General features: G+C 34.1%; 4 protein-coding genes across 13 annotated transcripts in view; 1 reads left to right on the top strand and 3 right to left on the bottom strand.

Annotated features, from left to right (window-relative positions):
- The window catches only part of Stat92E (Signal transducer and transcription activator Stat92E), a 48,384-nt gene extending 43,931 nt beyond the window's left edge, over positions 1-4,453 (bottom strand). For 3 of the 6 annotated variants that reach the window (XM_069823384.1, XM_069823390.1, XM_069823389.1), the window contains exons 1-2: positions 3,767-3,953; positions 3,516-3,669 (exon numbers count right to left, since the gene is read on the bottom strand). In XM_069823384.1, coding sequence (XP_069679485.1) covers positions 3,516-3,669; positions 3,767-3,815 — 203 coding nt within the window. In that variant the 5' untranslated portion in view covers positions 3,816-3,953. Of the gene's footprint in view, positions 1-3,515; positions 3,670-3,756; positions 3,954-4,316 lie in introns of those variants that run through there. The other 3 variants (XM_069823385.1, XM_069823388.1, XM_069823386.1) reach the window with 3 other exon arrangements.
- A 17,804-nt stretch (positions 4,454-22,257) lies between these two features.
- DPCoAC (dephosphocoenzyme A carrier) lies at positions 22,258-47,705 on the bottom strand. The gene is made up of 6 exons (XM_069823376.1): positions 47,294-47,705; positions 39,604-39,772; positions 37,418-37,722; positions 34,651-34,916; positions 30,262-30,442; positions 22,258-26,067 (listed from the first exon to the last, which is right to left on the bottom strand). The coding sequence occupies exons 2-6, from the start codon at positions 39,733-39,735 to the stop codon at positions 25,929-25,931; spliced, it is 1,023 nt and encodes a 340-aa protein (XP_069679477.1). The 5' UTR covers positions 39,736-39,772; positions 47,294-47,705; the 3' UTR covers positions 22,258-25,928.
- Positions 47,706-47,956: 251 nt separating this feature from the next.
- Positions 47,957-54,697, top strand: LOC138697828 (calmodulin-like protein 4). The gene is made up of 5 exons (XM_069823378.1): positions 47,957-48,107; positions 48,288-48,318; positions 49,718-49,849; positions 51,003-51,185; positions 54,184-54,697. Exons 1-5 carry the CDS (start codon positions 48,105-48,107, stop codon positions 54,282-54,284), a joined length of 450 nt encoding a protein of 149 aa, XP_069679479.1. The 5' UTR covers positions 47,957-48,104; the 3' UTR covers positions 54,285-54,697.
- Positions 54,698-71,133: 16,436 nt separating this feature from the next.
- LOC138697829 (neuronal acetylcholine receptor subunit alpha-10-like) overlaps positions 71,134-72,089 on the bottom strand; it is a 562,189-nt gene continuing 561,233 nt past the window's right edge. For all 5 annotated transcript variants that reach the window (XR_011331620.1, XM_069823382.1, XM_069823380.1 and 2 more), the window contains one exon: positions 71,134-72,089. This exon is cut by the window's right edge. The gene's annotated coding sequence lies outside the window, so the exon portion shown is untranslated.

The following is a 72,089-nucleotide window of genomic DNA, read 5'->3' as shown; positions in this document are numbered from 1 at the left end:
TGCATGAATATTTCGTGTGGGTGGGATTATCTGTTGACAAACGCATAGTAAAACTATGCTGCACACCCTTACATAGAAGGGGATGTTCGTGAACAGCACATGAAATAAAGAGAACAATGGGAATATATGAAGAACAAGAGGAATACACGAGAAAGGGAAATATAAGGAGAATAAGTGGAAAAAAGAACAAAGGAATGGCAGGGAGAACAAGGAAATGGCAAGGTGAACAAGGAAAATACGAGAATATGGGAAAGACATGGATAACAGGGGGAATGCAAAGCAAACAAGATAAATACAATAAGAACAAGGATAATATAAGGAGAACAAAAGGAATAAAGAGAACATGGAGAAAACAAGAACAAGTGGAATACAAAGAGAACAAGGGGAAGACGAGAGCAAAGAAAAAGAAAGAGAACAGGGGAAGACATGAACAAGGGGAAGACAAGAATAAGTGGAACACAAAAAGAACAAGGGGAAAACAAAGAGAAACGGGTAAGACAATGACAGCAAGGGGAATAAAAGAACAGGGGGGGGGGTGCATTTTTATGTGCCAGTCAATTCCCGAGTTCCCCCATACCTAGTTTTACATCAAAATTCGAAACATAATTTTCATTTTTTCGAGTTTTCAAATACAAGAAACACAGACCTAACAATATATTCTTTTGCCTTAAATCTAAACACTATTCTTTCAAAATTTCACATACTGAATGTATAAAATACAATGTATGCTTAGTTTCTTATTATATTTTGTAACAATTATCTCAGTACTATACTTCCCAAAGTAAACATTTCCTCTTCCTCAAACTTCAGTATGAAATATCATTTTGTGGAATAATATAACACAGTATTAAGTTCTAATCTGGCAAAGCACCGCAAATTTGTGGATCGAAGCAGGGGTGGTAGCAGGAAGGACCAGATGCTGGTCAGCTGACAGAAACACAGGGAACATTCACTGGTATTCACTATACATTAAGTTACTTACTTGATATGTAACTGATATCACTATAGGAGCAAAATGTTCATGACAAAAATTTTTATGGACATCTGATTGCTAGTAAAAAAAATGGTCTTAAATTACTGTGGAAGCAGTTTTTGTTACAAAGAGCAACTAGCAATAGGCAAATGTTGTTTTGTGGCTTATGAAGTATTTGTGATAGTGAAAGAATTGTATTTATAACTTCTACATAAGAGTCAAATTGTGTGAAGAGTCCTGTTCTAGGCTTATGTCAGTTTTACATACAAATTCGTACAAATATTTTTTAAGGCCTAAAATTCTTGTCTGAAGAAGTTTTGAATTGCAGGCATAGTTTATGTAGATATCATTTTGTAGAATGTAAAGGATAGCTGTCAAAACAGAAGTTTATGAAGTCTTGAATGGGAAGGAGCCAAGCATTACAAAAACGATAATAAACAATGTAACTCTAACAGATGACTTGTCTGTAGTGAATTTTTTAAAGAGTATAAATAATGCTACTTGCTATTATATATTCCATAGGACTTCATTTACAAGTCACTCTCAGAGATGTAATTTCTTCCCATCTCAAGCTTGTAGTTCTTTCAGCCACCATGAAGGTACTGCCCTTGATGTACCGTAGGAGGCGAATTACATACCACCATATAATAAGGAAGCAATGGTGGAATACCAGTACAGGAAATGGGAGTACCCCATGAAAATCTACCACCAAACACTGTCCACCACAAATTCCAGTTAGACCTGCTGAGATTCGAACCCGGGTTACTAGCATGGAAAGCCCACGATCTAGTCATTCGGTTAACAGTGCACCACGAAATACTAACACTAAAAACTGTAGTGTGACAATTGTTACCAGTAAGTGCAAAGAGTGGTGAAAATAACTTGTGATGACTTGTTCTTTCAGTGACCATGAAGGCACTGTACAATATTTGGCTATTTTTGCTGTCATAAGTAAAGAATTGCGAAAATATTTTTAAAATCTTATAACATTTTGAATTAATACTGAAATCACTGTTCATATAAGTCATTCTCAGTAAAATAATGGTCACTATTCTTGCCAATACAGTCAAGGACCCAAGGTTCGCGGGATCAAAACTGGAAAAGATGATAGAAATCCTAGTGTGGCTTCCTTTAGACAGGAAGTAAAGCTGGAGATTCCACGTTGTAGATGTACAATATGTGAAAGAACCATATCCCTCAACAAGGGAGCTAAAGATAAAATTTACTGATCATTTCTTACCCACGTGCAAATTTGGAGGCAGTAAACTGGCTCCTATCAGTGATCCAAGTGTGGGTTGCTTTGTCTCACTTTCCACTAGTAACTTATAGCATATCGTTCACATACACTTACATTCTTCCAACAGCAACATTCGGAATCTATTTACGCTCCTTACAAATGAAGAAGGTATCTAAGTGAGCAACGAAAGTTTCAATGATGTTGGTTGTACATTTTGAAATATCATGATCAGAAGATTCTGTCCTCAACACACAGAAAAACATTAAGCCTATAGAAAAAAAAATAGTCAAATATTGTACAGAAAATTTCAGAAGGTGTAAGTAGCTGCATTGTATGATTAAGATCTCTTTTATGAAAATTTGGTATATACTTTTCCACCCCCGTTTTAAGATATAATATCTACTTAGAAATCTTTAAAGAAATGCTACACTTGTGCAGATATGCGACACAAAAAGTTTCACATTCATACCTAAATTTCCTTTGAGGAAAAATGAGACTATAAAGTATATAGGCCTACAACTTTGGTAATTATTTATTTAGCAATATCGTAATTATTGACGTGCCCAATGTGCCCCAAGAGAAACTAAAGGGTGGAGCTGGGAATAGGGGGGAGAAACTTGAAACATCTACACAACACTGAGGTAAGTGTTGCATCATTCACACAGTATACTGTGTTTGTGACATGGCGTCGTTTAACATATAATAATATACTAACCTAACCTAACCAACCTAACTTCCAGAGAATAAGGATTAGTCCGAAGCAAAGCTAGATGGAAGTCACACAGGAAGAAGCAGAGAAATAATGGATACAAATGGTATCGCTAACGTAAATAGGCTAATTACAACTTTTTTTGTAATAACTTACAATAGCTCCTACTCTTTTTCATTATCTGCATACCGGTATAGTAACATTTTCAAAACATGTTCGCACCTCCTGAAAAATGAGCTGTTCTAGTCTTATTTAAGCGCCCATTTAGCTCAATTTCGATTGTAGGCCCTAAACTCAAGTAATTAATACAGAGAAAAAAATCCACTTGTGCCCAACTATCAATACCTCATACGATATTGTGGAACTTACTAGACTTACAAAACAAAGGAGTATCGCAGAGAAATAAAAATTACGAATTAATTATGGAACAATGAACATCGGAATGGCGAGATTAATGATAAGCAAGTGTCCATGTTTCATGTGTTTAAAAGCTTCCTCTAGCTCCCTCGATTAACACGCATTACATAATTTTTATAACAGCAACCTTAAAATGCATGTATAGCCTATAAGCCTACCGTTGTATAAAACGGACATACCACATCTTTTCTTCAATCCATGCGGCAAGGAAATGGCGTACTTCAATGGGGAAATGTTCCCCATATACAGCTCGCACTTGTTGGAGTGCATCTCCCTGGAGCTGCTGAGCCTTAGTCCAAAGGGACATTGGGTTGCAGTCCGTATCGGAGCAACCTAAACACACAGTAATACAAAATGTAAATTATTTTATCTAATTAAATATATATACCTAATTAATTTTAACATAAAATAAAAACTTACAAAAACTTACTTGTATCTTCATAACGACAAGATGGTCTATCCTTTACGTCTTCTGACATGATTTTTATTTCAGAAAAAACATTCAGCTACATAAAAGAGACATCACAAATGGTAACCCAACCTAAACACTTGCTATTCACAGTTAACCTTGCTGTAAGTCTCACTAATACTAGTTGTAAGTATCCATATTGCTTTCACCAGAATTATAGTTTCTTGGAAAACAAACGTTCTCTTATACTTGTATTTCAAAGAGCACACCCAGACGCTACAGCTTACACGTTAGTCTACTGTCACGTCTGATATGTATTCCTATGCGTATTAAAACAGACAAGGACAGATGACGTTAAACAAAGCAACAATGGCTATTTCTTAATTTCAGACTATATTCATCATAAGGTAAAACTTTCTGCCTATTCCAATGATGCTAACTTGTTCTGAATGCGTGATTTGAAGTCCAAGAAGGTTGGGATGCCTGGAGACAAATTCCAAACAACTAAACACTAAAGAATCAGCTCCACTTTACGCGCCGATAACGTGCAGCAAACTACTTTACAACTTACCAAAACTTATGTCTGGTTTTGTCGTCACTCGGACAACGGATTTTCAATACCGGTGACTAATATTATTTCTTCTGAATAGTAATTACCAGGAAAATGTGACATAAACGATCTGCAACAGTTTTCCAAGAATTTCCAACTATAAAAATGGAAAACGGAGTCTCACGTGACTTGCGCATGCGTAAATGAATTTATGAAAAACTTACGTATCTAAATAATAATCTTAATGTACTTCATTTGCTAAATTATGATTAATTGCTAAATAAAATGAACGTTATTTGTGTTTTAATCAATATCCAAAGGTCAAATAAATATTTATCGACAACTTAATGTATATTGTGTACCTTAGATTAAATTGATTGTGCACCCTTATACAGTTCATATTAAACATTTCATAGCGAAAAAAAACAACAAATAAATGGAGTACTGAAAGGGAGAGGTATCTCCTACCACATCCAAAATAAACTTGAATGTGGCAAAACCCAGTGTTATCACAGAATGGATGATCATGTATAAACAAAAGATACTCTTCTCTCATCGAATCTTTAACTCACTTGTTACAATGTTACTATCAGTAAATTCATTGTATAAATCCTCCATATTTGGACAACTGAAACAAAATGTGCATCATTAATGTAGTGTCCGAGACCTACAATTATTCTTTTGTCTTATATCTTGACCTTACACATGCGTTTTCAGCGCCCTTTGTCTTTGTTAAAGGTCAATGTCACATTCTTCATCTGTCAGGTGTTAGGTATTATGGAATAGACCATTTTCTGTAAAAAGAAGTACTGTACGTTTAACTGTTGAACGCTTTGTTCAATGCTATTTGTCACTTCCAATTTAAATTATTTCGGAATATGAAGTACCGTATATATAGTATATGCGTTCACGTGTTAATATATATGAAATTATTTATACTGTACGGGTACGGTATGTTTCGCTTAATACATCAGCATATTCATACTGTACCCGTAATAAACTTATAATACTTCCTGTCAAATTGCAGAGTCCTTTATATAGGCTAATGCATAAATATTCGCAGTTCTGTGAATTACGCAACTTCCTTATGCAAATAAAAAAGCGATATCCGGTATTGTAGTATTGTATTAGTAATTCAGTTAATGTCGGACTAAAAATTCAGTTCTTGTAGATACGATTGGAATTCTTTATTTTTACAGAAAAATATCTTCTTTAAGGTTAATTTGTTACATATGACTTACGATAAAATAAATACGTGAATTTCACTTTCTCTATAGCCTATTTTATTGTCATATTGCCACAGTCTAGTACATACAGTCACGACGCTTGAGGTGATTATTTACATTTCTCGCGATACAATTCTCCAAGCGGTTAGCAACTGAGATTACTAGGAACAATAGACTGTTCTATAGTAGCGATCCTAGTGGCTAGCAACTAAAGCTCAATTGTCATTGGTTGCATATTCCCTACGTATTGAGCTTCGTGAATGTATGTACTAGACTGTGATATTGCCATTATTATGTACGTAGTTATAGATGTATGTCCGGTCATTTTAAGGTTAAAAATTCCAGATGTAACCTGTGTAAAAGGTGTAAACATTGTGTCACTTTCAAAGGAGATTAAGAAAACAGAAATAATCTATAATGCTGCACATTAGCGGAGGCTAGATCTACCATAGTATGAAGTCCCTCTCCATAACGTCATGGTCTAAGGCAGAGGTCGTCAGCACAGAGCACGCTGGGGCTAGTCTCTTACCCGCGGAAAACGCAGTGCACTAGGGTACACTCCATAGTTGCTAGTGGGTATGCTCTCTATCTCTCCCTGTTGCATGACGGTGCACATGGGACAGCACCGCGTACCCTTTGCACATTTCAGTGAGTGCTGACGACCACTGGTCTAAGGCATCATGTTTTGGATTCGTGTTAAGGATGGAATTTCGGCTAGTGTATGGGACTGTTGCCCACCCAGCGTTGTGATGAATTTGGAGAGCTATGATTGGTAGTGAAGTCCGGTTACAAAAACAACCTAAATTGTCTAGGGAGAAACATTGTGCTAACCACACAATACCTCCGTTATGGTTGAATGAACATTTACCTCTGTTGAGCCATGTAGACATGAAGCCAGCAACTGACTAGTCAGCCTAGGCCCTTCATGGACTGTTACACCATAGATTACTTACCATAAGTGCAGGGGCGTATTTTGCGGGCTACCGGGGCTACCGGCGGTAGCCCAAGGAAATTACAAAAGAAAAAGTTTATAATATAACATAATGTAATAATTTTGTATTATTAGTTTTACCATAGTAATTAAAATTAAAGTAATTGTTAGATATATTTTGTGTAATAATAGGGTCAGCGGTAGCCCAAACCCTTTAACCAGTATACACCACTGCATAAGTGGTGTGAACTAATGTCTCACCTTTATTCATTAAAGTTTCATAATTTGTATCTGCTTTCCTATGTTTCACATTTATATCAAACAACAATAAACAAAAAGCAAAATAAATGTTGATATAGAATTGGATCACCTCCTGTAGCTGGATCGAAAAATGATGTATTTAAGTTTTGATCAGTTAATAGTATAGTGATTGCTCCAGCAAGAACTGGTAATGATTAAGTTTGCAGTATAGACCTGTTTTCAGATAATGCTTCATTACAATAATAAAAAAAGCTGTGTTGGAAGGTGAAGAAAGAATGATGCTGAAACTGATCAGGAAGAGGAAAAGGGATTGGTTGGGTCACTGACTAAGAAGAAATTGCCTACTGAAGGATGCACTGGAAGGAATGGTGAACGGGAGAAGAGTTTGGGGTAGAAGAAAATACCAGATGATAGACAACATTAAGATATATGGATCATATCAGGAAACAAAGAGGAAGGCAGAAAATAGGAAAGACTGGAGAAAGCTGGGTTTGCAGTGAAAGACCTGCCCTTGGACAGAACACTAAATGAATGAATGACAATAATAATTACGTAATTAGCCTATATATAAAATTAAATTCAACTTTTATTCTAACTTGCATAAATTAATGTCAAAAATGCAACTCTTACAAGCTTTAGCCTACATAGAACTTGAATGAAACTGACATTTCAAAGAAAATTCCCATGCAATATATAGGCTATCCTACATTCAATGGTTTAGTAGGAGCAGAATATAGATACCAGTAGAAAAATTTTAAATTATGGTTTATTTAACGACACTCGCAACTGCAGAGGTTATATCAGCATCACTAGTGTGCTGGAATTTTGTCCCGCAGGAGTTCTTTTACATGCCAGTAAATCTACTGATATGAGCCTGTCGCATTTAAACACACTTAAATACCATCGACCTGGGCTGGGATCGAACCTGCAACTTCGAGCACAGAAGGCCAGCGCTATACCGACTATGCTACCCAGGCCGACAATACCAGTAGATGTTACAAGATCTGAATCCACCTATCCTACAGAATTTAGTCAAGTTCTACCAGCAGTAACTTGCAAAGTGGTAAGCGAAGATATGAATCACACTAAAGTGACTGGGACTATTTTCTTATTAGAAATGCCCATTCACTTGCCAGCATAGCTAATGATTCATGTCTGACAATAATGGGATTAATTGTTAATGGAATATCTGCTACAACTTTATGCTGTGGTTTATAACCTAGTTTGCACTACAACTTTACATTAGTTGCTGGGACATTAAATGTATACAACCAATGTACAGTAGCGTGCAAATTAATCCGAACACGACATATTTTTACATTTTCTGTCGTCGTTGGCCTCACAGCTGCTCATACCGCTTTAATTGACATCTGTAGTACGTGTAATTCCATTGTTGAAGGTCTGTCGTTATTATTTTTTTTATAATATGTGACATTTTGCCTGTCGTTTTGTACTTATAAGCATTTCAGTTGTGTTGAAGACTTAATACTGCAATCCTGTGTACATTCTGTCGTCTTCACAAATGGATACAACTCCACGAAAACGGTCTAAAATTATAACATTAGCAGAGCATTCTTCTATGACACAGAGGCAAAGTGCTGCAGAATGTCACATCGGTTTGGCTACTGTTAATTCGATCATAAAACGATACAGGGAGACTGGATCCATCACACCCCAGAAAAAAGGAAACTGTGGCCGGAAAAGGAAGACTTCACCTGCAGATGATTGTTTAATTGTCAGGAAAAGTAAATTAAATCCTAGACTAACTGCTGTCGACTTAACCCGCGAGTTAATGGCTACCACTGGGGCGAATATTCACGTCACAACAGTGCGGCGTAGGCTTTTGGAAGCTGGACGAAGGGCTCGTAAGCCTATTAAGAAGCAACTGCTATGTGCAAAAAACGCTTAATGTGGGCAAAATTACATCAACACTGGACAGTGAATGACTGGAAGAATGTACTTTTTTCCAATGAGTCTCATTTCGAGGTCCACGGCCACCGTGTTTCTTATGTATGGAAAGGATCCGAAAAAGTAACAGCAGCTCATCTCCAACAAGCACCCAAATACCCCCCTAAAGTAATGTTTTGGGGTTGTTTTACACATGAAGGGCCTGGAGCATTAATACCTATCAAGGGAATGATGAATTCTGACAAATATATTCACTTATTGGAAACCAGAATCGTACCCCAGCTGCAAAAATCATTTCCGGATGGCAGAGGTGTGTTCCAACAAGACCTGGCACCATGCCATACGTCTCGAAAAACTACAGAATTCTTCAACAAGAAGAATATTCAGGTACTCCCCTGGCCAGGCAACTCACCCGACATCAACCCCATTGAGAACTTATGGTCAATTTGCAAAAGAAGAATGCAAAAAATGGATTGTTCTACAAAGGAGAAGATGATTTCTGCCCTCATTGGTGTATGGTTTCGCGATGAAGAAAATTTGTGGGAAATTAGTGGAATCCATGCCAAATCGTCTCAGAGCTGTTATTAGGAACAAGGGAGGCCACATAGATTACTGAGGTATATCTTAGATCCTTTTTTTTTATCCCGTTTGAGTGTTTTTGCATAAGTAATTACGTTGTTCGGATTAATTTGCACGCTACTGTATATAAAAATAGATCAGAAATTAAAATATTGTAACAAAGTAGGCTACCTGTCTGTCCTTATTTAATTCTATTTCTCAACTGCAAAAATCATGAGGCTTATGGTGGGGTTAAAATCTAGAGAAGGCAAGAACTAGACTCCTTCACCAGGGCTCAGTTTAGGACTGACTGTTGCATTACATCTCGTGAAAGGATATGAAATTTAATCCAGGACAGTCATCTAAGAGTTAAAGGGCCATATTCATAGACATTCTTAGCGCAGGCTTCCGGTGGATGATCAGCGAACTAACACTTTTCGTATTCATGGACCAGTGTTAGCAATATGATATAATATGAATCTGTACAAGTAACCAGTCGATAGCTGGGGCTAGTTTAGCACGCTTGTAGCGCGGGCTAGCGAACTGTCTATGAAAAGCACCCAAAGTGTATAAAGCAGTTGTGGGACAGGTTTTTGTGAGATGCTGTACTCTTAGTCACAAATGGACGTTGGTAGTAAATAAACTATGTTCTCATTTGCCTTCCTGTGTTACCGGTATCTCGGATGTTCCAACATTTAGAACACTACATTGACTGCTAATCACAGGCGGAGTTATGGGGAGGCATGGAATTGCACTGCCCTCTCAAACTTGGCCGAACTCCTTTTTTTTTTTTTTGTCTTCCTATTAACATTAGAAAATATTGAATCCAAAAGATTTTTCTTGCTTTTGTTTATGATTAAGTTTATGTACTTAAATTGACGAAGTAATGTCTTCAGATCATGTGTTTGGACTGTAATATTTTAAATTTCTGAATTATAAGAATTTCTATACCTGATTTGAGGAATGGAAGCACTTTAATAATGTTTTAATGTTTTTTTGTAACAGCCTGTACTGATGTGTTAGAACTCTGCAGGTGTTCAAGCAGCCACTTGGAGAAATATGAAGAACATACTGCAGAACAATGAAAAAGAAAAAAGAAAAGTGATCCTGGTATAATGTGTAAACTTAAAGACGAGATTAAATAAAATAATTAGAATTTACATTTCATATATCATCTTGCTCTTTTTTAAATAAACAGATAAAGTAAATGTAAAACTGGTCCACGGCTGTGGAGTAATGGTTACCATGTCTGGCCATGAAATGAGCAGGCCCAGGTTGGGGTTTTTCCTCAACCAATTGAAGCAGAATTGCTGGGTAATTTTCGATGTTGGACCTCGGACACATTTCGCCATCATTAACTCACATATCATCATCCTTACAAAAACCTGGGTTAAGTTCACGGTGTGGCATGCTGTACTCGTACAAGAGCATGGCCGTTCAGCTATCCAATTATTCACAGAATAGGAGTGGTAAGCACAATAAGCCTCAGACTGCAGTGCAAGCCTTCGGGTCCCTCCTCCGTGCAAGAGGGGAAAAAAAAGTAAAATTGTCTGTATATTTTGTTACAATTTTACTTTATTTTAAAATACCTTTATTAAATGATCATGTTCCGATATACTGTACCAAGGTCAAGTTATAACAGGGGGAGGAGATAAATGATGTGTTCCCCATAATCTCGTTTTATTGGGATTGTATGGTTATGGATTTGCTTTGCCGATTACGCTATCCCGTATAATACACTTTTTTTTGTCCGGTCCCTGCACATTTCATATATAACGCCTTTATAAAATACCCTGTTTGTTGCACTCAAGTCCCGCATAATACGCTGTTTTTGTGGAATATTTTCGATGTAATTTTCAGCAATGTACTGTAACAGCAATGAAACATCTTGGTGACTGAACTCACTGGTGTCATTAACCTGAAAAGTATTGGTATTCGACTCTTTACCTGCACATTTAAACCTTCATACTTCATACCTTGGTATACCCCACCCTCTTGTTACGCTCTCTTATTCTACTCTTTATCTGCGCACTTAAAGCCTACATACAGTTACAAACCTCACCCTCTTGCTAATCCTCTCTCTCTCAAACAGCATTCCTCACTCGGCCGTAATAAAATTCTGGAAATTTTTGCTGGGCAGTTTGTTGTCCTTTAGTGTATTGAAGTGTCTGTGAATGTGATTACAATGACAATGAGTGTTAAACAAAAACGACTTTCTGTGTTGGAAAAATTGGAAACCTTAAGAAAGTACGATGAGAACAGTACTCTTACTCAGAAACAACTCTCTGATTCATTAGGAATCCCATCATCGACATTAAGAACGATAATAAAAAATCGCGACTCAATCACTACAGTTGCGACGTCGTCAGGAGGATATAATCGCAGGAAACTGAAGTGTGGTAAACATGAAGACTTGGAGAACATGCATACGGCAAACAACTATAAATGACTTTTTTTTCCGAAAGAATTAAGTACAGTACATATTGTAAAGGTCTTTGACGTACAGTAATTACATAATGAAGTAATACTATATTACCTTTCATGAATCATGTATTTCAATAAAGAAAAATGCTAATAGATACTGTATACAAGTCAAAATTAGTATACCCGCCTAATACACAGTTTACACCCGGTTCCTTGAACAGCGTCTTATCGGGGTTTTACTTTAGTTCATTACTTACTCCTTGGCACTACAGTTCTTCGTCACAATAAAAAACACCTCAGTTTTTCAGTTCTTAGTGTTTGTGATTAATCTTAAGCAAAATGAAAACTACTGAATCAGCTGCTTTGTCACATATTATTACACAATATAGCTTTAAAAAAATGTATAATTCATTACATAAAACATTTCATTTTGTATGTCATGACTACACTAGATGTAAGGATCTATTATAGCTGCTTTTACTGTGTGGCCTCAAATAGCAAAATCTTGAGTATTAGCTATTGTATTGATTAAAACAATTTACCACCATATGCATTTGTTTTTCATCTAACATTGACTAGTTTTCAAAGAGTTCACCTTCAACATTGCTTCCATATGATAGCTTGAAGATTCACACACTTTCAGTTTTTCAGAGTCTTCCTTCCAATTAATTACAGAAGCCAGTTTTAATGAAGGTCATCTCTCTTTCAGTCGAAAATTGAAAAGTTTTATCCTTATAATATAACCTTACAGAGAGAACAAAAGATATATTTTATCTGGTCATAAATACAGTAATCCATGGGAAGGTTTTATTTCAGTCTATATTACAAAGCCTCTTCAGTTTCTTTGTTTCAGTTCCTGATTTCTTCTCCGACACAGAACTTGAATAGTAGGTTTCTTTTAGGCTAGATGAAAATTCACTTGAATCCATATTTGATAGGCTACAACCTGGTAAATGGTGCAATTTCCAAAGCTTGGACTACCTCTTTAATCTTATTTTTAATCACATTGTCAGCTTAGAGTGTAAACCTATTACCAGAAAGGAAATTTTGCAAGAGAAGCAAGAAACGGAGTTTAAATTAACTCTGAAACTTTAGGACTAAATCCAAAGTACAGGCAGGGCCGGATTAGGTATAGTGCCGCCCCTAGGCAGTGCTAAAATTTGCCACCTCTCAACTCCCACAGTTTATGAGCAGCTATTATACAGGTCACGTTTAATTTAAATTCGTTTTAAGTGAAATGTTACAATTGAGAAAACAAATTACTGGAATTAAAATACATGCATCTTACTTGTGAATTATAAATACTGTATTTCCTTCGCACTTCTTCATAGAGGTAGCATTGATGATGTCATCAGAGTTGATCTGACGAAGCTTTCAGACTCGATGCAAAGGAATATATTCAATCTTATTCATTGTTGAAACAAAATTGATTTTTTGAAAAGCAAGCTGTGGTTTATTTTTAAGCATTGGTTTTGTTGGTGGTATAATATTACGAGTATTTTTCTTAGATAAGAAGTATAAAGTAAACTGAAAAATAAACTCAAACTCTTTAGGGAATAAACCTTTCACATTGGTGCACATGCTGAAAAGAGATTAAATAGTATTGTTGATATAATATATTGAAAATGTAAATGAGAGTTGTGGTTACTATTCATAGAATAATTTGATTTTCAACAATGCATTCTTGTTTATACAAGCAGATCCAAAATATAATAACGTGATACCGGCATTAGAATGTAACTATGCAGCTGCACACTTTCCTTTTACTTTCACCATAACTGCGACAATGCGATAACAAAACAATATCCGACTTTCACAAGGTGTTCAACACAAACTTCGAGAAATACGAACCAACAACTGTTTTAAAAACAAATTTCACAGTAAAAAAAAAAAAAAAAAAAAAAAAAAAAAAAAAAAAAAAAAAAGGAAGACAAAGAGAGACAGAAAATGCCGCCCCCCTGGAACTTGTCATGTCTTGAAACTTTTTTTAAAATTCAAACATGAAATGTAATAAATTATATAAGCTGATGATACTTAGAAAACTAGGCTAGTCCTACTAGTCCATTGATGGCACGCCACTGGTTTCATTGTATGTCTGATCAATTGATCATGCACACTGCCTTCTTTCTGCGACTTATAAAGTATCTGTGTGATAAAACTTTTTTCTAAGACTGTACAACACTAAACAATTCTCGAGAAAAAAATTATAATTCTGATATACTATGCACTATAATGATAATCTCTTCCAAATGAACAGCACATAACTATAATTAATAATAATAATAATAATAATAATAATAATACAAGAACTAGCTATATGTATATTTACTGAAGATTTTTAAGCAGGCCAAGACAAATTCATTCTTTTTAATAAAATATTTTTCTACTGATTTTGCATATTTATCTGTATAAGTGCAAAGTTTTGAGAAATTCTGTTTGTGCATATTCAGACAGAATAGTTCTCTAGAGGTTATTAATGAGAATAATCGTCACCATCATCTGCTTCAAGGATAGAGTCCTTTGACCTGTCCTGGTATTGTGAGGATTTTGAACAGTCATATGTATAGGAACTACCCGACCACGTGATCAGTATGGAGTAATCACTACTTGAGATAAAACAGGCAATGAATACAGCGAGTCTATTTCCTGTACAAGGAAAAACAGTTTCCATTTATCCATTGGAGATCAAATCCAAAAGTGCTCGATTTAAAAGGTAGAAACATTAGTGCTTGTGTTGTAGCCATAGGACATAAAGTTGTTTTCTAATGCCAGGCATTTGACAATAAAGTCATTTGACCTCTTGTACTCCCATATTTTTCAAAGATATTGTCATGGTTAGCCACTGACGCACAGATTTTGAGATGTTCTGAATCCATTTCTTGATTTGAGTTGCACAGTGGACAGTTAGGAGACTGATATATTCCAATTCTATGCAGATACTTGGCCAAACAGTCATGGCCTGTTGCCAATCTAAATGCAGCTACAGACGATTTGGGTGGTAAATCGGGAATCAACTGTGGATTATTCCATTTTTTCCCTTGAGATTGTGTTATCAAATTTTGTTTGTTGAAGTCTAAGTATGTAGATTTAATAAATCTTTTCACAGAGGAATACGTAGATTTAGTAACAGGTCTGTAAGTAGCAGTGCTGCCCTTCTTTACTAAAGCATCCACATTCTCATTTCCCAGGATTCCACAATGGGATGGTATCCATTGGAATACAATTCTTTTATTGAGTGTTATTAGTTGGGAGAGCATTTTATTTATTTCTGCTATTTGAGATGAAGGTGTGTGTGTCTAGAGACTATTGATAAAATAGCTGCTTTGGAGTCTGACAATATAACTGCATTTTTAAATTTATTGATGTGGCATAGAAGATTCCTGAGACTTTCACTTATTGCACTGATTTCTTCATCAAAACTTGTTGTTCCATATCCAAGAGATCTATAAAGTGAGAAGAGACAGCACATAACACTTGCACCTGCACCTTGTTCCCTGGAGATCAAGGATCCGTCTGTGTATAAATGAAGCCAATTTTGTGGAGGGTACCTAATATTAATTGTCTCTAAAGACAATTGTTTCATCATTTCAGTGTTTACTTCTGATTTCAGTATTTCTTGTGTTAAATTTAGATTATACTCTATATTTAATAGTGTTAAAGGGTTTGGTTTAATTTGTAAGTTTTCTTTTAAATTCGGGATGTTGATTTTCTGTTTTAATTCTTGAACCATGGATATGAGACTGAGTTTTTAATCTACGGAGAGGACTGTATGAATGCCAATTGTTTCCTGGTAATCTGATAAGTTTTTCATATTGAATCAGTGCTTTTTCTTCTATTATCATTTTGATGCTGTTAATATTAGTGAGGAATCTCATAGAATCTATTGGAGTTGTTTTGATTCCACCAGTAATGAGCCTGAGAGCTTGGTTTTGAACACGTTCTATTTCGTTTATGAAAGGTGAAGTAAATAAAATTTCTCCGCAGTACGTCAGCACTGGCTGTATAAACATTTTGTATGTAGTGTTCAAAGTATTTCTAGAGCAACCCCATTTCTTTCCTGCTAGTCTTTTCAGAAGGGAGAATCTTTTACGAGCTTTTTCAGAAATCTATTTCAAATGCTTGTTCCATGTTAACTTACTGTCGAAAATAACTCAAAGATATTTGGATTCATAAATTATTTTATAAATACGTCGTACAGCCACCACATGAAAGAGAAAAACTGAAATTTCGAGTCACATTTAGTTTTCTTAAGACAGATTACATTAAGATATTCAATATAATTAAGTACTGTAATATATACAAAGAAAATAGGATCAATATTGAAAAGGAAGGTTTTTGAGTTCTGAAATTAAGAATTTACACTGTTCCAAAAATATGTACTTCTTCCATATAATGATATATAATAATAATAACAAAAAAAAAAATTAACAAAAGATAACTAATGTGTATTTACATTATTTGGTAGATAAAATTAATATGCTAATATAATATCAGCTAGAAAAAACATATCCAGACATTTTACAAGGAGTACAAATTATTGTCACAATCACTTTTTACAATTATTTACAACAAACGCATATCATTTAAATTCTCGGTTACTGTTCTGTGTACCAATTTCTTAAAAATGTCTAAGGCATCAACATTTTAAGGCATTAGGAATACTTGCAGTCGATGTGCCATACTGTTTGAGAAAAGAATGTTTGCAGTATATTGAAGGACTAGATATTTGGAATAAAGTCCAATCTCATTTCAAACAGTGACATTTTCTTATGATGAAAATTTCACAACTTTCTTGATAACATTATCAAGAATGTGGATATATATATGCATTCCAGTATTACAAAAATAACGATTTGAGGCAGATTTCATGGAAGCACGTAATTTGTATGCGTTTTCCTACAAGAACCTAGGCCTACATTTATAAAACAACAACAAACATAACACAGTATTTTGAGTACTATTTCGAAGTTTAAAAAATTCTGACAAGGGAAATAAAACATATATACATATCTACAAGAACCTATATGATATACATATTTGGCAACAGCCTTAATGCAATTTGATTTTTAAGCTTCACTAGAAAATGAAATATATATCTGCATCTTATGGTTAACACATTCCAGCAAACTTTGGTACCTTATGCTTCAACAGAACTCAGTGTCACACATGGTTATGTCAATATCTTTTAAACCAGCATTTGACATTCTGCTCACAGTCAAGTAAAGTAAGCAAGCATACTAACTGACCAATTTATGAATACAATAAATATCTTTCGTAATAATAAAGATCTACCAAAACAGATTTAAAGCATTTCCTTGAAATCTGTGTTCTTTCATGTCTTACAGTTTTTGACAAGCGTGCTGTTGTTAATTAGTATCAGATTATAATTATTATAATGTAGGAACTGAAAATATTTTCATATATTTTCAAACTTCGGAGATTATCGTAGTTTGATTATTGGTAAGAGCAGAAATAATTTCCCTTATCACATTTCCAAATCAGTCAAGAGTGAATTAGGACACAGAAAATGCTTGAATCATCAGAGACTTTTGGTACTGGAGTTCGGATATGCAAATGTCTCAATGTTCTCACCTAATTTCAATACTTACAGTACATTTAAAATTAAAAGTTTTGAAACAAGCTTTTGTTTGAAGAAAAATGCTAAGTAAGCAGTAGCCTAAGTGAAGTGATGTTTTCCCTCTAACTTTTGCCTATCAATACTCTTTTCTGCTACAAATATTGTGAATTTTATCCACTATCTACAAATTATTTGTATGATTATGAAATGTAATAATATTTTTTTATTTGTAGTGACAACAAAAAGTTGTCTGCTACAGTCGATAAAGAAACTCAGAAAAATTTAATTTAGCTCTTTTTTTGCTAGAAATTATTATATTCCATACATAGTGTTTCCAGATAAATCGACTCTTAATGAATATGAACTAAATCCACCAAATAGCTTTGGAAATTCCATTGTTGACCTGAGTGATTTTATAGTACATTTCAACAATGCAGCATTGTGTGAGTTATGGCTGTTGAAAACCCAGATTCCAGAGACTGTACAGAGACGTTTCCAGCATCAGTTTCACAAAAACCCACCAACTACGCAATACCCAAGATTGTGGTTGAAAGAGTTTCTAGATACAGGTAGTGTGTTGCATCAGGAAGGAGGAGGAAGAAGGCATATTGTTTCAGCAGGAACTGTCGATAATATTGAACAAGAATTTAGTAGGAGTCCAAGAAAATAAATGCAAAGGGCATGTGTGGAATTGAACATGCCAAGATTAACAGTAAATCAGGTACTGCAAAAAAAAAAAAAAAAAAAAAAAAAAAAAAAAAAAAAAAAAAATTGAAGCTAGTAAATCGTTCAAGAAATTAATACAGGTGATAGACCTTTATTTGTGCAATTCCTGAATTCATCTGTGGCAATCAGTACTTGCTTAATGTTGTTTTCAATAATGAAGCGACATTCTATCAGTCTGGGAAAGTTAACACATTTGCCGAATATGAAGATCTATGAACTAACAGTCTTTTATGGATTATGTACACAGCTCTAAAATCAATTTCTACTGTGCACTCTCTTACAACCAAGTGATTGAAGCATTTTTCTTCTAAGAAGACACTAACCTGAAGTAATTATAACTCCATAATGTTTTCGAACTTAAAAAAAAATGTTTATATGTGATATTTAAAAAAATGGGACACCACCACATTGGGCATTGATGTGCATTTTAAATTTCTCAGTTAAAAGCTCCCTGTACTCAATGGAACTGTTGGAATGACCCTATCCCATAACCGTCCTACTTCCATGACATCACAGTAACAGACTGCTTGTGGGGATACGTGAAGGACCAACTACAGGAAAGGAAAATGAGTAACATGAATTCAAAATCAGGTAATTAGTGGCTTCTAACACTCGCCAGAATTTGTATAACTCTTGACTTGTTCTGCATCGTAAAGTTTCAATGCTAATCTAAGACGTATGGAATACAGTAAATGAAATGGAGAAAAAAAAACACAAAACTAGAAAGAAAGGATTTCCATCTTAATATCCTTTGAGCTACCAAAGGTTCTCATGCAGAATTTTATAGTAGTTTTCTGAATAAAAATTTTTGTAGTTGCTCTACTGAATGTAGCAAATAGCTTCTAGATATCATTACAAATATTAATATTACACTGTATAATCAGGTGAATAATCTGCAGATATAGTATTCTATGAAAACTATTAAGTGGAGTTTAACATGCATTTAATCTTTCTTACACACTTCCAACTATATTATCCCTACATGTAACATTAAGTGTGAGACTAATGTACACACATTAACAAGTAATTAAAGGAGGAGACTAAAATTCACCCATCCCTCTTTACAAATAAAATCAAAGATCTGTATCTGTTGTTGTTTTCTAATGCCAGGCGTTTGACAAAGTCATTTGACCTCTTGCACTCCAATATTTTTCAAAGATATTATCATGGTCAGCCACTGAAGCACAGATTTTGAGGTGTTCCGAATCCATTTCTTGGTTTGAGTTGCACAATGGGCAGTTAGGGGACTGATATATTCCAATTCTATGCAGGGAAGATTTGTATCTAAATATATTTCATCAACTAATCTTAACATTTCAGATTATTCTTAATTTACAACACTTGCAATTATTGTTCTTAGAAATGCTAATAATTGCAAGTGTTGTATATTAAGAATAATCTCAAATAACTGTTCCTATCGTCAGAAAATCACTTTCATTACATTAACTTAAAATTTCACATTGAGATTTATTACTAACAAATACAAATCTTTGTATTGCTGTGGCATGATTCTACAATTGAGAAACAAATAACATAGGTCTATTGCATACCATTCCATCTGGAACATAACGTATCAGTTATGAATATTAACACCTGCCACAATTTTTCAGGGTCCATCTGGGATCTAACGTCAGTCTCCTTTAACCAGAAGCCATTATCTGAACACAACTATAGTAACAGTATTATCTTTAAGTGCTGATTTTAAGAGTAAAAAGTAGCTGTTATATAACTGGAGACATCATCTAGTTGCTGTACTTCGACATGTATTTCATATGCTTTAATTTCAAGAAATGGTAAGGAAACAGAAATTGTGTAAGAATAAATTTTAAACTCTCAGCAGAAGGAAAAATATTCATGGTATAGTGTGTTCCTACCAATTTTACAATTCAGACATGAAGTAAATTGTCAAGCTCCAAAAATTGGTCTGGTGATACTCGCTTACTATGTTAAATTAACACAAAAGCAAAATTCTTACAATTTGAATACAATTGATGTAACATCTACTTCCCATTCATTAATGTTATGACAGAAAAGATTACACAAATGTCCTAATTTAGTAGTACTACTTTGAAACAATTTAAATGTTAAGACCATCACATTTACATTCTAATGTTACCAATATAGTTACCATGGAATAATTCAGCTACATGGAACAGTTAACACATTTTGACTTATAGGCAATGTGGAACACTAAAGCAGTCGTAACCTCACTAAAGACGGCACAAATTCCCAGAAATATCTTACATAATTACATATTCATTCAATCTCATTTTAAATACACAGATACAATATAAAGAGAATTTCGATATTCTACCTACAATAGAAGTTTCTAAATAAGTGACCAGTATCTCACAGAGTAAATTTCATTGTGCTGGTATCAAGTCTTAAGAATCAGCAAGGCACCCAAAATGTTCGTTACTGGATTGTAGATGAAAGCATTAATATAACAATCTCCAAATTGTAACACACGTGAAAAAATTTCTGTGTGTGTGCATTACGGTGGTCCTTATTTTTCAACTTTCTAAAAGTTTAGCTCCCATCCCTCTATCTTGTTCCAATCAAAAAAAAACGATATGTGCAAATTTTCAGCTCAATCGGACAACTACAAGGCGACCCTCATCAACCATGAAGTTTTGAAATTTTAGCCCGGAAAATATTTTTTCTAATATTATTAGATAAACCTATTGTATATTATTATTATTATTATTATTATTATTATTATTATTATTATTATTGTTGTATGTGCTTTATTCACTTATTTTATAACTAAACATGATCTTGTTGATGAATAAGTTTTCAGTTATTGATTCAGAACTGTCTGTGCTGACCTGCTCGTGTAAAGTGACTTTCAAGACTTTTTTCCTAGAGTTGTAAAATGGCATCAACCTCTTCACGTAGTTAGTCACATAAGTTAAGACAATACTTTTATGTCTCTCTTGTTAGCTACATCTCCAATCAAATCATCGGATCCAAACTACTTTCAAACCGGCAAGTTTTAAGCGTTTTCTTCTACAATGTACAAGTTGTAAATCTTACAACAAAGGAAAATATAGCATTGGTGATTCAAGAAATTTTAATTTTTTTGGCAAAAAGCATGAATCCGTACTAGAAAAAGTGACCACTATGTTTATAAGTTATTCAAACTCTTTGATGATTGGAAAGGCTTATAGAAATATTTGAGTATAACTACAGGCAAGGGAAAAGAAAAAAAAAAAAATTTGTGGAAATTGTGGACGATCTCTTTGACATAGTTCATTCAGAGCTTTGGGACAGACGAAAAATGAAGAGGATAAGAATTTTTAAAAATGATTTTTCTTGGCAGAATTCCACAGAACGGGATATCGTTTCATATACTAGGAGCTGGAAGTCAGGCTAGGTGAATGGCAAAAGCAATTTTTGCATTTAAGATATACTGGTTTCAAGATCAATTTCAGGTATCTCATAAGGAGAAGAAATCTTTAGGAAGAATATGTATTTTTCTTTCTCTAGTGTAGGCTATGTTCGAGCCTGGTTTCTGTCATCAGAAGCAATTAAACCACCTTATCATGATTTCCTATTTATGCGTGAACTGATAAATTATCAGGATATTGATCCAGAAATCAGGCTGCTGCAAATAAATTTTCCAACCATCTCTGGTACTTAATTCCCGAAACTATGGTTCTATCCTTATTTGATGACTATGTTCCAACAGCGGTTAAAGCAAATATGACAAGTTATACTGGAAGCAGACGAAGGTGAAGAAGAAAAAGAAGAAGAAAATCAACTGAAAAGCTACATTCTGCAACAATGATTTTTCTTCCTTTACAAATGTTGAGTTTTCGTCTTTTGTAACTCCTGGTACTAAAATTTTCTTCACGAGATTTTCTATCAGCACCGATTTCCTCAACAAAGACCCTTCAACTTGAAAGGATAGTCCTGTTTACAAAAGTGGAATTGAAAAACTTTAGAAGATAGTTGTTGTGAAGGACGTTGCAGAAAGAGAAGTCAAACTCATTCAGGCTCACAATAATATTCTCACAAAAGATGAAACTGAGAATCAATTTCCTTTACAGATTGTTACCAGAGACTGTAAAAAATACCCAACTGCTACTAAATCCTCCCTTAGGAAAAAATAATGTTCAATGTCCGTTCATTTACATAGTGTTTTGATTCTATAGAAATTATTGTTGCAAAATAAAAATGTGTTTCTCTTATAGAAGTTGTGTGCGTCACTAAAAAAACCTTACTTTCTTAAATTTTTCATTTTATTTTCAGGAATTTTTCGAATTAACTTTTGGGAAATTTCGTTCAGAATATTTTTAAACAATTGCTGGGTTCGCCAGAATGTTCACATAAATTTCTCCAAGACGAAAAAAAAAAATGGTCGAGATAGGGAACAGCATATCGCTTTTGTATGGAATTAATCGTTGCGTATACTATGCTCCAACTTCAAAGCATTTGAGGGTCGCCAAGCAGTTGTCCGATTGAGCTGTAAATTTGCACAGATCATTATTTTGTTGATTGGAACAAGATAAGGGGGTGGGAGCAGCACAATTTTAACTTTCGGAAAATTACCTATAGCTAAGGGCCACCCTAGTGTGCATGCGCAACATTAAAATTATAGTAAATTTAAGTCTTCATCATAAGCACATATTCTGATCTTATGAGACATTTAAGTCGGACGGTTTTTATGGTTTTAAATGCTAATTCGTATTTGTATCTTTAAGCTATTTGAATTGAGGAACCAAGGGGGAGGAGGGGAACTTAACAAAAAGCTGCTCTTATCTTTATCATTTTTACGTTGAACTAACTACCATTTCAAACAAAAAATGGCATTAAAATTGAGTGAATGTGAAAGAAACTGAAGTAAAAAAAAATAATTTCAACTACAATTTCTCGTATTTTTCACAAAAGAGAATTTCATTCTTAGGAAAGTGATCATTAAAACCCGTTAAAAATCCGTAATTCTCAGAAAATCACACGTCACAAGTGTAACTTTTTGCGTTATATTTCTGTTATCCGCAAATACAAAGCAGCCTAGATCAAAGTTATGTCCTAAGCTTTATTCAGTGATTCCAAACTTCTTCCAAATCCATTCCCAACATGGAAAAATATAACATTTTAACTGAAGTATGGGAGAAGAAGAATAATGGCCCCTCTTTCTCTCCTTCCCAATATCAAACCATGTGTAAGAACTTCGTTGATAAAACACTTAAGAGTAGAATTTATCTTTATGAACACAACTAAGATGTAAACTACATTAATACAGATTTCTTCAAGAATGAAGTATATTACAACCAAAATAACATTACCAAAGTAGAAACACGGTTTTTGTGTGAATGTTATGTGGTGAATGTTTCAATGATCTGCATTTTAAAAGTTAGAAAGATTGGGGATATCGTTAAATTTTGTAAGAAATAAATTTCACTGCAATCTTATTTCTTCCTGGGACAACTTCACATTATGATAGGTTATGAACTATTTTCATATTTAAAAATCTAACAAAAATCGTAGTATACAAAATATCCAATTGTTGTTGTGTTGTCTAGCGCCTTGCATCTGGCAATGAAGCCATTAGCAGTCGTGCTTTCCAATACTTTTGAACTGTAGTTTCTTCTGATCTTAATGCTTCACAGGTCTTCAAGTGGTCTTCATTCATTTCTGCTGGATCATTACACAGGACACATATTGGTGAAGCTGAGATACCTATTCTGTAGAGATGACTTGCTAGACAGTCATGATTTGTCAATAGTCTGAAGACTGCAACTGCTGTTTTCCTTGGTCTCTGGGGAATATCTGGGTTGGAAGTAGTGTAATCCATTTTTTGTCTTTAGCATTTGATTCTATTTCTTGTAGGTATGAATGAGAAAATTTTGTAGTGATCAAGCATTTTATTGAGGAATATGAGAAATTAAATTTAGGCTTTTGTTTTATTGTTGTGCCTTTCTTTGCAAGTGTGTCTGTGGTTTCATTCCCCATGACTCCACAGTGTGCTGGAATCCATTGGAGATGGACAATCTTATTAACTTTTTGGAGTTGTGTTAACATTTTGTAGCATTCTCTTATTTTTGTTGACTTCTTTGTAGCATTTGAACATATTCCCTGAATTGCAGCTTTAGAATCTGAAAGAATTACTGTCTTGTTATATTTATTTAAGGGAAGATTTAATAATTGTCGGAGAGCAATGTGTATAGCCTATCCAATTGTGAAATTGTGTAAAATTTAAAAATGAGATTGTCACTGTTAAGTAATGCAGAGTTCTATGAAATAAAGCCATTAACTTTCTTACTTTCCAATATAGGAGAGTGATGTTATAAATAAATTCTATTATTGACCATTAGGTATTTATATTGTAGCTTCCTTTTTCTTTCACCAAAATTATAAAGATTTATGTAAACCATTTTACAAATGTAAACGTAACTAATACATGTCACACTGTATGTCTCATATCTGAACTACATCTATTCAAGAATCAGAGAAAATTATATTCAAAATCTTAATTTTATACTGTGAATATGAATTATAATGGAGATCATTGATGTTACCAGTATGCTTTATGAAGTTAGTTCTTTACCATTCTGAGTAACAGATTAACAAGATTAAACCTTCAAATTACAGAACCAATTGATTTTCATGTTTGCTTCTGCCATACCATTACTAGAACTTTATCATTAATCCCTTACAAGATCAAGATGTGTTTATTTGTACTTCCATATAAATTATTTAAACAATATTAAATTGACTTCATAGCCAATTTACAAATATTCCAACAAAAGTGATGTACTGTGCTATAAACAATTATTTATATCTTTCATATGGTGTACTCTCCAATTTTAAGAAACTCTTATACAAGAAGGCGTCTCAATAATTCGGCTTTAGGATACGAAATCCTCATTTTAAAATAGCTCGAACAAAAGATACGAAACATTCTTAATTAGCAAATTTGTAAAATATTCCATACAATATTACGAACTGTAAGAAATATAATATAAATAAACGTGTGAAATTATACAGAACTATAAAAAGTCTTTCTACAAATTAAAATTCTTCAAAAGACAATCTTTTAAATAATTTATGGCACTGAAAGATGGCAAAAAGTAACACTACTTGTTTTAACTACATCCATTTTGAAACAGTGTTGCTAGCACATTTCTGAAGTGTTTTAGCTAAAGCCAGTCATGGAAATTACATAGCAATGTTAAGTTTTCTGTAATCATACACTACCTAAAAAAATATCTATACTAAAGAGATAAATATTGCATTCCCTTCTGTTGCTTCAATTGTCATTTTACTTTGCTTTAATGGAAAAGTTTAACAGAAGCAAAGTGTACAGTACTTCCCTTGTTTTCAAGAGTTTCATAATGAGCAAAAATGGGGGGAGGGGAATTATATAATTAGTTTTTAAATGACAATAGCATTATGTGTAATACATTCGAGAGGTTGCGATATTAATGCCTTCTATATTTGTGAAATACGACATACATAGTACAAATTAACGACACTATAAGAAACTGAAAACACCACACAATGGCAGAGAGAGAAAAAAAAAAAAAAAAGTGAGTGAATGATATTGATAATTATTTTCCACTTAAACAATTTGGCAAATTGAAGGAATTCATACTATCAACAGGCTACTCTGTTTTTGGCACATAATAAAGCTGAAAATTACAGCTATAAAGTACACCATATGAACAAATGACGACACAAAAATCCTTGAGAAGTTACACTATTTAAGTTAAATCTTATTACAATGTTTTGTTAATCACAAAATAATCTATATACAAGTTTATCACAGTTTATTTCGATATTCTCCAACTACCAATTATATAAATCCCACTCTCAGAAACGACCAGATTATGCAAAATAACAAAAGTATCAAATTAGGCTTGCACTACTCACCGTGTCCTAGGCTCTTTGTGCAACAAAAACGTATGCAGCATGGCATTAATGTTACTCAAACTTTTTAACACTACAACTTCAATTCTATTATTACGTTCGAAAGTAGAGTTGAAGTTGTAGTACACAGTCAAACTGAATCATATTTAATGACACAGTGCCACAATTCGACGTAGAAAATCGCATATTGAGTCATAGGTCGCAAAGCTGATTCCAACAGCAACAGGTCCCTTCACCCAATTCATACTAAGTCCTTTGAAGAACCCTCCACGAATGCCTTCATCTCTGCAGTACACAAACAAAAGAAGATTCTTGTATCAGTAGAAATAACCAAATAGCTACAATTAAACAATAATAACTATAATTCAATGTTGTTCGGACAAAGGGAATTAAGTCATTTTTTGCAGAAATGGAGTTTCGCTCTCCAGGGGAATACACAAGTTAAATTCTACAAGTGGGTGTGCAAAAAACAAAAGAATACTTGCATTTGATGCGTTTTATTTGTGTACAAAATTATTTGCAATAAAGGTCCGATGTTTAATTTTCATTTAACTCAAAATTCATTTTTATGACTTATCTCCCTTTACCCAAACACCATTGAATTATGACATTTTAAATAATGCATATCTTTCTTATTGTTACTACTGTTAAGATGGAATCACACCTCTGCACCTGGCAGCATATAGGGGGCACAAAGAAATGTGAGATTTTGCTATTGCTGGGAGCATGTGTGAACCTGCAGGACCGCATTGTTTAAGGCACAAATAGGTCACAAAGCATGGACCCACATCAATGCTAGATTAGCAGCACCATCATACTTACTGTAGGCAGGGCAGATCATATTAGGAAGTTTAAATGTAGAAAACAAAGAACGGACGTGGAAAAATTTTCCTTTGTTAACTGCACAATAGTAGACTGGAACAGCTTACCTGCGGCAATCTTTCAGGGTGGTCCTCTCAAAATCAATACATTTAAGGAAAGGTTGAAAAGATTAGACTGAAAATGTAATTGTAGGTGCAGTGTAATTAACTAAGTTGTGTCATGTAATTAATTAAGATGATATGTAATTTAGTTGATATGTAAATAAATTAAGGTGATATGTAATTAAGTTGATTTGTAATTAATTAAGATGATATGTAATTACTTAAATTGGTAATATTTGGGTGAAATAGAAATACTTATAAGTTAGGTTTACTTTTGCTCATTGTTAGGCGTTATTATAGAATAGTTTTTATTTATAGTTAGGTTTATTGCATCTATTTATTTATAGTAATTTAGGTTTATTTTATTTTCTTTTTTTTTTTTCTTTTATTGCTGTAATTATTGTATAATTTATCACTGCCACCAGGTGTATACCCAATTGTTGTGTTAATACATACATACATACATACATACATACATACATACATACATACATACATACATACATACATACATACTACCATTTTGAAGAATTATTACTAACATGCACATGTGTATGATTCATTATCAGAGATTAAAACAAAGCGACTTCAATGAATTCCAATAAGATTCAATGTATCTAGAACAAACTCCTATTACTGCATTATGTCTATAGTGTAACGAGAAATTATTTGTTTATTACAAATTACCAAATGGGACAAGAACTATTTTCTTCACCATACGATTTTGAATGTAAATTGTTTTAGCAACCATTACTTACAAGTCACATCTTTTGCATTTTGATTTAGTTAAATCTAATTTTCTTCAGCACATCTGAGAAAGTAACTTTGACAGTATTTCACTGGCACAGTATTTTAAGTGTGAATGTCACTATCCATTTTTTAGAATTAATATTTTGGAAGAAAAGGTGTAATACAGTACCTTAAGAAATGAATGCTTTCAACATACCTGAAACCATTTTTTTTTTTTTGTTATTAGTGATTTTGGAATGGAAACACAAATTCTTGCGAAAATCAGAATATCTTTTTTTGCATCACGATAATACCACAGTCTAGTACATATAGTCACGAAGCTTGAGGTGATTTTTTTTGCATTTCTCACGATACAGCGCTCCAAGCAGCTAGCAACTAAGAGTACTAAGAATAGACAGTGCCTGTTTCGTATTGTTGTGAAGAAAATGAAAAGTTGTGTAAACTGTGATATGCTTGTTATCGGTTGTAATAAATGTTAATGGTTAAAATACAATAATTGGAATAATAATATGGAACAAGGAGAAGACGTTTGTAGTGCTATAAATAATTGTAAGAAAAAGATGCCAGAGTTATCCTTCTTCCAAAAGATCCAGCGAGAACATACTATATACTTCATGGGAATAATAAATAAATCTTATGTATTTAATATTTCAATAATGGAATGAAGGTGTTAATTTTTCCAAAAGAACAAATAACGAAAGTAGGCCTATAATATATTTCGTCTTCTGCTAGGGAAGAAGTTTGTGACGAAGTGATCATAGCGCGATCCTAGTGGCTAGCTACTAGCAAGTTCAACTGTCAATGGATGCATATTCCCTACGTATTGAGCTTTGTGACTGTATATACTAGACTGTACTAATACTTTCTATTGTACTTCTTATAATCAAGTAAAAATCGGTAACAAAGGGTAACAAGACGAGCTAGCTTTTAAATAAGAATACCTATACAGAGAATCAAATTTAACCTCCCATCGAAAAAAATATGGCAGTATTACACTTTCAACTAGATACTGGCCATGACTGTCTTGTTTAAAAACTCCTAAGGTTTTGAAGTAATCTAATGGAAGCACGTACTTCGTACAGATGCAGAAACAAAATTTTGGAATGGAAACTGGAAGAGGGTTGATGGAGTTTGAAAGCCATCGAAATCTTACCCTCATTTATGCTTTGGACATAATGTCCATCCCCTTTTAATAAAAGACAATTTCATTTTTCATGTTTCGATGCTATCCGTCATAATGGAAATGTTTCTGAGAACAAAAGGCAACCCTTCAACTGTGGAGGATTAGAAATAACAGTAGAGTAGAGTACCTGAGAACAATGTCAACCCTTCGACGGTGGAGTAAGGCAAGGTCATCACACGTTGCCTGGATTTACAGTACAGCTCATTGTCTAGGAATCACTAATCCTATCTTTGTCCTTTGACTAAAGGAGTAAGAAACTTAGAATGTTGTTCTCAACACGTTCTTTCAATTTTATACAAGAAGGTCTGGCTTTGAATAAGAATTTGTCAGGATACAACGCTCACTATAACTAAAGCGAGGGTTCACTATAAACAGAAATACTTAAGTATTTTTTAATGTATGCGGGTTGGGACTAACAATTTAGGTTCACTATAGCTGAATGTTCACTATAGCAGAGTTCACTATATCCAGAGTTGACTGTATTTGGTATAAAAGAAAGTCAGTGCTAAATCAAGAAAAGTAAACTTACGGAAAAAAGGATTTGAAAGTAAAATGAATATTTATGTAATGCATACATATTAAAATTCTCTTCCACTACATTCATATAGTAACTTCAGGGAACCAACTTTAGTACAAAAAGTTACTAGATATGTAATCAGAAATTTGTAAAAAAGAATTCTTTGATAAAAAAATAATTTTGACAGCACTCTAAATGCCACAACCCCTTACAGCCTTAATTTAAAAAAAAATTAAACATACTTGTAATCAGAATTGAACTAAATCCATTTGGTGGATGAAAATACACATTCTAAAGAAGTGAAATATTCAATAAAAATATTTTGAAAAATTTTGAGATTTTCAGTGGAGTCTCCCCTTAAGTATCAATTGTACAAATGCATTTAGAAATCCAGAGTTCAGTTATATGACTGAAGTACCACTTAAGTAAACTGTCTGCTTTTCATATCAGTATCTCCTCGTACAATTCTTTTTACATATATATTGAAAGTGAATTTCAACCACCATATTGAGAGTATTACATTATTTTTTAACAAGCGCGATAACAAATTTATTTTTTATGTAAGTGAAATACGAAACATTTTAATTAGCATTAAAATGTAGCCATAAAAAAAAACTTTCAATTTTCAGACCCTACGAATTTGTATCAAGTGTGTCACTACACGTTTTGAATAGAACAGCACTAACACTAAACAAATTCAATAATTATTTTTTCCTTCTTCTCTATAGAAGTGAATTATAAGAATACTTTCTCTATAATTGACGTAAATAAAATCTATTTTCAAACTGTATGTCCTCATACTTACGCACACTTACCAAGACTACTTATTTCATCTATTCTACTGAAGTTAGAATTGTAGTATATGCTTGTGCTATCAAAAACTTTATTGATAACAAATTTTACAGCAATATTATCTAGTATGTGTGTACTTATTCACATAAAATCTACAATAATCTATGAACCTACTCGCAGTGTCGGGACAAATAACGGCAAATTTAAGAGTCATGCCAATGGATAAAAAAATTATGTGAATTGGTATAGTGTCTGTTTTAGAGTTCTTAAAATGTAACCCTCTTGATGTTACGTGTAAGTATTTTGTATCCTACCTGTAAATCTTCCTGAGAGTTCCAAGAATCGTCTTGTATTGGGTTCCAGCCATAGGTGATGTCTGCATGCGCCGTCTTACAATATCCAATGGATAAGAGGATGACTGTCCCAACATTCCCGCTATAGCACCAAATGCAAGACTTGGAATGGGACCAGGCTTACTTGTACTACCAGTATAGTCTGAAACAAGTAGAAGCTTATTTCAGTATTTAGTTTCTCCACACTTCATTTGGAGTAGTATTAATAAAATTGCCTATTGTGCCGTTTATATTTCGGCACGTCTTTCTTTTCCTTTCTATTTCTTTTACATTTTTCTATCTTTATACTTTTCTCTGTTAGTTTTAATTATTCTAACTCTTCATAGATGGCTTGTAGTTTTTTCCTTTCTGATCTAGTTCTTCTTACTTCTCGTAGATTGCTTCTTTCCTCTCATCTTTCTGTGTTTTCCGTATGCTCTGGTTCTGTTCCTATAACCTGTGATGAGTTGAAACCGGGGGAGCAGTTAATATTTTATAATTGCGCTTGCTGATTGGTTAAGACGGTGGCGTGAGTTTATTTTTCGTCTGTGAAGCGAGTTGTTCGCAGCAGTAGCGTCAGTCTGGTGGATGGACTCATTCAGGTTGGATGTGTGCCGGCAGTTGAGGATATGAGCAAGAGCTCCTATGTAGGCCGGGGATCGAACTGGGTTCGATAAGTCTACTAGTAGCTATGTAGTCTAAAGTGTTGGGGGAACCTGCAAGTGTATCGCAGAGGTTGCAGAGAGTACGTGAGTACGCTAGAGGGATGGCTTGGAGGTAGGACGTGTGTTGATAGGCACGAGCTCCTACGTAGGCCGGGGATCGAAGTGGGTTCAATAAGTCTACTAGAAGCTGCATAGTCCACGGTGTTGTGGGATCCTCTGAGTGTATTGCAGAAGATATTCGTGTGGAATTTAACGACGAGTTTTGGGATGTACTTATTATCGTGAACTGCATTCATTTTCCTGACTGGCTAGCGTGCAGTCAACTCTGGTTAAATACTGGTCGGTATTTTTATTTCAGAGGGTCGTTTTTCTAGCTGTGATATAACTAAAAGCCTACCACAAATTACAAGCAGTTCAGTGAGTTGGTATTGGCTTATGTTTTACTTAGTTATTGCAGTAGAACGAATTTGAAGAGTATGAAATTCACGATGAAGGCACCCATTGTTGTGTGACGTTTGAGGGGTGGCCAATTTGTATGTAACGGCTATGTGTGTGCAGAGTGATGGTTATGTCAAGGTTGTATGACAAGATGGATGCCAGCGTGGGGAAGTACCTACCTATGTAAGGTAATTAGCTGGATTTGGTTTACATTACTCTGTGAAGAAGATATTTTCTGTGCTACGAATTTATTTTGGGTTGTTTATTCAAATAAATAGTTGTGTTTAACATAGTGAGTGTGCGTTGTCACTTGACTACCTCGACATGTAGATTACCATCCTGATCATAACGGTTCATGGTGGGGTTATTTTATTATTTAATTGTCTTGTATTCCAATCAGCAAGATTAGATAGATAGAAAGGGCGAGAACGCCTCACTATTTCAACAGCAATGACAATGGGTCTGCTGAGTTAGCTCTATGGTAGTGTGTCTGCCTCCAGACTAGCTGGCCTGGGTTTGATTCCCGGCGGGATCAGAGATTTTCTTGCAAAATTTCTACCTTGGGACTAGGAGAGATGGCGGTGCACAACTTCTAATCACTAAATTATGCACCAATACGCCAGAGTTGAACCCCAAATATCTCTGCAGTGCATATGAAGGGAAGGCATATGTCATATGTCACTGTTGATAGTGATTCGTCCTTCAGATGGGGACGTTAAGCCTGGCGGCCCCTTTGGTGTTATTTGACAGGAATAGGCTACGTGCAGGCATTGGGTTTTCCCTTCTCCCTTCCTCACCATCATCATCCTCACCCATTCCCTACACTACACTTACACTTATCATACATTCACCCTAGTACACAACAATAACTCACGACAGATAAACATCATGCATAAAGTGGCCTGCCGAAGTGGTGTGCAATTGAAAATGGGTCACAGTCCTGCCTTCTATCCGCAGTATGCGGAACCCGAATCACGCAAGTGAAGTGGGTAGGTGTCACACACACGCCATTGTTGACCCATTATTGAAATGAACAAGAAATTTCGAACAGGAAATCACTCCTGAAGTGCAGTTTAACGTACGAATTCTTCAGAAAAAAGTTGTGGAACCAGCAGTCTGAGATATGGAAAAACTTGCTACATTGTGATAGAGGGGTGTCACAATTTTCCGAATGGTCAAACTTGAACTCCTAGATTTCCAACAAAAAAAGCCTTTCACATTCCCAATGGACGAATGCCATAAAAAATGAATTTTAATATTATCCCTGTCCATAACATCCCAGGTAGGTTGCCAAGATCCCAGTTGCAGTCACTGCAACAAGAATGAAACTCTCCCTCATGTCCTTGGTTTCTATCTCAAATGGAAGCTATTAAGAAATAAGACACCACATGGTAAGGAGCAGCATTGCCAAATGCCTTAGAAAATTTGAAAACTTTGAAATCTATGAAGTACCGTGTATCTCAACCAAGGTTCCAACAAACATGCTGACATCAATGCACTCAACAAGAAGATGAACATTGGCTTTGTTATTGAACCAACAGTAAGTTTTGAAAAAAGCGATGCACAGAACAAAGAAGTATATCGTGAAAAGAAGAGGGACTATAAACCTTGGTTCCAATATCTGGAAGAAAAATACAATATAACTGAAAATTGCTGGGAGGTGCTTGGATTATTATTTGGAGCATGTGGAACTATTTCGAAATTGATAAATTTTTTCCATAGATTTCATATCAATACAATTCCCCAGGATCTATCTATACATGAATAGGCTAAATATATAATTCAGTTAGAGCAGGTATGCTCATTCTCTGACTTGCGATTACGTTTTGTAATCACAACCTTCGAATGTAGAGCATGCTGTTCCTCGTTCGAAGCTCGAAGGATGACTGGGGAAGGCAGTTCAGTACTTAGTAAACGTACGAACAGTGCGGGACAATGACACAGTCAAAAGCTTCTGTATGAAAATGATCATTCCGTATAGTGTGGGAGGAAGACGATTTTTGTTGTGCATTCGGTGAAAACGTGAACTGTTTACTATGTTGTAAGGTACTGTCAGGAATACTAAGGCAACATAAAACGACATTATAGGCTCTGTTACACAGAACATGTCGAAGTAACAGGGAAGCTGTTTTCTGTAATATGTATTCATATACCAACATTATTATTATTATTATTATTATTATTATTATTATTATTATTACTATTATTGTTTGATTTTATTCCAAAAGAAATACATGTTATGATAAAATATTTTTTTCAGGGGCGCAATGTGCACTACAGTTTCAAGCATTGAAAGCACTTCATGAAAGGTCAAACATTGAAGAAAGTCGAACAATTAGTGCCTGAATAAAATATAGTTAATTGTATCTCCGTACTGGAACAGCTCAAATGTGAATTCACAGAACATAGATTTAGTGGTTTTAGATGTATGGAGAGTGATATGAATCTTTTTGTCAATCCTTTCATAGTAAATGTACAATCCGTGAGAGTGCAGTTCCAGGATGTGTTAATTGATTTACAAAGTGACGTACAATTCAGAAATGCAGAGAATATGACTTGACAAGAATAGAAGTGTTAAAAAAATGAACAAAAGGAAATATCCCGAGATCAGCTTATTCGCTGCCGGTATATTAGGTACCTTCCCCTCAACATACAGTATGTGTGCGAACAATAAAATTATTTTCGAGAATGAAGGTTGCTAAATCCAAACATAGGTCCTGATTAACAGATGAGCATTGGAGTAAATTCGTTGGAAATAGATTTCCGATTACTTGCAGAAAAGAATGCACATGTTGAATAGACCACAATGTATGGTGGAATATGAAAATAACACTACATATGATATAATAATATCATAACTATATGAAACATAATAAAATAATAATGCAATAACTGAATATTAGTGTATACTCCTTCCTTTTTCAAATTCAGTTTATTACCCGTATTTGTTAGAGTATGAGAGCCATGACACGGACGGTGCTGCAATGTAGTTGCAGAGCCCAGTCCGTACACTGTGTATGTTATGCAGTGCAGCATCATCCGTGTAATCGGGGCTTTTACAATTTTGAGCATACCTGAGTTAGAGGAATGGCTGCTAAAAGCAAAGAAAAAAAAAACTATAAAGAAATATTGTTTTTTGTACATAAATAAATTAATTATGTGGCTGTAACCAAACGGTACCCCTTGTTATAGAACAGCTATCCCTTTCTGGATTTTCTCTTTCTACCCACGACTGCAGTAAATTATAAATAATTCATGGCTTACATACCCATGTATTTCTTCTTCAGCGAGTCATATGTGAAGAAACTAACTCCAGCATAAGGAATTACACCAAGAATAGTTGGCAAATAGCCTCTATAAAATGTCCGTGGTCCTTCTTCCAGCCAGATCTTCACAAATACTTCTCGCAACGTCCGGTATTTCTCTTTATGAGTAACAGCCATTCGAGCACGGGCTAGGTCTAGGGGATACGTCAAAGATTGTGAGGTCACACCTGCTAGTGAGCCAGCAAGAAACCTCAGAAATGGAGGAGTTCTGAAAACAAACAATATTGAAATTGTTAGTAACTTAATGCATTCATTTATAATCCTGCAAGTATGCTCGGAAAACCAGTCTAATTACTTGCAAAGACAAAATGCTGAAATTAAAACTATTTCTTGACCATAAGGAGAAAGAGGAACTGAAAAATAATGTAGAGAACAATCAATCTGCTGGTGACAATGGCTAACAGGACTGGGCATGCAGGTATCACATGTGCCGCATACCATTACCAAAATAATACCGTATATACACGAATACTCTGCGCACACTAATTTTACATGAAAGGAGAAAGAAGAAGGGCTGTAATTTATGTTTCAAATAATATGCACACCCCAGGTTTTCTTCGCTAAATTCCGGAAAAATATGCGTGAAGAATTTGCATATAAACGGTATTTCAATTTATTTGAGAGGTGCAATAAGTTTCAGTCCAACACATTTATTTTGTTAATAAGTTAGTTGGTTGCCTTCCAGAATCTGCAATTACTATCTTGCCAAACAATGATATTCAGATCATTTTCCCAGGAGAAAAATGAACAGCAATGGTAACACAGTCTCGCTGAAATAAACAAGCAAGATTCCTTTCTCATACCATGAATTATAATGCTTTGAACTTTTACTGAGGCAACTCAAACCAAGAAATGGATTCGGAACACCTCAAATCTGTGCTTCAGTAGCTGACCATGATAATATCTTTGAAAAATATTGGAGTGCAAGAGGTCAAATGACTTTATTGTCAAACGCCTGGCATTAGAAAACAACAACTTTTACTGAGGCAGTATATTTTATAAAAAGAATAAGAACAACAATAATTATATAAAAGACACAAAGCATTTATTCTTTCAAATTAAACAATAAATCAGGCTGCTTGTGTTTAACAAGTTGCTTTAAGACACAGTTAACATGATCAATCATTTAAGAAAATTACACAGTCCTTTAGTGTTTACATTATGACGTAATATGCTGTTTTGTCAATTTAAATATTTAAATGAATACGATAGCTTAAAATTCCAATAGAATTAGCAATAATGCTCTCGGCAAATGAAATGAGGTATTGTTTATCAAGACCAAAATTATTATACACCTTGATTACACAACTTTTAACACTATATCACTTAGGAATATAATTTACGGTGATCACTTTCACGTGTTAATAATTTACTAAATTTGTAAATACCTAATTGACTAGTTTCAGCTTAGTAGGAGCCATCTTCAGAACTAATGAGGTCCTTACATCTTCCAGTTTCTTCAGACGTTTTGTTGGGGAGTGCATGTTATGTAGTGTGGAGTCAAATGTGTGTTTTTTCTAAATGCTTGCCCATGGAATCATCCATTTTCAGCATTTCAGCAGAAATATTCATAAGTTACATAATATAGAAAAGACATACATACTAAACAAGACAAAAATAAATTCGCAAACATCATATATTGGCACAGATACATAGACGACATACTAACACTATACAAAGAAGACAAAAGACAGGTTCAAAACCTACACCAATAGAAAATACATCCAAAGCTACACTACAAATTAGAAATCGAAAACAACAAATCCATAAACTTCCTAGACATCATAGTAACAAAAGAGTAACCAAAGTGGATAACAAACACACCTTCAAAAAAATCACACACACGCACACGAAAATAAACACACAAGACGGCATGTTCATTCAGGAAATTAAACTACAACATCGCATACAGAAAAAAAACACTCTACTAAAGCATCCCAACACACAAACAAACATAACCTAATAGGTGTATACAAACTCGCATGCAATAGCTGCAACAATTTCTGCATCTGACAGACAGGGAGATCATTTCAACCACATTACAAAGAACACATCACAGCCATAACCAAATCACACAATACAACCACATACGCAGAACCATCACAAATATCAACCACAGCTACAGCGACACAGACAGACATGGAAATTCTACATATCCAACCAAAAACCAGAAACTAGACACATTAAAACAGTACCAAATATAACTTACACACACACAATACACAACTGAATTTCAGAACACACATACTATTCGACTCCACACTACATAATACAAACGCACTCTTCAGCAAAACAACTGAAGACGCAAAGACCTCGCTAGTTCTAAAGATGGCTCCTACTAAGCTGAAACTAGTCAACTAGGTATTTATAAACTTAGTTCATTATTGACACGTGAAAATGATTACCATAAATTATATTTAACAATTATTAAATAATAATAATAATAATAATAATAATAATAATAATAATAATAATATGCAACACTTGAAGGATACATCATGATTTGCAGAGATTAGACCAATTTTAGTAATGAAGAGATGTAAGCTCTGCAAAGCTTATTTTATGTTTGAGGTATATTCAATTCATGTATTTAGGCAAGAACATATAATAATAATTAATAATAATAATAATAATAATAATAATAATAATAATAATAATAATAATAATAATAATAATAACAATAATATTCTGAACATTAAATAATCATACGTTTTGTTTTTGTCAATATCTACACCAAGAACTCTCTTCCACTGCTCATGTGCTGTAAACTGGATGGCAGCATATGGAATGATGCGTGCCATTGTCGCTGAATTCCCACGCCATAAGCTGAGCAAACCTTCACTCCTGTAAGTGTTGATGATAAAGCGCAATGCCTCACGTGCAGAGTATCGAGATTCTGAGATCTGGAAATTTATTTTTGTGCGGTCCAATGGAGCAATTGTTGTTTTGGCAGCTGCACCTGCTGTTGCTCCAGCAACCAAACTTGTTACCACTCGTTCAGAATTCGATAGTTTCTGAAAATTAAATTCACTTAGTTTGTTTCGTCACCTGTTTCTCTAAGATGATAACATATCAAATGCACTATATTTATGTCTATATAATATGCATCAGTGATAAGACATGTTTACATAGGTTTTTTATTACCGAAAGATATAAAACCAACATTTCATAGATTTGATGATCTACCTTCGTCATCAGCTAAAGAAGAGAGAATAGAAAAAGCCTTAATTATTAATATGATTACAAATATCAAGACATTTAACTATTTGCAACAGTTAAGCAGAATTCTCTCCTCCTGCTTCACACAAAGATGAAGACTGACACAATCTTCTAATGTAATATGGTATAGTAAATTTCTATTATCAAAAAGTCCAATAAATTACACTTGTGCAAAATTCATCATTGCTACTTATCCCTTTTCAATTATAATTACTGATTTACAACTCAATTTAATTTAATTTGTACTAATTTATTAAGTTTACACACTGCTCTACTGGTGAAATTTATTATTGCCTTTATCATTATTTTGTTAAGAAGTGTGTGGAAATCTCTCTTCAAAATGTGCTAACTTAAAATACGCAACTTAAATTATACAGCATAAAACTATTTGTGCAGATTTAATAAAAATAAAAATAAAAAAAATCTTAAATATAAAATAGAAATTCATAGTTACATAATTCTTCCTTTTCATCACATTTGATCAGCAGTAAGTTGTAATATTGTTACTATGTAAATGATAACACATTTTAGATTGCGAATTTTTCCACGAGTAATAAAATATATAAAACTTAAATATTTACATTTCACATATAATTATCATTTTGAAAACTTTTTTGAAATATTAGAACACTTATTCCAATGTTACATCCTATAAAATTACTCAATATGATGGACAATACCTGTATACTTCTAAAAGGATAGAGAACTCTTTTACCTACTCATTGGGCAAAGTTTAAATTCATGTGTTGAACAAATATCATCAACTGAAGATTAAAGTACTGTCTTTTTTACATTAAAATCATTACCATATACATATACAATTCTACGCTTATATAATGTAAATGAATTTTCCAGTATAAACCAATTTTCTTAAGCAAATTATTTAACAAACATTACTTAAATTTGTTCATATTAAGACTATGTTTTCAGTCATAGTCTAAAAATTGCGCTATACATTTAACTTTGCTTCTTACTTTGCGTGTAAAGAAGCAATACATAATTGCTTTGCTGTATTAAAAAAAAAATAATAAAAAAAATGGACGACATTAATAACAGAACTTGGATGGCCAGGAAACCGAAACTAGTTAACCTTGGACACGAGATGTTGTAACCTCTCAGCTCTTTCATCTAATTCTCAAAAAGGAAATAAGCTTAATTCCTTACAGACTTTACATTTCACAATTTTGTTCAAAACCACTTTCTTACCCGCAATTAATTCCATTACAACTATAATGAAGTCTATAATGAATTAGTCATTAAACACAGAACGAAGAAACAAATTAACAACCATGATCTACTGAAGAATCTAATAGACTCCATTATGATGGATCATGAAGAAGACTGATTTTCTTAAATATTTTATCAGAGATAAAACTAATATGTTACTTGCTACATTCATATATATTCGTAATTTTTTTTACACAGAAAATACCGTAGTTCAACAAGTTTCATGGAGAAAAAAATTGGAGTTTTTCTTATTCTACACTCTGAAGATATCACAGCCTTCTTTGTCACGAACAATATTATACCGAAATCAATACTTGTTTTATTATTGCATAAAATCAATACTAGACTGAATGAGTCTTTATTAAACATAAATTCTTAACTCTCCTAATATCCAATACGGACATTGAATCTCTTAAATTTTTCCTTTTTTTTTTTAAAGTTAAACTTACATCAAGTCCTTTATTGTTTGTTACAGAATCATGCTGTTGTTTTCTAACTGCTAGTTTATTACTTTCTTCCATGAGAACTGCAGCTGCATCTGTTGGTGTTGGAGTCCTTCCTTCCACAGCGCTGTGACTCATGGCTGCCTCTGTTTATGTCAGTCTTTTACATTCGTAACTAAAATATACAACCATTAACATCATGTGAAAGCACTGAATAAATTATTTTCTGCTAGCAGACTCGTCAACATGCACTTCTATTTCCTTCACAATACGAAATAAAAGTTGAATATGCTCTATCATCAAATTGAAAGCCTACTGCAAGATATCCCAAACACTGTTAAAAATGTATATAGTCTAAGAACATGGTTCCACAAACGTGCAAAATGGGTTTAGAAAAAGGAGACGAAAAATACATGCATAATTTACTCTTTGCCAATAGCCAGGTAATTACAACACAAGATGGGCAGCATGCAAATTACATTTGCAACCAATTGTTGGCTGAATACTGAAGGGGACTGAAAATAAATTTCACAAAAATATATCTGACAAATGATCTTTATGAGTTATACATAGATTGAGAAAAAATCAAGAAGATCGATAATTTTTGCTATCAATAATAGACATGGCTGAACTTCAAATAAAGAAATTGCAAAGAGAGTGAACAATGACAGAAAAACGATAAGCATGTTGAACTCGGTTTTGTGGAACAGAAGAGAACACCTGATATACAGAGTAGTGTCTTGCAATGTTCGAACATGGTAGAGGCAACCAAGACAGTAAAAACTTCGTCTTATTTCATATGAAAAACTAATCGCAACATATGTACTAAAATTCTTAAGGGCTTAAAACATGAGTGAAGGACAGCGAATATTTTTATAACAAGCTGGAACAAACACTACAAGTCTCGTTCTAATGTTTTAATGTTATGTTTTATTTAATGACGCTCGCAACTGCAGAGGTTATAGCAGTGTCGCCAGATGTGCCGGAATTTTGTCCCGCAGGAGTTCTTTTACATGCCAGTAAATCTACTGACATGAGCCTGTCGCATTTAAGCACACTTAAATGCCATCGACCTGGCCCGGGATCGAACCCGCAACCTTGGGCATAGAAGGCCTGCGCTCGCTATATCAACTCGCCAACCAGGTCGACGTCTCATTCTACAGAGCGAACATTGGCAAATATCGAACTTCGCCATACTCGACAAACTTGAACCGAACACAGTGTCTGTAATGCACTACACTAATACAGAGTGTATGCAAATTGGTATCAAATATTTTGGAGACATATTCCTAAAAACAAAACGCTGAAAATTTTTTATACTAACCAATGGTTCTAAGAATGCTTAGTTTCACAGATGGTAAGGAGTTTGTCCTTGAATTGACTCGTGAACAGTAGTCAACTCAAAATTGCTTTCACGTTGAAACTTTTTCTTTAGAGCAGGCCATGAGATTTACTTTTCTTTATTCGATTGTCTTTGTTTGGATGTTCACACAGCAACAAATATGTTTTCAGTAAGTGGACTGACATATTAACAGTTTCTCAGAAACGAATCACACCATTTAATGGATAATGTATCTCTGGACATTATTTACTGAATGTGGTACCTACATGACGGTGCTCCACCTCACTTTAGTCTGAGAGTTTGTCATTTAAATCACCATTTTCCGCAAAGATAGACTGGTCAAAGGGGATCCTTGAATGGCCTGCCCGATCATCAGATTTAAATCCAACGGATTTTTATCTCCAGGGACATTTAAAATTCATAGTTTATGCAACTCCTGTACCTAATGTTAATGTCCTGAGAGAGTATATCCTAAATGAATTTGAACAAATACAAAACACTGCAAACATTTTCATTAATGCAGTATCCCACAGCATGCAATGCAGGCTCAGAGGATGCATCAAGGTTATTTTGAGCAATTTTTAATGAACTATTTTATTTATAAATTGCTTAATAGTACCAAATCACTTGAACTATTATAAGCTTGTTTATTAGCAATAAAATAGCATAACTCCGAAATCAAGTATTTTCAGGACCATGTTTTGTTGTTAGAAATACGTCCCCAATATTTTCATACACCCTGTATAAGTAGGCGTAAGTTCTGAAAAGTATAATGCTATATAGCTCTGAGATACGGACTATCAATAGGCCTATCACATAAATAGATTACCTTAATGGTAGCCAAAATTGATTTGTGGAGATGATCAGCCAGTAAATCTTGATGAGAAAAAATTACGAGTAGTAATATTGAAAAGACTATACTAATGGATGAAAATAAGCGAAAGAAATTGGCTTTGTACAGCCACATGAGAAGAATGAATAGAAGTAGAATACCAAAGACAGTGCAGAAAATAAAGATCTGAGTAACGGACAGGAGATCAAGAAAGATCACTACGATATGTGGAATGACTATGTATACTTTGGAATATGTATGGTAAGACTTTCCTGTGTTAAATTTCAACGTACCTCGTTTACATGTTTCGACCTATTTATGGGTCATCTTCAGATAATCAAGATGTAGGACTATGTACAATTATCAATTGAAAAATTCGAGGTGACAGAGGAAGAAGCACATGATATGGACAAGTGGCAATATTTAATTCAAGGACGTACAGTAAATGTGTATCATCATATGTGGTATGTTCATGTAGAAATGGAAACTATGTGTATGTGTGTGTCTATTACAGTCGAATCTCTGCACAATGCAAAACAATAATGATAAACCTTGTTGCAACAATAAATTTTATCGGTCCCGGCATATTTCTTATGTTTTAAGTATATTTTTTTTCCATCATTACAACAATGATCAAATTTTGGAGAAACCCCCAATTCAACAATATAAACGTAACAATTTTAAATTTAGGTACTTTGTTTTCATGTTCAATATTTCACTTTTTACTTCGTTATCGTTCTCTTAAAGATTTATTACCATTATTTCGCCTAAACCTTTTGACGTTTTTGTTGACCAAAGGACGCATAACCCTTAACAGAATTTGCCTTTATGGTTCATGCAACTGTCTTACTGACAATCTGGCACTTTTCACATTCAAGTGTTAATTGTTAATGATGATATATATAAAACACAAAACAAATCGGTTTGGAGACTAAAATAGCTACATTTAGTGGTTTAATTAGGAGACAAACAGACTGAAGTGTCTAAAAAGTATGAGTTTGTAGTCAACATTTGCAACATTCGTAAAAAAAATACACGTAAATAGAGGGCAGTGTTGCAAGTGGTAAAATTAATTCTGAACATGAATGTTTAAAACTGCGGCACCTGAATATGTCGACATTGCTACCTTGTAGTAGTTTAATGTCTCTAGCATAGCTTATCACCAGAACATCTGATTCCTCGAAACCGTAAGAAAGATGTTTGTTGCTGAAAACCTCAAAACCAAGAGACAAATTACTGATTTTTTCAAAACAGCATGCCCTCAATATAGGAATAACCCTGATATAACAATGCAATTTTTGTTGTTGCTAATATGTTAGTTGATAGGTCTTGGTTGACATGAAAACAATTTTAATTCACTGCTGTGAATAAAGCCATTGTTTAGGTTGCTATGGATGGTGAAAGGAAGATCTTCTTGCAATAAAAAATGAAATATTAAAAACAATAACACAATAATTATTATTACAGAGAAGGTTTTAGTATAAAAAATATCTGACAAAAATGTATAAGTTATGTAGCCCTACAAGGTCTACTGTTATATAACAGACTACCAGTTGATATTAAACAATATAGAAACTATAATATTTAAATCAGAATTAAAAATGTACTTGATTAGAAAATGTTCATATAATTTGATTTATAACTGTGTATTGTATTAGTTTTCAAATGAAGAACTGTGGAGAAGAACTAACCAATCACAATATGTTACCAAATAAAACAAAGAAAATGGAATTGGATAGGCCACACGCTGAGAAAGCCAGATGGAGCTATTGAGAAGACTGCAATTGACTGGAATCCACAAGTAGTAAGGAAGAGAGGACGGCCTAGAAAAACATGGAAACAATCAATAGAGGAGGAAGTAGAGAGAATGGATGGCTGGCAACAGAGTACGCCGGAGAAACTTTACTGCTGCCCTATGTTCCACCTAGGAACAACAGGATACAAGAAGAAGAAAGAAGAAGACTGTATTAGTTTTGTACTTAGTTCTTTGAAATTTTAACAGGGCAAATTAAATACAGCCATAATGGGAAGTTACGTTTGGTCAGGGATAGACCCCAGCAACACAAAAGGAAAACACGATCATGTCTGCATTTCTAACATACTTTATCACGTCAGTTATGTGATATGACAAATCCCATGTTATGTTTTGTCAGCCAAATTCCAACATTATGAATTGTTATGTATAAATATATAAATTTTTCATTGTAAATATCTTATTTGGCCAGTGTTCTTTGTGGTAATAAAATATGCATATTACTTAAACGTAAGGTTGATTTTCCAGAGAACTATTGATGCTGCATGGAGAAAGCAGACATTTCTGAATTCAGTATGCGTGAATTATTGATATGAAAAAAAAAAAAAAACTGGAAAAACAACCAGTTGCCCAGAATTTGTTTCCATTGTTACTATTATCATTATCATTATTATTATTATTATTATTATTATTATTATTATTATTATTGACAATGAAGTAAATGGTAATAAGAGAAAGAAAAATACTAAAATATTAAATTATATCGCTCTAGAAATTAGCCTATATAGCCTACCGTACAAATTTCCTTTTGAAAAGAGAAGCGGGAGAGAGAGAGAGAGAGAGAGAGAGAGAGAGAGACAGACAGATACAAAATTTTATTCAAGCAAAAAAGGATCCTTATTTCACTTTTTTCAGCATGAAATGAGCTTGTCATACATACACTTAAGCTACTGATAGAAATTATTTGAAGTCCGGTACTTCTATAAACAAGACCTCTCATGCTTCATTTGGAGTCATTCACCTAAAGAAATGAATCACTGACAAAATGCAAATTGAATGTATGCCTAAATTACTATTCTACACGTGCTTTCTTCTATACTTTTAGCACCTAAACATTTTGAGCACCCTGGGCCAACAATAGATAGCTGGCACAGAAAATTATTTTGACTGGCATATTACAGAAAGACAAAACACAAACGCTAGCACACTGCTAATTAAGAAGCGCAACTAATTACTTAATCATCATAGGCTAACAATTCTAGTAGCTGATCTAGCAGGAGTTCAAAAACAATTATTTCATGTATAATTAAGTTACTTTTTTTGGTTTTCTATCATGCTTGTATTCCATGTGTAACATTCCAACTATCATTTTGAATGAAACATCTCAGAAACTACTCACTGATCTAAATTATCAGAAAAAAAATGTTACGGGTTAAAAAAATTCATTTTTGAAAATTAGGGTACTGTACCTAAAAAGGTTACTTTTATCTAAATGTGTTTTTGTACAACTCAAGTGTGGCAGCAATGAACTCCACCAGAATCTTAACTAATATTCAAATCATTAGCTGAATTAGACAATAGAGCTAAATGCAAGCAAAATTGCCCACCAAACTTATCTACTCTCTTTTCCACAACTATTTAGTCTTCCATGCTCCATCCGACAGTTAAGCAATTCAAAGAGAGAAATTTGACACTAAAATCATTCCTAATGTGATATTTTTTATGTCGAGTAACTCAAATTTTGCCAGGTTATTACTGTAAAATGTGCCAACAACGAAACAAAAAGGAGGAAAAAAACTTAAAACAAAAAGTCAGGAAGAGTTGGCACTCTTTCATGCTCTTAATAGTTTAGTTTAGTGAAGAAACAATTAACCAACCACATTACCGTCAAATTCCTTTACTGAAATCTTTACCAGTAATAAGATTTTTGTACACTTAATGTTATGAATAACTTTGAGATTAAACTTCTCGTTCATAACAATCCTTAGGCCTATTAATGTTGAAATCTAAGAGGTATTGTTGTTGTTTATACAACTGTCCGAAACCAGGTCTGAACCTCACAAGTGATATCAAGAAGGCACCACTTAAATAAGGCAACTAGGCCAGGAAATAATGGGATAGGGTAACCAGTTCCTTTTCCCCTCCATTGCATACAGCGCCGACTAGCTACATATTAACTTACTCCATGTAAAAAAAAAAAAAAAAAAAAAAAAAAAGAGAGAGAGAGAGAAAGTAATTAGTGAATTTGTCCTCTTACTAGAGTCTAGTAATTAAAAAGGAAATTAAAATACGGCGTTTGGACAGTAATAGAAAGCTCAGTGACCAAAAGTATAATCACCGATTCATGTAGGACCTACAGATGTTGAAACAAAAAATATTTTTATGAATTTAAAAACCAGAAGAGAAAGCTCAATGGTTCATCATTCATGCCTATAAATTAAATACAGTAACTCCAGAACAATTTTTAAATATTTTGGACATAAAACAGAAATTCAGATGGTTAAGTTACACCTACTTTCTTACAGGTACCATAGCACAAAGTTTTCAGTATCTAGGTACTTGCTTTATTCTGCGATAAAATTAACATAATGAATCGGTCATTGTTAAAAGGCACTAAGTTATTTCTTTCGGTATTGTGGAAAAAAAAGAAAACCACTGTTCTACTAGCTTACTAATTTTAAAGTTAGGTACGTTTCTGTTGTGTTTACGTATCACTCACAATGATAATAATACTAAGCTAGATTCACAGTATAAGTAAGGTAGACTATGTAGTGTAACTTGTTTCATTCTCTACTAAATCCAGAAAAAAACAAACCCATCAAAATGTCCATTTCGTCAAGAATTGACTTCGTTTCTTTTAATAAGGACAGATTCATTTGTTATCCTTTTAAAGGAACTGTCAAATGCAATAGACTACACGAAATAAGGCACTTTATTGTAGTTCTCGTTTCATTAGCAAGTATAAATGGTCTCATTAGCACTGAACGACTGAATTTGGTGTGCATTTCATAACACCACATGTTTAGTATGAATGAAAATAGTAAGTAAGATAATGCTAATTATTTTATAATGCTAATTACGTTTATCCTCAGTCACTGCCAGAGGACTGAAAGAGGAATAGGCTAACTCATCCTCTTACGCTAGATCTCTTACCTTCCAGGTTACGTTAAAGACGAAATATTAAACTGAATTAATAAATATTCTATGAAAGTGTTATTTTTAAATTAGCCTATGTTTAAAATAAACTGCAGTACCGGCAAGTAATAGAATAGCCTATATTAGAAGAGTCAAATGACAAAATTCTCTCTATATACCCACACAATCATTCGTTTATGATCTAGTTGAAACCTGTTTTTATTAAATTAGTATTGCTGTAATATTATGGAAGATAAACTTCATCATTTTAAATGACACATATCACGGGTCTATATATTTTATAGAAAAAAATAACATAATATTCCATTTGGAATCTCTTGAAATAATTACTAAATTTGGGAGCCTTGAATTTATTAAATGTCTTAGGTTCGTTATATCCATAATATTTACAACGAAAAGACTAATCTCATCATGAAACTGCAATTCTTAAAGCACAAACAAGACTAGGTAGTAGAAACCTCAATGAATACAACTACTGTAAAGGAGTATGTGGTATTGGATTGATATTAATTTAAATTATTAGTTGTACAGCTACAATTTTCTAACGGGCAACTAATATGCAAGTCATCTAATACATAGGAAAGAAAATCATTTTTTGTAAATGAATACCCACCTTCTTTTCGTGATTTCAAATCTACCTTCTTGTTTATGTTTCGGTTTACCACACTTAGCAATAATATACTCCGCGTTTCAGCACTAGAAAAACGTAACTGTTACATCATAAGTCACACATAGCTTAATTAAGCCCAATCGTCTTTCACTACAGAGTACAAAACATGAATGATTGATCACAAATCTTTACATTACTTCCAGTGTACAAAAACGAACTTGACAACCTCCCCCCCATTTCACATTCAGTGCTGCCAATTCTGATTGGATCATGATTCTACAAAAATTGGTCTGCTTATGACAATTGTTAAGTAAAGTCAAATGAAAAGTTCAAAGGGCTCTAATCTCTACATTTTCTTAGCTATCTTTGTCAACACAAATCGACTCGCAGCAGACTAAATTATCGGCCTTGGCGTACAAATAAAAGCATTAAGAGCAGAATGAATTCGCATGGCTCTATGAAAATATTCCATCTCAAGATAATAATAGTAATGATATTAATAATTTCCATTGGATGTATTTATAATATCGTAAATTCTTTGCAGTTTTATTATTGAATTATTATAGATACATCTTAATTTTTTACTGATAGGTTTCGATTATACAAAACAATAAATTAATTTCGTTAATAAGTATCGTTTATATTTTTCATAACGACTACGCAAGTGTACGCGAACGATGTACGCAGATCAGCAATCAGCTGCGAACACAACAATTTGATAACAAGTAGATTAGAGGGTGGAGTTTGACGTTTGTTCATTTCACAGAGAAATCTATTTCTTTTGAAGAGAAACAACCAGAAGATATATTTACAAATGGTACTGTATTTTTAAAGCCACTGTATGTCTAGTTTAATAGAAAATTATAAGTTACGGTAATTCTGAGTAGTAACATAATATTCTCTAAAATTCTTCAAATAACTGCCACGATCATAGATGCCATTACATTTTAATTGCTTATGATGTGTATGCATTTACGCGTATAATTTTGTGTTGCAGGCACGATATTTTAGAGAACAAGATATAGATGGTGAGTGTTTGTGCTTGAAAATGCAGGCCTTTGTTCATTGAAATACAAACTAAAAAACAATGTAACCTACATTTAGTCCACATTGTACCGTAAAATGGGGTGAATAGGAAAAAAAGTTATTTTGGACGATAATTACTATAAAATATGGGGTAAAAATGTAACAACCATTCCTAATCCTGGGATTGTTTGTTATGTTGTATTGTCTATTACATCTGCTGTTTTTCAAAGTACACATATAGTGGGAAACTTCTACTGCGAATTAATCCCTATTTCTTGACTATAACTGGAATCATAATCAGGTAATTATATAGTTGTTTTTGAGCCTATGTGAATGAAAAAATGATTAAAAGTTGATAATAACATATTTTGAACAAATGGTTTAAAACTGTCATTCATATTGTTTTCTTGGGGTGGATAGGGAAACCGTGGGCAGACAATACAAAAGTAATCCAATAGAAAAATGCCACAAACATGTCTCGCAGGATGTATTGGAAAAGGCTTTAGAGGTTATACAGGAGGAATGTCTCTTCGAAATGCAGCAGAGAGATAGAGTCTCAAAATCCACACTCCAGAGATATAACAAATTAAGTCCAGATGAGGCTAAACAACTCTAACCCCGAATTGTAAGACAATGATTGTAAAAAGTATTTTAAAATGTTCAGAGTGGGGATATCCAATTAGCCCCTTTGACATACGTTCAGGGTTCAGAGAAGCTGGAATTTATCCTCTCAACGAAAATCAAATTTAAAAAATGTTGCCAAATGGAGAAGATGAAGCTAATGACATCAATGACAGCTTAACACAGTTCCTGAAAGAGCTGAAATATGGGAATGAAAACCAACAGAGCAAGAGGAAGGGGAAACTTAATGCACCAGCTGGCAGGAGTGTTCGAGCACATGATTTAACTGAAGAAATCAATGAAACCTATAGTAATGAGAGTGCTAGGAAAACAGGAAAACTTGAATCTTAGTGATATTGATGTCAAGGAAACAGTTTCCATTTCACAAAATATTCATATTGGAGAAGAGTGAAAGTTGCAATCAACAGCTCTAAGGGAATGCTACAACACTTCAGTGGGATAGTACATGTTTGAATAGAGACGAACAATATTTTTATAGCATTGTCCCTATTGACTCCATGTTTGGGATGAATAGGGACACATTTTGAACATAAATATGTAATGTTCTTATAACACTTTGGAAGCAGAGTAATAAAAAAAACAGTCTATTAATACCCTATGTTTCGACATAAAGTAGAAAATAAACAATTTCCATTACTAGATTTATATATGAAAAACGTTAAAAACTGTCCATATTCACCCCATTTTATGGTACCAAATTATCATTGCATTAATAATTATTATCTGTGTAATATACTTAGAATATACATTTTTCAACAGAATTTCGTGAATGTTTCTATCTTTTTGCTCGGAGTGGTCAAATTCGAACATTGGATGAGCTGACAATTATCATGAGATCTTTGGGAATGAGTCCTACAATTCAAGAATTGAAAAAATATCTCAAAGATAAAGGTAAGAACTTATTTGTGTGAGGATAAAGTATATGCAAGTAGTGCAGAATCCAAGACGATACACATATCCAATTTTTGCTCTAAAGTGGGCCAAACTATTAAAACAAGATAGGAAAAAATTACGAATTTCTCTACTAGATGTCTTTCCCTTTTCTCCTCTTCATCTCCCCCCCCCCAGCTTTGTCAGCACTCTTCCCCTGCAATAAACAAGAAAGAAAGAATAGGTATATCTCAAACACCGCAATAATTTCTTTCAGATCATGATGCCCAATTCCTAAATATATAAATATTAACATATCATAAAATAAAAAAACAAAATGAGATTCAGAAATATAAACAGGGAATCGTTAAATAATTTTGAAATAAATCTTAAAAATGAGACATTGGAATCAGTATATAGTAAAAGTGATATGAACAGTAAATTCAACGAGTTCCATAAAATATTTCTAAATATATTTTTGAATCAATTTTTCCTGTAAAGTATAAAAATGCAATAATAGATGGATTAAACAAGGTAGTATTAAAATCTCATGCAAAACGAAGAGATTATACATACAGAGCAGAAATAATAATGATACAAACTTAAAACAACACTATAAAAATTATTAAAAAATATTATACAAAGTGATCAAAAAAGCTAAAGAATTACACTGTAATACAACAATACAAAACTCTGATAATAAAATCAAAACAACATGGAACATATATTTCTTAAACATAGGAATTGGAACCAGTACTATGTAGTACATTATTGGGACAATTTTGTAATATGATATGAGGAACAAATTGTTGACAAAAAATATGACTTTGTCTGATGAAAACTGATATTTCTTATAATCCTGACCATTTCCGTTCATCCACTTCACTTGTTTAAGGGATTTTTCCCCTCCAAGCACCTCTGATTACGGTTTTCAAGTGGCTCATGCAACAGTGAATATCAGGTTTGTGTATAAAAAATGTGTAACTTACCTCAGGTTTGAAAGTGACATTTACATACATTTACAAGCAACTTACTCTTCAGGAAGAATGGGAGTGTGTAGACATAAAGATAGTTTAACCTGAAAGCTACATACGTACACAAAACATTTTATTAATAAATTAAATGTGACTCTGAATGGAAGAATAATCTGCCCTGTATGTATTGTTACTTATAGGTGGAAAGATGTCGTTTGCAGACTTTTTGGATGTAATGCATATTCACAGTCGGGCAGAAGATTTGCCACGTGAAGTTGTAGATGCTTTTAAGGCTGCAGATCCAGCAAAAAAAGGAACTATTCCTGCTCGTCAGTTGCGTCACATGTTATTGCACTGGGGAGAACAGCTCAGTGCAAAGGAGGGTAAGTGTGACATTAATGTGGTAATTCTGAAGGACGACCACCAACGGTTTTGGAACTTTTTTTTCACAAACGACGATTATATGCTCGATTTTCGAAAGGTAATAGAACAAAATTTCGGAAATACATAATTTCGACTGTAACCTAACATAACCTAAACTAACTTAAGCTAATACAGTGACACTGTTTTGTTTAACTGCCCAGTTTTCATTTTCCCATTGCCCACCACTAGAAGCTTATCTGCAGCCACCCGGTCTGCCAGTACTGAAACATTTAGTATAGGAATTTGTACTTACCCAGCTCAAAGTAGGTATTGAAAATGTCCCCCGGCACCAACTGCTACACACTGTTGACACCTTCTTATGAAATTGTTAATTACTTTAAGAAATTCTGCTTCACTGATTGACTCGCTTTCAGCTCTTATATAGTCTTTAAGCTTATTTATTGTATGCGGGGTTTTCACATAAACCATATTTTTAAGTGCCCCCAATAGATAGAAATCGCATGGTGTTAAATTTGAACTTCATAAGAATATATCTCCTCCATTGTATTTTACGATCATTTACTAAACCTGTCTGTTTGAATTATTTGGCTAACCTTCTTATTGTAGTGGCATTAGGCATGGGTCTATTTGGAAATTTATTATGGAAGTTCTGTCGTTTTCTCGCACAAGATTTTCTGTATTTTATGTACGTAGTAAGCATATATACATGTTCACATAATGAAAATCGCATTGCAACAACGCCGAACACACACACGCAACACAACACGACTAATTCAACCTTCATGCACGAGTGCAGATGATAAACTAACTCGCAACTGTTACTGTATGGCGTGGCATTCGTTAGTGGAAGCAGACGGGAAACACACTAGCTGCACAGGCAACACAGCAAATGAAAACCTCGCGGTGTAACAAAACAATGTCACTGTATAACATTACCAGGTTAGTTTAGGTTAGTTAAGGTTATGTTAGGTTAGTTTAAGCTGTGATAGGTTACAGTCGGAATCATGTTTTTTCGAATTTTTTTGTATTACCTTTCAGAAAATCAGCATAAAATTGTCGTTTGTGGTTGGGTGGGGGGAGTGGTCGTTCTCCAGAATTACCATTAGTATTGGTAATGATAATAGTGATGACTGCATAAAAAGGAAATTACATTTGCATACGTTTTCACAAGGGTACTGTTATGGATAATATTTATTTCCTTACTTAAAATTAGGAACGTCTGCTATTATTATTAGCAGTATGCCATATAAATGGCTGTAAGTAGTAGGCAGTGGCGGCTCCTGACTTCTCGTCTCGGGTGTGTAGTTTTAATTTTTAAATAAGCATATATGAAAATTACTATAATATTGGCTATTAAATAATTCTCAAAGCAAACATTAGAAAGTACCTTTAGCATAGATGCCTGTATGAAATGTTAATTATTCTCTCCTCCTTTTCGGCGGACATTAAAATTTGGGATGTACCTCAGGAGCTTCTTTTCAGTGAACAGTATAGTCAATGCACTAAGTCTATCCTCAGACATAGTACAAAATAACCTATTTGTCATTTCACATCCACAGACTAAAGAGTTTTTTCATACAAATTCATGTTAAATTTTTGACCCACCTCCTTCCCCCTGCACTTACAATTGTGTACTAAATTTATTGATGGCATAGGTCTACCGTAATTTTTAATAATCAACTTTTTTTCTATAATTAGCCTAGAGAAGGTTGTATTTTTCAGTTTCACAGCAGTATTAATTTTAGAAATTTATAAAAACACTTTTTGCACAAGATAATGACGACATAGAATACATGACAAGAAAATTAAAAGAGGAATACGAATGTTGGGGATTGACGATAAATATAAAGAAAACTAAATATTTATGCATTGGCGAGGAGATAGAACCATTGCAACTAGGTAATGGAGAAATTATAGAACCAAGTACAGAATGTATATATTTAGAGACGAAAATAGATGAATTTGGGAAAAGTAATACAGAAATTGAACATAGAATTTCCGAAACAAAGAAAGCAATTAAAGCTCTAAATTTTCTTTGGTGGAACAAACATATAACAAGAAACAGGAGACTGCAAATTTATAAAACAGTAATTCAAAGTATTCTTACCTATGGCGCAGAAGTATGGCAAATTTCTACAAGGGAACAAAATAAAATTTTGGCTACAGAAATGGATGTTTTAAGAAGATCAGCAGGGAAATCAAGAACAGAAAGAGTAGAAAATAGATAGATAAAAGAAATTATGAAAGTAGAGGAAGAACCAGACATTATTGACGTTATAGAGAAGAAAAGACTACAATGGTATGGACATGTAAAGAGAATGACAAAGGAACTACTACCACGACAAATTATGGAATGGATACCGACAGAAAGAAGGAAAAGAGGTCGTCCAGCAAAGACGTGGATAGAAGGGGTACAGAATGCCATGACTTCCAGGAATTTGACACCAGAGCAGTGGATGGATAGGGAGAATTGGCATTTGGTTTCTGGAAGACTGCATCGGCAGTCATGAAACCGGAAGAAGATAAAAACACTTTACCATTACCATACAATTATTCACGGATTCCTTGCTTTTCTACAAACAAACAACTACTTGGGCTAAATCTGGACATTCCAGTGTAGTGCGAGGGTAATAAAATTTGACATCCCCTCACAAGACTGTCAATAGGGTTGGAAACTTACATTTTATTTCATTTTAAAAATAACCTGCAAAATTTTCATTAAATAAAATCTCAACTTCAAAATAAATAGATATCATTTGTACAAATCATATTAAATAGTATTATTTTAATTCTGGATTATGTTTTTATCAGATAGGAAGTGATGCTACTTGAAGACCATATTTTGTGTACACCTTCCTTGCACACCACCAATCCCTTACTCGCCTATGTCCATATGCAGATACCATTAAAAAGGATCATAAACAGGTTTACTTTTTGCTGTGAACTATAAAGTATTCTGTTATAAAGCATATTGAATTACTTCTTGTCTGATTTCAGTGGATCAGATTTTTCGTGAGGCAAATGTCTCATCTGGAGGTCAAGTCCAGTATCAAGACTTCGTGAAGATTGCCTGTGCACCAGTTCCTGACTACTACTAGAACAATTATTTAATGTTCTAAGGGAGGCCGTGCAATAAGGAAGGCAGCAACAGGGTGGTTTTATTGAAAATTGCATTACAGATATTTTATAGAAAATTGTGTATGTAAAATTCTTCTTTTGTTTGTGATGTTTTAACAGCAATGAGAAGTATTCATGGTTGTGGTTTTATCACAGTATAAAGAAGATACTGTGGTTTTATATAATTTTTACTCGTATAATAATTATAAATAATTTATGAATTTTTACGAACGTAAAATCACGTTAAATATATTTTGTATGTAAATTATGCAGTATTTTGATAATTATGGAAGTACAGAAGAGTATTTTTCGAGTCTACATTTTAACAGTATTAATGAACATTCATTCCAGAAAGTGTATCTTATATTGTGACATATTAAATACATCTAACAAATCTCTGTGTCTTTTATTTATCACTCCTTGTCAGTTTACTTCACTGATTGACAACTCATCTCTCTATATTCCTGTATCTACCCATAGCTAAAGTACCAAGTTTAACAGATGAACAGTGGCACATGCAAGACCATTCATTTAGTCATTACTCCACAGCATCCACCAAAAATACGAATCTGCCATTGTCGGAATTTGAATCCAAGTCCATAGGCATCATAAGCCAATGCTCTGCTAATTGAGCTACCAAGGTCAGTGCCATCTCAGCACATGGGCACAATGGACAGTTGCCCAGGGACCCATGCTAATCTACCTAAGCACAAACCAGAATTAAAGATTGAATATAAGAAAGGTTGTAAGTGCTAATATCTTTAAAAATTAGTTTTTCCAAAATAGAGTCTACATCTCTGATTTAATCCAGTAAGAAAAGCAGGTAAGTTGCATTGTAATTTTATTTAGAACCTAACCTAGCTTCTTGCATAGATTTGCAAAATGTATGATAGGTATTACATTTCTAGTTGCACAAGAAAATCCTTGTCTTCTAGGGTTTTTCTCCTTGGTACTTACAATCATTTTATGTCCAGTCTTCAATTTTAACCAAATTTTCTGATCCCCCACCTGGCCTCTATGTTCAAGTCTTCTGGTAACTCTTTAGAACGAGAAAAATTACGACTTGTAGCAGAGAGTTAGCATGTCTGACATCCTGAAGACTTCAATGAATTATAAAGAAATTCTCTGCAAAGAAATTTAGTGAAAGATTGTGTTGAACACTTGATCAATAATAAATCAATTATGGTAATTTCATAATACATACCTGTGTTATCTCTGTCAATATCATATACCAACCAAGTACCATTTTTATGTCGAAACTTTTGTTTTGAAGTTCAAGGGTCATGCTGTATATCAAAATCTTTGTACCAGTATTGATTAATCTATGCTGTACATTATGTTTATTTTTATTGGAGATTACCAATAAATCTAAGTTCATTTGATAGATAATTTACATGTTTATTCTCGTAATTGGAGTTATTCAATAAAAGTTTAATATTTTTACTACTGGTAATTTAATTTTATTATATTCTCAGAATTCCTATTTATTTGTTTGGAGGTTGAAAGTCCTTACAATCAATACCCTTTTGAGTAACTTGGTGAAGATTAACTTCATAATCATTGGAATTTGCAGCACAATTTTAAAATCTGTTCACTGTCTTCAGTATTTGAAAATGGTCTATCACATTCTAAATAAAAAAAAAAAAAATCTATGGAAATATTAGAAACAGGTGCAGAGCATAAACTATATGTCTCTTGCTGTATTTGTTATAGGTATTAGTTTATAATATGTGAACATTGCACTTTCAAGGTTGAGTGAGAGATCTCCAAGTTATTTATGGTATCGTATCTTATCAAGAGAACAAAGCACGTTGATCGATTCATTGATAACATATATTATAGTAACTTAGATTTAAATACTGAAAATACAAAGACAAAGTTCAAAGTATAAAACAATTTATGTGTTATGGATTCACAATGTTAATGCTATGTGATGTATTCAATACCAGTACCACAAAAGTATTGACTGCAAAATGATCCTCTAGTAGAAATTATTTATTTCTAAGATCTTGGTACTATTCTGGAGAGTAGATTACAGTAATGAATCCATTTGCATTATCACTGTGTAAATAAATAATAAAAATAATCTTGGGCGCCACAGCCCATAGAAAGAGGGTCAAGTCCGACCAGCCAACGGATGGCCTCGCATTTATATGCTTCAGTAGAGGTGAACGATCATCTAGCCAGTACAAAGAATTATGTGATTAGTACGATGATCCCTCTGGGCCCCAGCTGTTATATAGCTGGTTTGCAGAACTGGATTTCGCTACCTTTCGTAGCTCCCCAAATTCATCATGATGCTGGGTTGGCACCAGTCCCATACACTGTCCGAAGTTTCATGAGAAAATTTCTTCCCCCCCCCCCCCATGAAGACTTGAACCACCACTTATTCCGTAACACGTACCTAGATGTGTCCCACATCACAACACTACAGCGCAGAACAAACAAAACCAAACAAGTAAATAATAAACAAAACTAATACAATAATTATAATAAATACTTAAAATGGTATGAGAGAATTAATTATTTACATCTGCAGTATGTTACATTTAGAAAATGCTCTTTGTGTAACCTTCTTTGGGGAAGGTGAGAGAAAAATTTAGAATGGCAGTATGTTACATTTAGAAAATGCTTTTTGTGTAACCTTCTTTGGGGAAGGTGAGAGAAAAATTTAGAATGGCAGTATGTTACATTTAGAAAATGCTCTTTGTGTAACCTTCTTTGGGGAAGGTGAGAGAAAAATTTAGAATGGCAGTATGTTACATTTAGAAAATGCTCTTTGTGTAACCTTCTTTGGGGAAGGTGAGAGAAAAATTTAGAATGGCAGTATGTTACATTTAGAAAATGCTCTTTGTGTAACCTTCTTTGGGGAAGGTGAGAGAAAAATTTAGAATGGCAGTATGTTACATTTAGAAAATGCTCTTTGTGTAACCTTCTTTGGGGAAGGTGAGAGAAAAATTTAGAATGGCAGTATGTTACATTTAGAAAATGCTCTTTGTGTAACCTTCTTTGGGGAAGGTGAGAGAAAAATTTAGAATGGCAGTATGTTACATTTAGAAAATGCTCTTTGTGTAACCTTCTTTGGGGAAGGTGAGAGAAAAATTTAGAATGGTTGTATTTAGTTTACTGCATTTCTAATATTTTCATCCACTCAGCTCAAGTACATGACGCATAAAATCACCATCCAGAATTTCAGACGTACTATGATAAAAAAAAACTGTACAAAATGCCCTCTGTTAATGTATTTAACCACAACTGGGTGAAGAATAATAAACGAGACTGTATTATAACAAATCTTGAAATGATAGTGCTACTAAGCTTTATCCAGAGTCAAGGGCGCCCACAGGTTGCAATCTCAGTGGTAGCAAGATGGTTAGAAAATCAGAGGAAATGGATTGACGAGCAGAGAGAAAATTGAACATGAAAAATAGCCAGTTCTGAAGTCTAAATTATCTTGCGCATACATTCATAGTTAAAGCACTTGCTTTTGTTGAATTGTTTACCGAGGATTTGAGAAAACATGTATCGAGCAGGTAGAAAAAAAGAAACGTGTAAAAAATAAAAATCTCAGTGCTAGCAAATTGCTACCACTGTGGGCGTCCTTGTCCATAGTAAACATATGAGAGCAAATCATGAAGATAAGTAAAATGTAAGACCCGAACAACTAGATAAAGTTTATGATTGAAACGCATTTTATAAAGCTACGGTGGCATACAGAGATTTAATCTCATACATTCATTGTAGTCAGTAATACTGATAATGAAAGTGATGGAAGGAACATTTTTTCTGTTGCTCTCATAATGTGACGTACATACCAGTACTTGAATTTGCTTTCTGATATGATAAGCAGAATCTGGGTTTGGTTTGTTTACCTACTTACATGTATAACACTGGTATAGGTTTATTCTGTTTATATTTAGATTATTATTATTATTATTATTATTATTATTATTCCATTTTGAATCTTGCGTACACTACTTTTAACACTTGAATATAAGTAATTGATTAACTAGCGGACTTATTCGTGTTAATTATGTAAGTCTGTGCGGCTTACAGCTGTTTCGGTGCTTCATCACAGGCTCTGAGGATGGTGTGATGAAGCACCGAAACAGCTGTAAGCTGCACAGACTTACATAATTAACACGAGTAAGTTCGCTAGTTAATCAATTACTTATTATTATTATTATTATTATTATTATTATTATTATTATTATTATTATTATTATTATTATTATTATTATTAAATACATATCAGAATGGGTTTAAAAGTTTAAATCAACAGGTTTAAAAAACTTCCGTAGCAGTAACATTTTATTATTAACTATGGTAGCTCAGGTATAGTCTCTATGAGCTGAAAGGTTGTAAGTGAGACTTAAATCTTGTACAAGTTTATTATTGAACTATCTCATTTATAATGGTAATTTAAATATAGTTCTAATGTAAACAAAATTAACTTTAGTTCTGATGTGAATTATAATTATTATTAGCTTTAGTTCTCCAATATTAATTGAAATTTGTCCAATTCTCTCTAACATTAATTATATAATTAATTTTACTTTAAAACATTTTTTTAAGGACAATGACGAAACCAATGTTGTATCAGAATAATAAAGTAAGTACCGGTAAGCAAAGTTCTCTAATTTTATACGTAAATGGGAACTATCAGGAAGTATAAAAGACCTAGAGTAAAATTTGTGCTCCATTTACAATAACCAAGATTAGAATAACAGGTTACTAAAATTGTCTAGAATTTGTATGCAAATGCATATTTTTTTGTTAAGTGATTTATTGCTAAATTTCTTCTTTTCATTGCAAAACACAAGGGTTACAGTACTTTCAGAATAAGTGGCATTTATGTTACATATTTAAGTTTATTATGCAATAATTTTGTGTGGATTGCATCCATATTTTTAATTTCCACTATTCTATCCATATATTTTCAGCTACTCAGTCGACCTGGTTGGCGAGTTGGTATAGCACTGGCCTTCTATGCCCGAGGTTGCGGGTTCGATCCCGGGCCAGGTCAATGGCATTTAAGTGTGCTTAAATGCGACAGGCTCATGTCAGTAGATTTACTGGCATGTAAAATAACTCCTGCGGGACAAAATTCCGGCACATCCGGCGATGCTGATATATCCTTTGCAGTTGCGAGCTTCGTTAAATAAAACATAACATTCAACTACTCAAAGATATTTTCAGGACAAGTGCCCTTAGGTCCGCAGAACATTCTCTGAAAATTCACCTCTCCCTTTTTCCGAACTTGTGAAAGATAACAGCAGGTATATTGTTGCGAGGATATCAGTCATATAATTATGTTCTGGGTTTTGTCTTCTGAGATTCTGAGAAAACCAGCCTCCTCTGCGTAAGCCATTAGATGAAGCCAATTGAAGAGAACTTAGTGGTCACTCATTGGTCATTGAGTGTGCGTTGACTTTTAACCATGCCAAAAGTGGTAAGCTGTTTAATATAGTGCATGACTTTCATGGGAAAAAATTATAAATGGAAGGTAGAGGTCGTGGAGTAGTTATTTTCAATCAGTGTGCTGTCGCTAGCAAAAATTGAATGGAAAAAATAAATAGTGTGAAAAGAGTAGTAAAAAAAAAAGTGAGTCCACAAGAGTCAACTTTCTACGAAAGTGGCACAAGTCAATATTCAGTAAACAAAATGTAGATTTGCGATCAGCAGAAAAGGGAATGACTGATGCATGACCAGGGTTGCCATATCAGTAAAGTTAGAATATCGTACAAACCTTGAATTGAATTTGTATTTAAGGGAGGGGGGAGACTACGACCCATCACTGTGACCTTATTACATTTATTACGCTGACCCTCAAGCTAGGCACATTACCAAACCCACACTGGCTGACTACACTAAGGTTCGTTGCGTATCAAGGTTTTGAGCAGGTAACCCCACTCGTCCCTAGGCTAGCACCCCTCTGTGTGTCGCCAGTCGGCATTCAGGGAATGCTATGGAATGACGACGGGATGGAGAATGATAGAATAATGTAGATTCTTAATATGGGGAAATGGGAGAACTGCAAGAAGACCAATTCCGATCTTTTCCGCTACAAGTGTCATTATGGATCTATCTTAAAAATATCGCATTTTACTTGTTTTTATAAAAAAAATTCCCCCTTATTTAGGAACCACTGGTTTAGATTGTATAAGTGTGACGCGGGATTTTAAATTACAACTATAGTGTGCCACATGTTGAGCAAAGGTTGAAAAACGCAGCCATAAAGTGTAGTCTTGTAATGCATATCAAGTATAGCTATCAGCTACATGAATATTTTTAAGGCAACGACATATTTCTACCAGAGTACACTATGTAAACAGGCAGAAGAACACCAACAGAGGCAAATATTTTTAACAGAGCCCATCATGACAATTAAAACCGATTCCAATAGCTTACTGATGTTTAGCGAGTCCTCAGCAGCGCATATGTACATATTTACAAATTAAGTCACCCAATTTTCCATGAATTTGTTGAAAATTAGATATCCCACAGCATCTCAAATAAATTTATGCCTCGAAAATACTTCGGTATACTTTTTTTTTATCTATGAAGAAAGTATGCAGAAGATACGAGACATTATCAAAGACGTCCTATTTGGTTTCATTGGATGAAAGAACAGATAACAATGAATGATTGATTGGTGACATAATCAATGGTTCCCTGAGTTAGGAGTTTTTGGAGCTAACTCTATTGATAAGTGAAGTGCTTGGAACGTGTCAAACATGACAATCTGTTGCTATTTTTAGCAATGGAGTTCTCCGCAAATTATAAAACGTAACAAGCATTAGTACTGGTAATGATATATCCCGAAAGAATTTATGTTGTCTGTGTCGCTCACATCTTGCAACGTGTTCCTGAAACAGTGAGAATTATATCTACACCGATCTCACCTTTCCGATAGTCTTATTTGTATATGGTGCAATGATCATGAACATATATTTTATTGTACACATTCATGAATCTTAAAACAAGAAAATTGAAGTCATCAATACCAGTTGCACAAACTCAGCTCTGCAATACGTACTGACCACATCTTAACTGTGACATCTATAATGAACACCGATCAAAGAAATGGTACCGATAACTGAAGGACTGCAATGGACTTTATATAACGATCATGAAGAATACATTAAGAAGATTGATTTGTTGGTTGGTTGATTGATTGATTCATTGACTGATTGACTGGTATACACTCTATACTCAAATTGATTTTCAGAAACAATACTTTACCTTGACGGAACATTTGGACGTTGTGGAATATATTTTTGAGGAGTTGCAAAATGAAAAATGACTTAACTTCAGTAGATATTGCATATTTTCAACGCTCCTTATACTGTATACAAAGACTTATTGGAGACTTATTTGTATAGACTTACCTCAGAAGATCCATGATCGGGTAGGTTTGAAATCCTGGTTGGGACAAGTTACATGGTTAAGGTTTTTTTCCGAGGTTTTCCATCAAACCAATCGAAGCAGAATTGCTGGGTAACTTTCGGCGTTGGACCTCGGATTCATTTCACCATTATAATTACACATCCTCTTTCATCATAATTTCCGTTTCTTTCCCATATTTCGGGCTTGCTCCAGTGTAGAGTTGGCTGCGGGCTGCCACTGAACTTGGACTCCGTGGTTTGTGTTCGTAGTTTCTCGTGGTAGTGCTATATACCGTGGGCTTTCCCTGGGGCTCATGGTATCGGTAGTTCGTGAAATCGGAGTTGAGGGACTGTGGAAAGGTAAAACGGATTCTGAAGGCTGCAGGGAAGTTTGGGGGTGGTCTGCAGTCTTAGGGATGCACATTGTTCCATTCTGGGTATTAGAATGGGCTCACCCACGCGGTCTACGTGAGATGGCAGTCCCCAGTCCGTGTCCCTATCCTCAAATGGAATTAATAGAATACCTTTGGGAGGTATGTCTGAATTGGATAATTGTCCATACATGCTCAGACTTACGTCCTAGACTTACAGTTCACAAAGAAGTTGAAATCAATGATTCTTCATGGAGAAATAAGATTACTCGAGGGACACTACTCCTTCATAGTTCTACATACTGTACATAGAAATGTGGGAGAATAATTTCTCAAATTTGTATGTCCATAGCTTGCAGCCATTTTGCTATAGAGAATGGCTTAAAATGAAACATTGACGAAAAATCTCGACCACATATACGCACAGGGGCGGCTCGTCCATAAGAGCTGCGGAGCTGCAGCACTCCCTGCTTTGACAGGAAAATAAAAATAATATTTATTTTAATTTGTAGAGGAATTGTTACAGCTTTTATTGGTAAATTGCTTTATATTTCATCTGGCCGGGAATATGTACTATTATCTTATGCATTATCTTTTTGCGCATTGACTGTACTGGAATTGACACTGCATTCAAAGTCGTCCTGGGATCTGTAGGGTGGGACAGATCATAGAGAGTGTGTCTTGCTAGGTCAGGGGGTAGAGAGGTGAAGGGAAGCAGAGGGAAACTGCCGCTGTTTAAAACCCATATTTCACTGCAGTGGCTTGCAGAGCCAGGCGACAAGGGAAGATCTTTCATCCCCTCCCACACCGCTATTGTAATGCTACATCAAGTGGATTCTCTATTCCTTTGAAACTTAATGACAAAATTTTTATTTTCTCTTCACATACTTATTGTTGTAGAATCTTATCGAGTTAATATAACGAAATTAATATTCTCTTTTGCCTTATTATTACGTATTATCCAGCCTCCAGCAGAACCTAATATTTGCCTTAACTCAAAATGATTGCACGAGTATAATCCTTTTGATATAGCACGTAAAATACGAAAGAGACTTCTTTTCTAGTTTTAGAAAATTGTTGACCATCAGTATATCTGAGTGTTGCTTTAGTGCGACGTCTTAGTGCCGTAACTTAACCAGTGCAAATGTGCAAGCATGAGTGTGTGTGAATTACAGAATATTAATTTTATTTTTCTCAACTTTCCCTTGTGGAGAAAATTGATGTAATGAAGTGAAATTAAAGAGTCGTTCGTTACCCAACTTAAATCTTACTCAAGCTTCATCCAGCCGAAATAGTGCATATATATATAAGGAAGTATAACAATGAAATTTACGCTGAGCATTTGTGGTTGCCTCCTCTTCGGTGGTGATACTGCATGGACTAGGAGTGGCGTGACAGATTTAGGACATTTGCCCCTATAAATTAAAAAGCACGAATCTTCGCAATCTCACATGAAAAATTTTGTTTCATTGGCTATGTTAGGCAAAACTAATATTGCTGCGCAATTAAGTGAAACGAACAGAACAAACATTCTCAAACATAATCAAGAAGTGAGAAAAAATTGTGAAATTATTTAAAAAAAAATATTGATTTTATCAAATTTTGTTGCTAATATGAACTTCCCCTTAGGGGACATGATGAAAAAACGATTCGAAGGACTCTGGTGTATTTCGTGGGTTGCTACAGTCCGTGAGTAATCTAAACGAGCCTCTCAAAAATCATTGGAACATGCCACTGTATAAAGGTAATTCTAAAACAATTTAGAATGAACTGGTAGATTGCAAGTTGAGTGTCTCCCGATCAGAAATTCAGACTGAAATCGATGGTATTAGTTTTTTTTTTTTTTTTTTTTAGCGATTAGCAAATGATGCCACAGACATCTCCCAACTAAGTCAGAAAGTTTTTGTTTTTCGTTATGTAGTGATTTATTTTTGTCCTATACTTACTAGTAATGATATCAAGAAGTGAAATTTGTATGTACTAAAATCTACTGCAGCTCTCCCAATCCACAAGTTCACGAGCCGCCACTGTGTACGCAGTATCGATTGTTTCTATGTTTACTTTTTCTCCTGCTTAATTTGGAGAGCACTACAGCCGGAAAAACTCAAGCAACCGTTGGATTCTGGGGACTTACCTCAAAGCCAAAGTCTCAATATCTTTTGCCCATACCCGAGAAGATTTGCCTGTGGATTTATGTACGGTATCTGCATGTTTGGGGCCCTTAAGACATGCTCAGATCACTTCATATGAGCCATCGACATAGCTCAGAGTTAAGGAACTGATCTCCTGAGTCAAAGCTGTATTTGGACGTGGATTTGAATCCCGCTTGGATTGATTACCCAGTTGATTTCCTCCGAGATATTTTCCAATTGTATCACGAGTGTCAGATAATATAATTTATGACTCATCTAGCCAAACTACCATCTCGCTATTATCAATTCCACCGATGTTAGATGATTAAGTTGTTAAATAACGATTAATAATGATTAATAATATCTTCATATGGCTTGTGAGTTTTAGCCAATATAGAGTAAGTCCTTAATGTTAGAATAAGAGACAATAAAAGGAATTTTATTTTTTCAAAACTTGACATTGTTTTGTAACACACTACTTTGGAAACAAACTATAATCTAAAACAGCTAATTTGCATGGACAAATTTCAAAGTACAGTATGTATTTCGTTTTGTGATTAGAGTTTCTTGTACATACTTGGGAGTTTAGTTTGAAAAAAGAACTTTTTAAAAAGAAATAAACATGAAATAATTTGTATAATAATATCGAAACCTTGAAAAACAAATAAACGAAATGTTTAAATACAGTAACAATAACAGAGCTTAATAATACTGAATGAGGAGAAGTATTTGTCAAATTATTGAGACGTGCATGTGTACAGTATTTTGTTTTAAACTGAAAAAAAAAAAAAAACTGCAATACAAACTCATGATATGTTTATTGAAGTTATCGGGAACGAAACCATGAATTGGATTCGATGTTTTAAACATGAACAAGTGTCATCTGAACATGAAGGGTATATTAGAAAATCTTTGACAAGTTTCGAGACAAGACTGACAAGAAACTATTTACCACATTTCTGCAGGGGCGTATACTGGTTTAAGGGTCTGGGCTACCACTGACCCTATTATTACACAAAATATATTTTAAAAACCCTATAATAAAATTCCTTACCTATTTATATGTGAATTCCAGGCGTCTTGATTGGGACGAAAATACTTTGATGACTTCGTCATTGAAATTACAGTTGGGCCGCTTGTGAAGTTTCTGTAGAAATGACTTTTCAATTGACATCAGTGCCAAGCCGGATAAACGTTCTTGTGTATGAGTTGATCTACAGTAGGATTTTATTCTCTTCAACGCAGAAAATGTTCTTTCTACCGATGCTGAAGTAGCTGGTATTGTCACAATTAATGTTGCCAATTTAAGGACTTCAGGAATAACTTGGTTCAGCTGGTTTTCATATATGGTAGATAATATTTCATGGATAGGTTTGTTCGAAAAATCAAAGACTTCTGCTGAATATATTACACTTAATTCATTTTTCAAACGTACTTGATCAAAGTGACTGTTATAGGACTGAAATAATTTGTTTAGTGCCTCATTCGGGAAGTTTTCTCTATAAGCAGACAATTTTTGAGAATCTAGAAGATGAGTGAACTGAAGCTTTCCATAATCAGAAAATCTGTCAGTAATTTCCATGTGCATACGATCTAGTATGCTGTAGTACAGCTGCCTGTATTTCAATTCATCATCTCCTTTTCTTCGCTTTAATGGTGGTTCCATTGTATTGTCTGAAGAATTTTCATTTTCCATATTACTCCATATGGACAGAAACCCACTACGTCTGAACTCGGATATAGTATGTTTTAACTTTGATACCTCTTGCAAGCAGTATGCTATGTCTAGACTTTTTGTCTGAAGAATATTGTAGAGCACATCTGTATGTGCGAACACTCTAGCATAGACTTCAAGAAGAAATATATTCTGAAACTGTGTGAAAAAATACAAATATCCTTGAGCCTGCACAATTACATCATCATCCCAGTTTTCTTCAGAGTCATTACAAATGATATTTCCAAAGAAAGCAGTCAGTTGTTCTCTGTATTACTTTACTGTATTTACAAGCCGAGATGTAAAATTCCATCTAGTTGGTGCTACTTTTGGGAGTTTCTTTTTCATAAATTCCTTGAGTTTTTCTGATCTTTTAGGAGATGATGAGAAAAATGCAGCAAAACCCGACAGTGTTTTGAAAAAAATGCGGCATTCTGGAATGGATAAAGTAGTTTGTTGCAAAACTAAATTGAGAACATGGCTGTAACAATGGACAAATAGTGCTTGAGGATACTTTTCTTGAACTTTTGTTTTTAAGCCATTAATATTTCCCGCCATAACTGAAGCACCATCGTAGGTCTGTGCAATTAACTTATTGCCGACATTGTATTCTGCTATAACACCTTCCACATGCTGAAACAAAGCAGCAGCAGTTTTGCCCGAACTGACATTTGTGAATCCCATAAACCGTTCTTGAACATTGGCAGTACTGTCGACGTATCTTAAAACAGTGGACAATTGACTCTGATTAGAGCAGTCACTTGTTTCATCAACAACAATGGCCATAAAAGGTGCTTCTTCTATTTCAGATTTTATGTTCTTTATCATAACCCCACTTATAGCAAATATTAAGTCATTCTGAATTGCGGGAGAAGTACCACGGAATACTGTTGAACTCTCAAGATGATTGGCCAGTAAATGGTCAAATTCACTTAAGGAACTTAAATATTCAATATAATTTCCTCTATTGTCTGATTCCACACTCTCATTATGACCCCGAAAAGCCAATTCTTGTTTTCCTAGAAAGCAGAGTGCGTTAATAAGACGCAGTAAAATCTCCCGATTTTTTTTCATAAGAGCATTGTGTTGGTTGATGTGTAGAACTTTTTGCTTATCTAGCTGCAAATCAATTCTTGTCTTCCCAAAGTTTGCAAAGTTCATGCTACTATAAATATGAGCTTTTGATTTGTCGTGTTTTAGGACTGCCGTTCGAAGGGAGTTCATATTAGAAAACCCCTCTTTTGACCACACATTAGTTTCGCGGCTAAATAACAAACATGACCAGCAAAATAGTTTAGACAGTTTAGAACTACCACACAACCAATTCCACTTACCATATGATGTTGAAGTGAAATGGCGTGTGTACTCACGCTGTTTTTCTTTTACGTCCATGGACAAATTTAACTCAGGAGTTGGTCTTTCCATTTTCACAATTTCAACTTTCTCGTTGTATGTACGACGGTTAAAAGGCACTTTTAATAAACCTTCTATTACACAGTCATTTTCAACACAAACCTCTCCAGAAACTTGTTCTGCCATATTTTTCACAATATCACTTAATTGGGAAATTAAAAACTTAATAATTCACAATTAATATAACTCTTAGACACTCGAACAAATCACAAATTTAAAATACTGCACTGCAAGAACACAATCACATTAATGAGCTAGCGTACTAAGCATATTGTTGCTTCGCGCCTTCCAAGAAACCGATCACGAGAGCGGCAACTCACCCACCTACAGAGCATGACGGAAACAGGAGGGAGCGGGGGGACGGGGAGTTGTGCGACGTGAGCGGAACGGTCACAGGCTACCCTTCGTAGCAGCGGTTTCTCCAGTGATGCCGCCTTGACAACTTGTTTCTTTCGAGAGCAGAGAGTGCATATAAATCTAACAATTACTTTAATTTTAATTACTGTGGTAAAACTAATACGGTAATACAAAATTATTACATTATGTTATATTATAAACTTTTTCTTTTGTAATTTCCTTGGGCTACCGCCGGTAGCCCCGGTAGTCCGCAAAATACGCCCCTGCATTTCTGCCACAATAAGAATCTTCTAGGCTCAGTACATCACAGTCTTTCTGCCATTTTGAATGTAATATCAATGCGTCACAATTCGTTTCCTAACTCTTGACAGATAAAGGAAAACCAAAATTATCTCACGGTTTACTACAATCTCAAAAACATTTTCCAAAATTACCTTAACTTTTGGAAGGGAAAAAGAAAAGTGATTACAAGAGACGAAACATGGATTTATGGACTAAGCAACAGTTCATTTAATGGAAAAAGCCTTCAATCTCCAGGACAGAACGAAGCATGCCCATTCAGGAGCAATGTGGAAAGGATGCTCATTGTGTTCTTCGAGTAGGATGAAATTGTAAATTGGAGATTCATTCTAAAATGCGAGATAGTTAACTAATAATATAATTAATTAGGGAGTTTTCAGTAACTTTTGGAAAGATAACAGACCAAGATAGATAGCCGTACTAGTGGGATATATAGGATCTTCTTCTGCATTATGACAGGCAGGGCTGGGCAGTATTTGAAATACATTTGTATTTTGTATTTAAATACATAAAATTGATGTGTTGTGTATTTCAAATACTCAAAATACTTTCTTCTTCTTGTCCAAGTTTTGGATTTGGATTTGAAGAATGAACTTTTGTCTTATTTGCCTACCCATTTCAGATGTGCTAGCCAAACACTTAGTTTTCTTGCCACAACTGATTTCCTTAATGCCATAAAGAAATCTCCAACAGCATCAAGGATTCATCACCCAAAACCTGCTAAATGTTCAGCATTATGGAATGCATCTAGGAGACTCAAATTCTCAAAAATTATATCAGATGTCTTGAAATATTCATTAAAGAGTTTCCTTGCCCAGCATGATGAAATTCTCTTTATGACTCAATCTCTCAAATATTGCAATTCAAACATGATATAAACAGTAGGTATATGTGAAAAACTCGGATTGCCAACCTTCAAAGATGTTGAGTACTTTGAAGAATATTGTGCAGTTCTGAAACCCATTGCCGTAGTCCTTGATTTAATGCAAAATGAGAAGACGTGCTATTACGGCCAACTTCTGTCCATATTCATTTCCTTCAAAAACAGATTACATATTATATTATCTAGTAATCTACGCCATCTATTCCAAGTAACTCCAATCCTAATGAGTTCACTTTCATGAAGATTTAAAGCGATCTTTGATCTGACTCCAGAAGCAAATTGAGCTATTTTGGCAGCTTGCTTCCACCTATCATTTAAGATGAGATGGCTACCTGACACTGCCTCACCAAATGATAAGAAGAGGATACAGAATATGTGTGTGAAATCAGCTGAGCAGTTCTCGCTACTCCTTTGGTCAGTTCGACGATGAAAACAATTTTTATATTTTCAACTCAAGTACAACAGACTTTGAAAAGCAAAAAGAAAAGAACTTATCTGCTGTGGAGTATGAGCTCATACAATTCTTCAATGGCAAAGGGACAACCCTGTGCACTCTAGAGAATTACCCAACAGTGAAACAAGCTTTTATAAAGTTTAATACAAATTTGTGTTCCTCTGCACCTGTAGAAAGACTGTTCTGTTTTGCAGGATTTATTCATTTACCAGCAAGGGGATCCTTATTTGATAAACTTCTTGAGAAACTGTTTTTTTTAAAGGGAGCAATAATTATTCAGATGTAGCATAATTTCATTGCTGACTGGGAAAAGGAAGAATGTTCAGTTACAGTGTTTATATAAAACTTCGAGATAAAAATACTGTGACAGCTGCGTCGGGATTCGAACGCGTGTCCGACAGGGCACGTGGGAGACAAAACATTGGTCGCTGTGGTGTGGCAGACGTAAGGGGAACGTCTGCATGCCGAGAGGGCAAGGGGAGGTGCACTGCGGCGCGAGGCAAAGGGGGACGCAAAGCTGGTGGTGCTTCGCTGTGCGAGGTGAAGGGGGAGACGAAACCTCCCGAACAGAATCGTCCAGGAAGAAGCAGCGAGAACAGAAGTCTGTAGAAGTAGAAATTTCGAGCATCGTACTTTCTCGAAACTGTGGTTTAACTAATAAATAAGAGATGCAAGTTGAAGTAGCAGTCGTTGCTAGTTTTGGACAGCAAGTTCAGTTCAATTTTTGGTCAGCAGTGAAGCCAGCTTCGAGACCGGAGTTCGACTTGAGTGTGTCCGCAGCTGTGTGAGCGTCCAATGGACTGTCGCCGAAGTCCTGAGTTCGAGTGCAGTGGACCGCAGTTGGGGACCTGAGTTCGAAGTTCAGTGGACTGTCTCTGAAGGTCTTGGGTTCGAGATACTGTGAACTTGAGTGACTGAGCTAGAAGAACTAGCCAAGGCAAACGAACTGTGAACTGACAGTTCTGTTTAGTAAATAGTGCTTTGTGAACATTAGTTAAGATTAGCAGTACATTGTTGTTCGCAATAATCCAAGTGAATTGCCATTGTCGTCTGTGGAGTATAGTAACAAATACTGTGTTGCTGTGTGGAGTGCAAATCCCATTGTTGACGGGAGTGTTTAAATTAAATTATAGAAGGTGATTATTGTTGAAATAATAAAGTTACATAATTGTTTGAAATAAAAGCTACAATACTTTTAATGTTAATATAATATTTTAGATTTTCAGTAATATTCTTATTTCTTTGTATATTGTATTTTGAGTATTTGAAATACAAATGTATTTTGGTTAACTTTTTAAAAGTATTTTGTATTTGTATTTCAAATACTATTCTTTGAAGTATTTTGTATTTGTATTTAAAATACTTGGATGTCAGTATTTTGTCCAGCCCTGATGACAGGTCCTCAGCCCACACAGTCTTGACTGTTAGCACCTTCTTTCCCTTAAATAAAATTAACCTTGTCCCTGATCCTCCTATAATACCGTGCCTGATATTTTATTTTTGTTTCCACGACTAAACAATATGCTCAAAAGATCACTATTTTAAAATATTTACGAAATTCAAGTTAAATCACACAAGTGCAAAATACAATTTTCAGATAGAGATTTTCTAAGTAATGAAATATTTTATAGTTAACTTGAGCGTGGTTTAAATTAAATTTATATTACATTCGAATGATAAAAATATATTTTATAAGAATAATTTATCTAATAAAATATAAGCACATTGTGCAATAAACACAGTACATTTAAAGAAAATTGTTAGATTTGTGACGAAAGAGAATATGTAATATATTTAGTTATAAAATCTCAACTCGTGAAAAATTATAATTTTTTTTAATTCTTCAAAAAATTTCCAATTCTATTTATTAATTAAAATGAAGATAACAAATATCGATAATACTGCATTGAACACATATGTTTCAAACAAGATTACAGAACCGTGCTTTGTACACTTCGTAAGTCCAGTTGTCTGAAATATTATCATCTTGATCCACCACCATTATAATTTGTACACAAATATATCTTAATAAAATGTATTATTATTTCACTGACCTAATTGAAACTATAGAATTATCTGTGAAAAGAAATAGGAACAGTAATACGGAGTCATTTTCTATGTCTAGTTGAACTATCTTCCAATATTCTTCTGTGCTGTCATCACAAAAAACAATAGAAAAATGCAAATTTTCTTTACATTTTCTGTGAGATTGCATAATCTACCAAAATGATAGTCATTTCATGATTCAATAAAAGGTACCGGTAATACAGTAATGGTAAAGAGGACCAACAAATGGCATGAATGGTACACAAGTTTGTTTTTATTACACTAACCCTTAACAAACTTACAAATAGTTGAAATACTAGCGTATATTAACCTTGTGAAAGAAAGAAAAGTAGACAATATTCTAGGTGTGCACCATTATTCTCCGTCAATGAACTGATGAATGCTATTTTCTCATGAAAATGAAAATTGAAGAACAACATTAAAATTAAATCCTTTTGCATAAATTTCTGTCACTGCAGTAACTTGCCAACATGCTTCATCTTTGTTTGCTTTATATAATCTTCACCACTTAATTAATTTTATAAAATACTATGAGGTACTAGAATCACAGTTAATAATTGCTACCTTGCCACTTCTGAGTTCGGAGACAGTTTCTGAAAATCAGATCTGAGAATATAAGACATCATCCTGTACACATACAAGAAATATATACAGTACATTTGAACAACTCATGCTTTCGTAAGTTTTTTTTTTTTTTACAAGGAGAA

Source organism: Periplaneta americana, chromosome 4 (genome assembly GCF_040183065.1).
Source record: "Periplaneta americana isolate PAMFEO1 chromosome 4, P.americana_PAMFEO1_priV1, whole genome shotgun sequence".
In the NCBI taxonomy this organism is placed as follows: domain Eukaryota; kingdom Metazoa; phylum Arthropoda; class Insecta; order Blattodea; family Blattidae; genus Periplaneta; species Periplaneta americana.
This window is presented reverse-complemented; position numbering and strand designations above follow the sequence as displayed.

Bases quoted from the DNA above. Each gene is read 5' to 3' on its own strand.
- DPCoAC (XM_069823376.1), bottom strand. From the start codon at position 39,735: ATGAGTCACAGCGCTGTGGAAGGAAGGACTCCAACACCAACAGATGCA. The intron at 37,723-39,603 runs GTAAGTTTAACT...TTTAATTTTCAG, and splicing joins CAAACAATAAAGGACTTGAT to AAACTATCGAATTCTGAACG. The intron at 30,443-34,650 runs GTATGTAAGCCA...TACTTGTTTCAG, and splicing joins GCTGAAGAAGAAATACATGG to ACTATACTGGTAGTACAAGT.
- LOC138697828 (XM_069823378.1), top strand. The intron at 48,319-49,717 runs GTGAGTGTTTGT...ATTTTTCAACAG, and splicing joins TAGAGAACAAGATATAGATG to AATTTCGTGAATGTTTCTAT. The intron at 51,186-54,183 runs GTAAGTGTGACA...GTCTGATTTCAG, and splicing joins ACAGCTCAGTGCAAAGGAGG to TGGATCAGATTTTTCGTGAG.